This window comes from Silene latifolia, unplaced genomic scaffold (genome assembly GCF_048544455.1).
Source record: "Silene latifolia isolate original U9 population unplaced genomic scaffold, ASM4854445v1 scaffold_88, whole genome shotgun sequence".
NCBI lineage: Eukaryota > Viridiplantae > Streptophyta > Magnoliopsida > Caryophyllales > Caryophyllaceae > Silene > Silene latifolia.
In genome coordinates, this window is record NW_027413793.1 from 2,717,199 (window position 1) to 2,789,287 (window position 72,089).

A 72,089-nucleotide genomic window follows, 5' to 3' on the forward strand; every position below is an offset into this window, starting at 1 on the left:
GGGTCGTATGAATACTCAATTTTATTGTAATCTCGTGTTTAAAAACTTTGGACTTGACGGAATTTGCATTTGACTTACGGATTTAATTATTATTGAAACAAGTCAAACCCGACTCGTAAAAATCCCGACTAAAAATCCCGCACTTCCTTTTTCTCCTTTCCTTCTCCCTTACGCGGACCACAGCCCTCATCCCCTTCCATTTTCTGGTTTTTCTATCTTTCTTCACCCTTGACACACCAAAACACCATTTTTACCAAAATCAAGCTCAAATTCATCATATCTTACTCGTTTCTAGTCCGTTTTTCGCATAATTTACCTTTCCGGAATCCTCTCGTCGCGATCTACAACTTGGTACAATTTAATTTCAGTTTTCTTGAAGTTGTTTTAAGACCAAATTTCGGTATTTTCGGTTTTATATGCTTATTATTGTGTTTTAATTGTTTATTTAGGTGAAGGATTGGAAGACGAGTTCGGGGACTCGTATATTGTAGAGGATAGCGGCTAGTTGTGGTTAGGGTTTCGGTTTTGAGGGGCTAATTGCTCATTTTCTAGCTTAAGGTAACATATTTCGAGTTACTCGACGAAAGATCGTCACATGTGTGTTGTTTTTGTATGTTTTATGATTTTTTGTTTATGTAGTAATTTTCACATGTTTAAAATGGTTGCATGCATGTCAATTGTTAGATTAAATTATCATAATAGTATGGAAATGATATGGGAACGATTAGATAATGCTTAAAACGGGTTAAAATGAAGAAAAACGGTAAAAAAAGAGGATGTTAAGGTGGCGGCAGCCAGCCGGCAGAGCCGTGGCAGGCCACGGCTAGCCACTACTGGCCCGGGTCGGTCCGTTGCTTGTTTCGCGGTTTTCCAAGCTTTGTTCATCATTTTAGGCTGATTAATGTTAGGATTAGTATAAGTAACATATGGGTAGTAATTTGAATTGAATCATTCTAGTAATAAAAAAAATATGTTAATGGTAAAATTGTGCTTATATTAATAGTTATCACATGTTAGGATAGTGTACAAAAATGAAATTGTAATTCATAGGCTCAAAATGAATTTTTTAGCGATAAATGTAATGTTTTGTTGATTGTCTTAAAATCGAGCCTTAGTCCCTTTAAGCGATGCGATGTCGATTAATTGAGTGATTGGTCAGCCGCAATTTGACCCGTACCTGTCGCAGGGCTGGGGTTGCGGGTAAAAATTCGGTTGAATGAATTAGATAATCGGCCTTTTTCTTGTTTTAGGCCATTTATTATATCTCTATTTCACTTGTTTAGTTAGTTGAATTTAAATAGCTTCTTATTTAGCTAGTTGAATTTAAATAGCTTCTTATTTAGCTAGTTGAATTTAAATAGCTTCTTATTTTGTAGAAATGGCCCTAGTTTCCCCTAAAGCCTTAAATGTTGTTAGAATTGCTAGGATTGGAAATTAGTATTGAGTACTTATTGAGGAACTGTTGGATTGTATGCTGTATATAGCCTTTCACATGATAGAATATTAGATTTTATGTTGGTAAGTAGGACTTTTTGCCCTCTTATGGTTAAGTGGGTGTCTTAAATGACTTGTGTGGTGAGTCTTGTGTGGTGTGGGCTAAAGTATTCAAGCCGGGACTAGCTGGGACTAGGTCCTAGGTGAGTATTTCGGCCTTCATCATAGATAGGTCTTTATAGTCTCTGACGAGTATATGTTCTTTGCTTGATAGCCTTTGTGTTCGACTAGTGGATTTATATCCAAGTTGGGGCATGACCTCGTTACTTATTTTGATAGTATGGGGTCGGCTTAAGTACTAGCCAACCCTTCGGTGGTGTCCTTAGGGTACTCACATCACTTTGTTTTAAAAAAAAGTTGTGGGTCTTGGGTGCGGTGGTGTGTATCCGCATGTCTAGGTCTGCGCAGATTTTAGGCTAGGGTTGTGTTGTCTCTTGGCCATGTTTTCTTAATAGTAACCGCTGAGCCAAGATACCGGTTCGATTACCTTCCCTACCTCGTGGTATAGACTCGAGTTACAAAGTGACTATTGACGGTACTAAGAACTTATGCCTGTCTTTGATATATTGCCCTTTCTTGTTTGATGATTCTATGAATCATAGAAGGTGAGATGCAAGCGGCTATGGTTGATAGAGTTTGGATTACAATTTGTTAAATGTTTCACATGTTAGTTTAGTTTGGTCAGTTTAGGGCTCATATGTTAGAATAATTGATAATTGAATTCTTTATCATCTTGTTTACATGTTTTATTACATGTTACATAAATTTTGACGATTCGTGGCTGGGAGGACTCGAAGTTACTCCCCACTAAATTGTGGCTTTCGTGTTTGTATAAAATGCGATTGACAGGTTGTTGATGCTTTGTTGGGGGTCACAGACGAGCTAGTGAGCAAGGAACCTTGGACCTAGTTGGCTTTCTTTTGTAGAAACTTTTTACACTTTTGGTTTTGTATATAATTTGAAGGGACATATGTCTCCCTTTTCTATTTTGGGTTTGTATCACTATATTTCCGCGTCTTAAGTTATGTATGTAAATTAGTTTATCAGTTGTTGCAGGGTTTTGGCACCCGCTTCTGGGAATGTTGGACTTCTTGAGTTGGATTGGTTGTGAATGGTTTAGTTAGAAAAATTTTTGAAATTGCAGGTTTTTGGACTAGTTGAACCATTTACAAACATATCCTACCAGTTTTTCTGTAGAATTTACGTATTTAATTAAGGCTAGAATTATGGGTGTCACAGTTGGTATCAGAGCTTATTTGCTCCCGACGCACGTTTGTGCACCCCACTTAGAATCACTTGACCTTTGAATAATAAGCTTGAGAGAAGGGTAGGATGGGTAGATTTAGGATTTTATGTGGTAGTCTGTTTGTGATTGCTAATTGTTAGGTACTAATTGATTTTCTCTTTTACAAGATGGCTCTCCAATAAATGTAGATAATGCTATCTTACCTTAATCTTCCAATCTCGTTGTTTATTCGTCTTTTTAATTCCTCTTCTTTCGCCTTGGTAACTACTCTTCTATTCTTTCTCCCGATTCATCTTTGGTTCATTTTCTTCTTATAATAAAGTCCATGTCGACACCTTTCTTTTATTCCGCAGGATAGTTTCCTTGTTCAAGAGAACCCGGTTTTGGAGAATATATCATTAGAGGGCGTGAACGAGTTGAGAAATTGATTGTTTAAGGTTTGAGTTGTATAGGAAAAGATAACTTGGGATCCTTTGGTTAGTCTTGTTGGCTGTGCTTAATATGAGAGCCTAGTGAGTTTAGGAACACCTTTGGATTTATGTCTATTGAGAGCTTGTTTGTTATAGATGATTGAGCATGAGGTACTACCTTAGCACATAAGATGGAATGAACCTCAGCTACTTCATTTGAGAGTCTCGATGTTTCTTATGGAGAATTAAAGGAATGATAGTTAGCTCTAATCCTTATAGGCCTTGAAAGGAATACAATAGGACATTGATGTTGCTTAATGGATTGGTATTGTACTTTGGAATTAGTTAGTTTGTTAAACCTTTTAAGTTGACCAAATCTAGTATAGAGTAGCCCTTGTTGACCTTTTTAATCATATCTGAATTTGGGAATTTTGGTGGAAAGTTGTTCGATGTAGTTCGTGAGTTCAAGGATGTGATTCCAATTTATGGTATCGGAGACTAGAAGTATTAAGTGATGAGATGATGGAGTAGACAAGCTATGGTACTTGGGGATGACATAGTAAGTGAAGTTCAATGACGAGGATTGTAAAGGAGATATTTTGGGACATGGATGGTAACAAATGAATTTGTGTGGTGAATTGATTTTGGCTCTTATAACCAATTGAGTTGAGGAATACCTACCATTGTGGAGTCCTTGCTAGTCCTATGATTTGGTAGACTTTTGGGGCTTTGTTGAGCACCTTAGTGGTGTAACCTTATCATATCGATCTTAAGCTTTGATGAGTGTTTGGTAAGCGGTAACCCTTTCATTGTGCCGCTTCTATTCTCCTTTCCTTCTCTTAAACGTTTGTTGAACCCTGTTTTTATGCCAAAGTTTACGTATCTTCTTCTTGCCCTAGATATCTTCTTAACTCGAATACCTCTTAATTTTTGTCAACCGTTATCTTTACGGTCTGACTCCTTAGTTTCCTAACTTGTCAGGTTCATGCACCCTTTGAAAATATTTTACCGTTTCTCTATCCCGTTATCACTCCTTATCTTCTTATTATAGTTGGTACCCTGTTGACCATGTTTACAGAGTTAGTGAAATGTGATTTGAGGATATAGGATTGACTAAGTAGCCGAGTTTGTGATTGGCTTTCATAATCACTTTGGAGATGAGGGTTTGATAATGTATATGTTACCGTGTGAGAAATGTTAAATGTAGGATTATTAGTTGATTTTAGTGAGTGATATTGATTACTACTTGAAGTATATTATGAGAGTGAGAGTAAGCTACATTGTTGGGAAGTTTTAGCACTTGTTTTGGTAACTAGAAAGGGTAATGGTTTGGTTGACACCAATTGTTAGGCTAAGGAACATAATTTCAATTTATGATTTTAGGAACTCTGAGGTGATAAAGTGTTGCTACAATTGTGACCTTGTTCCTTGAGAATTTGATGGTAAGTGAGTTTAGGATATCAAATTTGAAAGAATACTCCTTGGGGATGTTGATGACCAGAATGGATTGGTGATGTGATTTGGTATTAGTTGGCTCTTGAGAGTTCTTGAGTTAAGAGAAACTTAGTATTGAGAAGATTTTGTTAATCCTATAGTTTTATAGACCTTGAGGTCGCACCGAGTACTTGAGATGTTGGGACGGTGTGTTGAATGGCGAGTGTAAGCGAGTGTAGCTCGCTTTTGGCAATCCTTAATAAATAAAAGGATAAAGGAACGTGAGATCCTATTGATTTTTCGGATTTTGGGATTGGTATGTTACTACCTTGTTTTGAAATGAAAACCTTGTAGAATTTTTGAGGAACCCATAGTTGACACTAGTTGGATACCTAAGCTATTTCAACCTTAGTGTTCAATTGGATACCTAAGCTATTTCTCGTTTTGTGTATGATTCCTTTTTCTTACTCTTATTCCGAGTTACTAAGCCTTGTATACTCATAATTAGTAAAGATAGTATTCTTACTATAGAATTTTAAACTAAAAGTTTGAAAATGCTTGTATGATTTTCAATGATTTTAACATTAGTGAATGTTGAATCTCGTTGTTGGTGACGTCCCAATAATGGGTTTTCTCATTTATTGGTGTAGAAATATTTTTATATCTTGATATGAATATGGATGTTCTTGTCTGATCAACAAGAGTATCACCGTTTCATTGAAAAGATACCTATATTTTCTTATAACTATAATTTCTCCTTCTAAGCTTCGAGGGCGAAACTTTTTAAAAGGAGGGGTGATTGTAACGCCCCGTAATTTTGGACCGTTAATATGTTTCGAAAATAATTAATTAATCAAGTAAAATTTGACAATAAAGTATTTAAAGTAAAAATAATTCAAAGAAATATAATTTTATTATATTTTGAAGAAAAGTATTTATTTTGATAGTTTTGAAATGTTTAAAAATAGTTTAAACCGTGTAAAATCTTTTATTTCGAAATAAGGGCGTATCGGGGGGAAAATGACAATTCGTTTGAACGTTGGGTAAACGAAATTGGAAATGGGTCGTATGAATACTCAATTTTATTGTAATCTCGTGTTTAAAAACTTTGGACTTGACGGAATTTGCATTTGACTTACGGATTTAATTATTATTGAAACAAGTCAAACCCGACTCGTAAAAATCCCGACTAAAAATCCCGCACTTCCTTTTTCTCCTTTCCTTCTCCCTTACGCGGACCACAGCCCTCATCCCCTTCCATTTTCTGGTTTTTCTATCTTTCTTCACCCTTGACACACCAAAACACCATTTTTACCAAAATCAAGCTCAAATTCATCATATCTTACTCGTTTCTAGTCCGTTTTTCGCATAATTTACCTTTCCGGAATCCTCTCGTCGCGATCTACAACTTGGTACAATTTAATTTCAGTTTTATTGAAGTTGTTTTAAGACCAAATTTCGGTATTTTCGGTTTTATATGCTTATTATTGCGTTTTAATTGTTTATTTAGGTGAAGGATTGGAAGACGAGTTCGGGGACTCGTATATTGTAGAGGATAGTGGCTAGTTGTGGTTAGGGTTTCGGTTTTGAGGGGCTAATTGCTCATTTTCTAGCTTAAGGTAACATATTTCGAGTTACTCGACGAAAGATCGTCACATGTGTGTTGTTTTTGTATGTTTTATGATTTTTTGTTTATGTAGTAATTTTCACATGTTTAAAATGGTTGCATGCATGTCAATTGTTAGATTAAATTATCATAATAGTATGGAAATGATATGGGAACGATTAGATAATGCTTAAAACGGGTTAAAATGAAGAAAAACGGTAAAAAAAAAGAGGATGTTAGGGTGGCGGCGGCCGTGGCGAGCCGTGGCAGGCCCACGGCTAGCCCACGGCTGGCCCGGGTCGGTCCGTTGCTTGTTTCGCGGTTTTCCAAGCTTTGTTCATCATTTTAGGCTGATTAATGTTAGGATTAGTATAAGTAACATATGGGTAGTAATTTGAATCGAATCATTCTAGTAATAAAAAAAAATATGTTAATGGTAAAATTGTGCTTATATTAATAGTTATCACATGTTAGGATAGTGTACAAAAATGAAATTGTAATTCATAGGCTCAAAATGAATTTTTTAGCGATAAATGTAATGTTTTGTTGATTGTGCCGAAAACTGAGCCTTAGTCCCTTTAACTGATGCGATGTCAGTTAATTGAGTGATTGGTCAGCCGCAATTTGACCGTGCACTGTCGCCGCAGGTGGGGTTGCGGGTAAAAATTCGGTTGAATGAATTAGATAATCGGCCTTTTTCTTGTTTTAGGCCATTTATTATATCTCTATTTCACTTGTTTAGTTAGTTGAATTTAAATAGCTTCTTATTTAGCTAGTTGAATTTAAATAGCTTTTTATTTAGCTAGTTGAATTTAAATAGCTTCTTATTTTGTAGAAATGGCCCTAGTTTCCCCTAAAGCCTTAAATGTTGTTAGAATTGCTAGGATTGGAAATTAGTATTGAGTACTTATTGAGGAACTGTTGGATTGTATGCTGTATATAGCCTTTCACATGATAGAATATTAGATTTTATGTTGGTAAGTAGGACTTTTTGCCCTCTTATGGTTAAGTGGGTGTCTTAAATGACTTGTGTGGTGAGTCTTGTGTGGTGTGGGATAAAGTATTCAAGCTGGGACTAGCTGGGACTAGGTCCTAGGTGAGTATTTCGGCCTTCATCATAGATAGGTCTTTATAGTCTCTGACGAGTATATGTTCACTGCTTGATAGCCTTTGTGTTCCTGACTAGTGGATTTATATCCAAGTTGGGGCATGACCTCAGGTACTTATTTTGATAGTATGGGGTCAGCTTAAGTACTAGCCAACCCTTCGGTGGTGTCCTTAGGGTACTCACATCACTTTGTTTTAAAAAAAAGTTGTGGGTCTTGGGTGCGGTGGTGTGTATCCGCATGTCTAGGTCTGCGCATATTTTAGGCTAGGGTTGTGTTGTCTCTTGGCCATGTTTTCTTAATAGTAACCGCTGAGCCAAGATACCGGTTCGATTACCTTCCCTACCTCGTGGTATAGACTCGAGTTACAAAGTGACTATTGACGGTACTAAGAACTTATGCCTGTCTTTGATATATTGCCCTTTCTTGTTTGATGATTCTATGAATCATAGAAGGTGAGATGCAAGCCGGCTATGGTTGATAGAGTTTGGATTACAATTTGTTAAATGTTTCACATGTTAGTTTAGTTTGGTCAGTTTAGGGCTCATATGTTAGAATAATTGATAATTGAATTCTTTATCATCTTGTTTACATGTTTTATTACATGTTACATAAATTTTGACGATTCGTGGCTGGGAGGACTCGAAGTTACTCCCCACTGAATTGTGGCTTTCGTGTTTGTATAAAATGCGATTGACAGGTTGTTGATGCTTTGTTGGGGGTCACAGACGAGCTAGTGAGCAAGGAACCTTGGACCTAGTTGGCTTTCTTTTGTAGAAACCTTTTACACTTTTGGTTTTGTATATAATTTGAAGGGACATATGTCTCCCTTTTCTATTTTGGGTTTGTATCACTATATTTCCGCGTCTTAAGTTATGTATGTAAATTAGTTTATCAGTTGTTGCAGGGTTTTGGCACCCGCTTCTGGGAATGTTGGACTTCTTGAGTTGGATTGGTTGTGAATGGTTTAGTTAGAAAATTTTTTGAAATTGCAGGTTTTTGGACTAGTTGAACCATTTACAAACATATCCTACCAGTTTTTCTGTAGAATTTACGTATTTAATTAAGGCTAGAATTATGGGTGTCACAACTTCCACACGTCATCATCTCTTCTTTAGTCACGAGTCATTCATATTTAGCAACAGTGTAATTAAGTCACACAAAGTGGGTCGTTAGGTAGTAGGGATGGAAAAAGGTGGATATTGGATTGAAGTGGGGCAGATAGACGATGAAGTTTTGGCCCATTTCGTCGTTGCTCATTCCCATTAGTCCGAAGTGGCAGGGTGGGGTTAAGGTGGTTTTAGGCGGAGTTAGGGTGGTTATGGACTGGGTTACGGTGTTTGATGTGAGATGTAAGATGGTGTTGATATAATGTTAACTTAATTATATTTTAATATTATTAGAGGTTAATTATGTGATTAAATCAAAAGAAAAGTTAAATAAGTAGTTATGTCATCAATTAACGGAACAAATTGATGGAAAAGAATTTTAGGGTTACAACGATGGTTATAATGATAAAAGTTAGGAGTCTCATGTATGTTTCGAAAAGCGAAGGGAAATATAGGGGTACTGCGTAAAAAAATCCTAAAAAAAAAATAACACAGACTATAAAAAGGAAATAATAAAACTTGAGGAAAATAAGGGACTGAGTTCAAGTGTCCCTAAGAGCAAATCTGGTAGAGTGTTTATGGCCTAAAGGCTGATTCTGTCACGCCTTACCTAATGTTTGTGGTTTACAGGCTATCACGTATACGCCGAAGATTTACCAGTACACAGGTACGCACCTAAAGTAGCGGCATGTTGATCCCTCGTCATTAAAAAATAAATAAAAATTACTCCGTATAATAGCATGGAGAAAATTTAGTCGTTTGTAAAACCTTTAACCTTGTAGGCTCCCCTTCCAAGTACTACAATCCACCAGGAAATAGACCGCGAAACCCTAGAAGCGCTTGAAAATCAAATTGGATAGTTGAAGAGTGAAAGCTTGAAAATGGTGAGCTCTACTGTGTAACGTCTCCTACAATAAGCTCTACTGTGTAACGTCTTCTCTTCCTTTTTTTTTTATAAGTTCAATTTTAAGATACAGTTGTGTCATGTATGGTGCTTTACTTGTATATCTCTGACTTAATCCTGCCTGTTTTTAGTAATTTATTAGTTTGAGTAATTTAAGTTATACAAATGATTGAGACGGAGACGGAGGGTGTATGTGTCTTCTTCTTGATTTCATCTGTCTCAATTCAATGTTACTTTTTCATCTATTATGATTGACTTCCTCTTTTTCGCAATAATGTTTGCATCCGTTTTGGCACAACAATTAAGTAGAAAAACGTAGGGGAAATAAGGATTGAAATGAGTGACATTTTCTTTTTCTAAATAGTGATGAAGATTAGGCCTTGTTTGGTACTCACACATTATAATTAGCAGAAACAAATTGGTCGAGTATATTACAAATGGCAGATTTGATTGGCATGTTTGACTAGTATATTACAATTAGCAGATTTAGTAGAAGTGTTTGGTAATTAGCGGGTTGAGGTTAATAGATTGTTGTATACATGTGTAAATTATAGATGGATTCATTTTCTAAAATCTACTAAAGTGAATATGCTTGGGGAGCAGCATATTAGAAAACAGTAGATTGGAGCTCAATCTACTGTTTCAATATGTCATTTACCAAACACGTAATTTAGTAGATTGTTGAGTCAAACATGCTAAAAGCCTTGAATATGCTGAAATTTCATCAATCTACTGTTTACCAAACACCCCCTATGCAAGTGTGCTTAATTGCAAATCTTGTTGTGATAAGCACATAAAGGAAACGTATGAACGTTATTCAGAGATAGGGGTAGTATAAAGTGTCAAGTATCTATTGGCCTATGTGTAATGAAGGAATTACAAGGATAAGAAAATGTCTTATACCATCAGTGTTACGGATTATGCCAGACTTTCACATATGAAAATTACTGGAACTATGCTGTTTGAAGGTTGCTGGTGGTAAGGTCTCCAAAATTGTGATTCTTAGTTTTCTATTTTTTTTTGCCTGCGGGTTTGGATGATTTATTAACTACGTGAGGTACGAAAATATGGAGGTAGTATGACAATTTAAATGACTATATCCTTCCCACAGAAGGCATACATGTCAATTTACTGGTATGTGTTTTGATACTGCCTTTCAAAATGGTAATTCCTCAACCATACAACATGAGTTAGCCCAGCCACTCCGTGAGTACTTGATATCACACCTCATGACCTGGTAATGTCAGAGAAGACATATTTTCGTGTTGCTTTTCCCAGTTTGTCGTGTAGGTTAGAAGCTAACTGCTAGAAATAATAATAATACCCTACTACTGTCTAATGTGAAGCGTATATCTTGCTTTGATATCTCAATTTCAAATCCAGAATGGCTCTTCAATTCAAGATTACCCTGATGATTGTTTTCTCCTCTGGTTGATTATACAATATGGGTTTCGCAAGATCATGTTTTATCATGACAAATTTATAGCGATCAGATTGATGCTAATCACATGCTTCTTAGTCTTCTATTCACGTGTATTGACCACCCTTTATAGATACCACTTCTTCTAATGCTGCATTGTCAAGTTTGCGTGAATGCCTATTGGATGTCAAAGGAGCGCTTGGGATTATACTTGCATTTAGGAACATGTCATGACTTGGCCTTTGGGAGACTATTTTAGAAGAGGAAAATATTGTGGTATGTCGTGTGATGGCTATTATCTAGTAGGTTAATGAAAAACTTGCGTATTTTTTGAGCATCGTCTCTATCTTGAGTGACTTTGAGGTGGCATTACATACAAATGTATGCATAAGATAAGGGGAGTTGTGAGGCTGTCATGTTGATATTTCTCTTGCTCCTTTGCTGAATTCTCTGCTCATTTCAGTAAGCATTCTTCTAACCGAAAGAATGGTTTTTTCTGCTCCATTCATTATCTAAATCATTTAGTCCAAAAGGCAGGCTTCCTTCTTTAGCAAATATCATGGGAAAGATGAAAAGAAAATTGTCAACTTTATGCCATAGCCCATAGGTGTAGGGTAAATTTCAGTTTGGTTACACATTTTCATATTTCTAATGCAGTGACATGAGGTCTATAGTCATTCGTACTTTGGTGACTTACTCTAAGGGCTTGCTTGGGATGGGAGTAATTATTAAGGGAGTAATAGAGCTAAAATGAACTAAAAAATGGAGGGAAGGGATGGGGTTGGAGATAGAAATTGATAAAAATGGGGAAATATAGTGTAGTAGTCCCCCCATTAAGGGAGTAATTGTTACCCACCTCCCCCCTCAAGTAATGTATTACCTCCACATAGAGGTAATAATTTCTCCCTCACCTCCTCTTTCCACCCTCCACAACCACCACAAAGCACCAATCTCCTCCCATTTCTTCTTGTTTTAGCTTCCATTACTCCCTTAGTAATTACTCCCATCCCAAGCAAGCCCTAAGTCTTAATGACTTTACTTCATGCTAGAGATATGGCATGCTAATTTTTGTTTACTTGTACATTAATTAAGTCATTCTGAAGCTAAGTTACTAGTAATTATAGATTTATAGCCAGAATCTTGCTGTCAAATATCAGTCCTTATAAGCCGGATAATTTGGATTTTCTTAAATTAATCTATGTCATGCTGGATTTTTTTTTTTTGCCTTTGGTGCTTTACTTGTATACACTATTATGTGACTTAATCCAGTGTTCTTTTAGTAATTTATCAATTTGAGAAGTTTTATACACTCTTTCTCTCTCAATCATTTTTTTTTACCTTTTATATTCTTTTTGAGTGTATTTTAATCAAATGTAAACAATCCTACAAACCTCCATATATTGCCTTAAGCGGGAGCTTTTGAGCCTTATGAGTTTTACTTCCTTTTTAAAAATTTTTTAGCAGTATTCTAATGATAACTTGATACTATTAGGCTATGCACAATGGAGGAATTACAAGGAAAACGTCTTTCTACCATCAGGGTTACTGTTTATTTAGATCAGGCTTTCACTTGTGAAAATAACTAGACCTTAGGTGTTTAGCTGCTGTTAGGGGTTGGTGGTGGTAAGGTCTCCAAGATTGTGATCCTACGTTTTTTTTTCTATGGTTTAGGATAAATTATTAAGGGTAAATTATGCAAAGTACGAAAATATGGAAGTACTGAAGTAGTATGACAAAGTTCACATGTATATCCGTATATCCCCTTCAGCGGGAGCTTTTAAGCCTTATGAGTTTAACTTTCAGTTGTGGCCCTCATTTTTTACGTTTCTTCAACTTCCAAAATGGCACCTTACTTTAGTAAAATAAGGGCATTAGCACCTTACAAAAGTAAAGAGAGCAAAAAGTAGGTGGTTTGGGGTTCAAAATCGCGATCGTAGTAATAGTGTCACAGAGTCGTCTTCCACTCTACCATCGCGGTTATCGCGGTGATATTTATTTTAAAACCTTTAGTAGATATATTATCATTCATTGTCTACTTCGTATTTCATATAAAGTTAACAATAAATCGATTTAGAATAATTAAGTTGACTAATGTTATACTCTCTCTTAGGGTTTTTTGTCAGAAAGCACCTAACATTTAAGCACCTAAAATTTACATTTGTTTTTGTCATAAGGCACCAACTAACGTTTTCCGTCAAAAAAGTCAAGATTTCGCCTTGACTTGACGGAGAACAATGTATAACCTAATCAATCTGTTGTCCACTACTCTCAATCACCATTACACCTTTTACACGGTCTGTTCTCTCAATTCAGCAACCTTGTCTCTCCTCCTCTCCTCCCACACTCCATCCATGTCTTCACCTTCGTTCCTCACCCAACCACCATGCATCTTCTTTCCCGCCCATGTCATCTTCACTCTCTGCACTACTCCCACACCACCCAATCGACGGCCCTAATCACCCAAATGCTTTATTAAATCTCCACCTCACTTTTCCCGTCTTAGCCCATTCGACCCCCTACCTTTGCACGCGTCTATCGCCTTGCACCTTAACCTAATTTATCAACTTTAATTGTCTCTTCTTGCCCTTTCTCATTAGAGGATTCAGTGGAGGTGAAACATGATAGCTAAAGATTACTTAGTAGTGCTCATTTAAAGGTGGTTGGGTGGTTGGGTGAATATGTGTGGTGGTGAACTTGTTGGTGGTGTAAGGGGTTTGAATTTGGGTTGTCGTGGTGATTGACAATGTTAAATATAGGGTGTCTCAATGGTGTGAATTAGATGTTGGTCAAGGTGGTAAAGAGTGGCTCGGTGGTGCGAACGTTTGGGTATAGTATGGTTGTTGTCATGGTGGTTGTTTATTTGGCACTACTTAAGGAGGATGGGGAGATGGAAGAGGATCGTAGATGATGGAGCGGGGCTTAAGATTTGGGTAGGATGTGATTCATAATTAGAGATTATTATGTGGTTATCTTTGTAAGATATGAACAAAGCAAAAAATCATGTTTTCAGAATCTTGGCTTTTTTTTGACGGAAAACATGAGTTGGTGATTTTGACAAAAAATGTAAATGTTAAAAGTGTTTTTGGGCAAAAAAAATAAAACTTTAGTTACCTTTTTTTACAGATGACCTAAATGTTAAGTGTCTTCTGACCAAAAAAACCTTCCCTCTTATATTCTTCGTGGGTTTTGTTCCTTTTACTTTGGGCTCCAAGTATAAGAAATAAAGAAATGGGTAAAAGTATGGCTCAATTACCTTCCTGCCCTCACATGACTCACCTTAACTCTAAACATCCACTCATCCACCAACACCATAACACACCCAACTCCCCCCCACCCCACCAACCCGAACCTAGCCCACTACCACCATCACCGATACCCCCACTCACACCGCTCTACCACCGACACCCTCATTCTTGCCGTGGAACCACCACCATCCACCCCCTTAAAATATAGTCGAAAACCACAACTACTCCGTCATAAATCACCCCCGCCCACTCCCAACTACATTGGGATACGATACAAGGTATAAATCGGTCGTCTCATGCCGCTCTTTTTCCTTCTTTCTTTTTTTTTTCTAATTTTTTTTTTAATTTACATAGTTATACATCTTGGAAGGTATGAGACTGTCGGCTGAGAGTTAAACCTTGAGATGAGCCACTTGAAATGAAAAGCAGAAGAAATCAAAGAAAAGGAGGGAGCATTAAAAAACATGCATTTTTCTTTTATGTGCTTCTTGGTTATATTTGACTAATTTTCATGACTTCTCAGGTACACTTGGAGATCGCGGTTTTTAACTGCCAATGGTGCAATTAACTAATTACATGTCTTAATGTGGTAAAGAGAGACACCCTATAGTTGGAGCATTGGAAGTATGGCTATTGTGGCTGGTAACAGTATAGTTGGAGCACCTCGATTACACGGTACAGATCCATGTTGTAGTCGAAAGGCAACCGATGCTAGTTCTGTAAATTTTGCATGTGAGAGAATGCTCACGTCTTGTTCGGCTTCTTTGTTCAACGGCAGTCCCAAATTTCAAGATTGTTTAAGATTGAATACATTTAGGTTAAAGAATTATGATTTTTGGTTTAGATGTAATTCTCTACATGGTAGTGTCTATGTTGATGCTTTCGATGAGATTGGTGATTGTGGATTGAACGTGAGCTCACAAAGATGTACATCTGGTGTCAAGAAAAAAACAGGGCAAATTAGTTTGAACAGGTCAACTTCATTATCAGATGGACCCTATGTAGAAAATGATGAGCTGAAGAACAACTATATCCTTGAAAGGTTATGTAGCTTCGGAAAGATATTTGAAGCATTGAAGTTGGTTGAGCTCATGGCTCGTCGAAACCAAATTCCTCATTTCCCTTCTTGCATAAATTTGATTCGTGGGCTCATTAACCATGATCATGTTGAGAAAGCCAGAAACGTTCTTAGAATTATGGTCATGTCGGGCGGTGTTCCTGATGTTATTACACACAATATGCTGATTAGTGGATTATGCAAGAATGGGCAGCTAAGCACTGCGATTATTCTCTTGGAGGATATGGGCTCAAGTGGTTGCCCTCCAGATGTCATAACTTACAACACAATTATCAGATGCTACTTTGATAGGGGTGAGTTTGATCAGGCTATTGAGTTCTGGAAGAAGCAACTAAGAAAGGGTTCCCCTCCTTATCTTGTGACGTCTACCATTCTTCTGGAGTTGATTTTTAAGCATTGCGGGTTAGTTAGGGCCCTTGATGTTTTGGACGATTTGGTAATTGAAGGTTGTTATCCAGACCTTGTGACCTACAACTTGCTGGTGAATTCTACTTGTAAAGAAGGTAATTTTGTAAACACCTCTTTAGTTATTAATAGTTTGATATCACATGGATATGAGCCTAATGTCATCACTTACAACACTATTCTTCACGCTCTTTGTGGTCATGGTCATTGGAAGGGAGTTGATGAAATCTTGTCTGTCATGAATGAAACTTCTCGGACACCAACTCTTGTTACTTATAACATTTTGATCAATGGGTTGTGCAAGTGTGGGCTCTTGGATCGTGCTATAGATTTTCTTGATGTAATGGTTAAGAGTGAAGTTACTCCGGACATAATCTCTTACAATACCTTATTAGCTGCCATCTCTAAGGAAGGAATGGTAAATGAGGCTTTTCACATTATTATGCTTTTAGTTGATAGCAAATGCCCACCTGGTCTAATTACGTATAATATTGTTATTGATGGTTTGGCGAAAAAAGGATTCATGGACAAAGCGATGCAGCTATATAGTCAGATGATCGATAAGGGGACTATTCCTGATGATATTACTCATCATTCTTTGCTTTGGGGCTTTTGTCGAGCAGATGAAGTTGATAAGGCTGTTGAGGTTTTAAAAGAGATGGGCAGTAGAAACCTTAAGATAAGAGACTCTGCTTATAGAATCACGATCAAGGAGTTGTGTAAAAGCAAGAAAGTGGATATTGCAATACAAGTTCTGGAAACTATGATCTCGAATCAGATCAAACCAAATGCTACCATTTATGCCAATTTAATTAAAGGGATAGCCTCTGCTGGTATGGCTGAAGAGGCTGAACAATTGTTATCAAAGCTAATTGACCGGAAGGTTCTCAATGCACTTTTTGAGTTGAAATGATCTCGGGCCCCTACTTCATGTTATGCACTTCTCTGGTTCCCTTCTTTGAGCCTCGTCTTTTATTGAAGTTGGACACGACGCTTTATACAAGGTACTAGTGATTCATTTTGCCTAATCATGTAAATGTTTTGATTATTTTAAGTCAGATGATAATCTTGCTGCTTGCAATGCTTACATCTCTTTGGATTTTGACCCGGGCAGGTGCTGTTTACAGGTTCTTTCTCTTCCATGATTTTATATCCTGTCACTACAAACTTTTTAATGTATGATGATACTAACGTAGGTAATATAATAGCTATGTTACAGTTACTCGCTGGTATGGGTGTTGGATATGGGTACATGTCCAAGATTTGGACTCTTCAAGACAAATTCTAAGACTTGGTATAGTTGGGAACCTTGTCTAAAACGAGGATATGGGGAAGAGGACATGCTATCAAAACAAAAAAAAATTAAATATATAAAATTTCTAATTTTAATGCAGAGATGTTTGAGAGATAAGGCTTAAACTTGTCAAAAGTCATACTAAATGCTTCATACACCCTTTCCTTCCTCTACTTTAATCATGTAATCTCAATACCCATATCCTAAGTGTGGCCTTGTTGGTCGGACATGGGTATATGGCTCCATGACAGAAGAGTCGAAGCAACATTAAATAATAGTGTAGGCTAGGTTTGTTGCATGGACAGTGTCCATGATTCCTATTCTTATTTTTAATACTAATAATGATCGAGGTAGTTTTTCTTTTTGAAAACACAACTCCATATCCTAATATTACATGATGCACGAAGAGTGTCAACGACGATTCGTGTTCTTATTTTAAAAGTAAATAAATATACTAATAATGATTGAGGATTATTTTTTTGAAAACACAAACACCTTATGCCTATTTGCGAGATGATAGCTAATGTTTTTTTTATCCCTAACATAGAATTTTTTGTCTTAAAAATATTGATGAAATTTTAGTAATCTTCATTTCAAAATAATTATTAGAATACCTTTTTAATGTTTACCTAAATATTTATGATTTAGATATCTATATAATGGTCTGGAAGAGCATTTCAGTGTGTCATTTAATAAGGGCTCTTAAATCGAACGTTGTTCACGAGTTACGAGTGTATGTTATGAGTTTTCCATTGTGATTGTGTTTTATTCTCCATTACTCTTCATCTATTAAATTTGGGAAATAAATATGGATATTTGTATAATTACTTGATTTTTCGAATCTTTTTTTTTTTCGTGAAAAAATATTTGATATGGTAGTCAAATCAAAGTACTCATCAAGATCTTATCATAGTAGATTGAACTAATTTAGAAGTTTAAATACAAAAATTATGAAACAAATAAGATTAAAGGGTGGAAAAACAATGATGTTCTCATGTGAAAATTCGAGGAATACTAAAATTGAATTTGCCATATCCGTCTGCTGTACATTAAATAATACTCCGCAAGTTAGAATGCTGAATTCTTTTTTTTTTTTTTGGAGTGAATATATTGGATATTTCCGTCTGATGTACATCAAACAATTTGTTCGAGTACTGAATTCTTTTTTTTTTTTAGTGTATTAAATATTGGATATTTATACTTATTTACTATCAAATTTAATATTTCTATGATGCTCTCCCCATCCCACTATAATCTCTTCCCTTTCTTTTTAGAGCTGTCCCAATTTTTACAGTTTCCTTTTTGAGTTTTAATTTATCTTCTTTGTTATCTTTACCACTTCTACTTGTCATTATTTTACGATAAATATTGGGTTTGTGTAAACACAATCAAGAAGATAAAGTTGAGATAGGAGGAGTATATTATTACGTGTGTGTAATATCAATACTAATAACTCCCTCCATCCTAATAAATTTTTATTGTCTCCTTTTCCCCAAAGTTTTATCACAAAATAATTGTCCCTTCCCATTTTATTAGCTTTCTTTAAATCCACCCAAAATAGAAAGTGGAACAATATAAATGGAATGGAGGGAGTAATATTTACCATCCAATGCTTTTATGGCAAATGATGACTTTAAAAGACTATTGTTTTCAGATTTTTAGGTAATATATAGATCAATAGATGAGGGAATAATATTTACCATCCAATGCTTTTATTTGGGTAGTGAGAGTGAGGGTCAGTAGGGATGTTTTTTTGTGGAAGCAACTGGAGACACTTGTGATTCCAATATATACATGCTTTAGATGTAGGCAAGAACCTTAGGGGGCGTTTGGTTCGGGGTGTTCAGGAAAGGGAAAGGGAATCCCAACCCCCCATGCCCTTTGTTGTTTGTTTTGTCATCTTTCCCATTCCCTTTCCCTTCATTCTCTGTCATTCCCCAAATCCCTCTAATTCCATTTCCCCACCCCCCAAGGGTATGGATCCCCTTTCCCCACCTCATCCTTACCCACTTGAGTCCTACCATACACAATTAAACACTACTAGCATGTGCCACTACCACCGGCAGCACCACCCTATCTTACCAACACTATCACCACCGCCGGCGCCGGTGGTCCTTTCAATTTTGTCGGTGACGTGCTCATTCTCCTTGCCCCGCAAAAACACCGGATCTGCTGCTTTGCGGTGTGGGGGAAGAGATTTCAGGGGAGGGGATGGGGTTTTTCAGGTGGCATCATGATTTTTTTGGTGGTTCTAGGGTTTGAATAAGGTGGTCGGGAAGGAGGGACTACCGTGGGTGGGGCAGTGCCAGTGGTGGCTCACCGGCAAAAGTGTGCGGGTGCTGGTGCTAGTGGCAGCGCCCGCCGATGGAGGTGGTAGTTGTGTGTTTTCATGATGAGGGTGGTGGTTTAATGGTGGTGGTTGGATTTTAATGGTAGGTACTGGAGGAATGGTGGGTTGTCATTCTTGTAAGTATTTAATTGCGAACTAAACAAGCAATTTCATCCAAGCGAATCCGTTTCCTTTCATTTACTTTGCTCTTCATTCCCTTTTGGATTCCCTTTCCCTTTTCCTTATACGAACCAAACTCCCCCTTATTGTTCAATTGAATAGTTAACATTGTCGATGTAATTGTTTATTCACACACAGTTACAAACTCTATTTTAATTTGTTGTCAATCTTTCTGATTAAGTCAGAGGATAAATTATTCTTTTGGCCACTAGATATAATGAACTAAATCAAAATGCCTCTTAAACGCTTTGCTTTTCATATAGTAGATGGTCATACCGTTTTGCTTTTGATTATGGGTGTCCAGGAAACAGCTTTATCAATCTTGTTTTTATGTAGATTCAATTGCAAGTGTAATATTTTGGTGGTATCATCTTTCTCTTCTTAAATTTAGTGATTGAACATTACATCAGTACTTGTAACTGCTGAAAAGTTTAAGTTATTTGTTTATTTTTGGTCACACATTGAATGGTGGAGAAGACTGGAAAGTAAATTATTGTACGATAGTCATGGTTTATGTATTTTTTCCTCAGTGAATGAGTATTAAGGCCAATTGCTATGTCTTGTATGTAGGATGATATGACAGGTTGTAGTAAGCTGGCTAGGCTGCACAAATTGTTTCTTGCGGTAGCATGCGACGTTCCTCAGAGGTACCGAAATCTGGGGAACTTTCAGACAGAAAAGCGACCTTTGTTGGTTCTGTACATCTCATTCAAATGTGAGTTCAAGCAAATCAAACATAACTGTCTTAGTTTGGCAGTTTTGCTAGCTATTGGATCGCCAGAACTTAATTTGAAGTTGATTTTGTTTGAAAAAAGGGGGCCCCTTTTTCAAAATTTTGCTGGTATGTAAATTTTTCAAAAATCATCTCACGTTTTTTAGTTTTTTTCCCCCAAATGTGACCTCATCTAAAATGTTGGGAGGCTTGAAAAGTTAATTTCACAGGGAACACGATTTTGACATTGGTAAACCTGGTATGTCTCATAATATATCCTGGGATCTATATTTGCACGTTTTGAATTTGTATACCTTGTGATAGGACATTTGATTGTTTGGAAATGGTGGCACACTTCCGTTAAGACATACATAACATCTCTATAACCGTAATGTCAACTTTCGCATCAAGAAACTGGGCACGTAAATGCTGAGCTACTGAATAGTTGTAATGCTTGATTGCACCTGCGTTTATCCTAAATTAGTGGGGTTGCAAATGCACTTACTACAACCCAGGAGAAACGCCTCTTGGAAACACTATCCTGCACAAAGTCGTACATATGATCCTGTTCGCAGTATGGAGCTACATCTTATATAAGCAGGTGGGTACATAGGTGTCTTATATAAGAGATCACCAACTCGAATGTTGAGCAAAGAGATGAGGAATGCAGCCACCAAGAATTTGCTATTTGTAATTTTGTATGTTTACGACAAATGTTGAGACAGCCACCAATGGTGATATCCTTATAATCTTATGAACACACACACACATCTTCATATGTAAATGCCGCATCAGGTAGGGCTGTTAACTTTGGCGAGGCCGTCGAACGCATCTAAGCTTGGACCTGACTTTGTGAATCGTAGACCTGATTTCATGAATTTAGGACCTGATTTTATGAATTGAAGACTTGATTGATTGATTTTGAACATACATTGACAAACTATATAATAATAAATTTCAACTACATTAAATAGGTTGTTTTTATAATACATTAACTGGTAAAATCAAGGGTACCTTAAGAAAATTGTTACATCTAGGAATAACTGGGGAATAATGTATAAAATACAAGGGTACCATGGAAAATGTTCATACTTTATTCTTATTTCAAACTTATTATTAATTTTTAATTTACTAATTATTGTCACGTCATCAAAATTTAACATTCCATTAACAACCGTTACATAAGGGGTACCGTAGGCACAAAAATGGAACAGTAGGGGTGCCATGGGCATATTTCTTAAAAACATGGGTAGCATGGGAAATCTGACAAAATTAAGGGGTAACATGAGAAATTTCCGTAAACTTTATAATTTTTTTACCAAATGTATTTTTGTAAATTTTAAAGTCAAAGGCTCGCCTCGAAAAAGCAAAATGTCGTTTATTAAAAAACGGAGGGATTAATATACGTGTAATTAGTAGAATTGTGCCACGAGTTTGTATTATTCTCTACAAAAGTGAAATTTATTATTTGTTCCCTCTCGCATAATCAATAAACGGTTGGTAACAGGCAACATCAAGCCTCGGTCACAACAAATCAACAAACACACAAATATAGATTTACTACGTATAGATGGTAAAATTGTATAATATTAGAATTGTTCCACATCAAAAGATTAACATAAGGTGGGGTGATCCTATGATTATAAATATGAGTCATCCTTGAAACTTAGTTATCAACCCAAAATCTTTTGAGTTATTACAATAATACAAATATTAATCACGTAAATGATTAGATATAGGATGTAAACATTAAAGTCTTATAACCTTTTTTTTCATTATAATTATAACTAAATTAATTATCCCGTTGCAACGTACGGGCCCTCAATCTAGTTTTCTTATATTGTAAACATAAGTTGTCATATCAAATAAAAGTATGTTTTTTAAGAATTATACTTAAAATAGAGCTGTAAATTTTTAAAAAACATGAAAATAGTAGAACGATTTAAAAATAACAGTCCAACGCTACGATGTCGGAATTTTTTTTAGAATTTCAATATAAGGATTACAATTTAAACACACTCATTAAACAAAAAATTGGTAATAAATGACAAGAAAAAATAGTAAATAATAGAAAATTATAGTTTCAGATCGGATCGGATATCCAAATGTTTTCATTCTAATATTCATATTCGATCCAAATACTGGAAATTTGGGGTCAGATATTCGATCCAAACATAACTCTTTCGGATCGGATATCCAAAAGTTTGCATTAGATTCGGAGCGGATATCAGATGATTCAGATCGATTCGGATACCCACGTTATTAATATTTGTGCAAAAATTAAATGTAAGCAACTCAATGATAACCTAGATAGCACGGACACTCCTCCTAATCGGCCTTCCCGTGTCGGACACGACACTCGTCGGACACACGTCAAAACGTGTAGGACACTTGTAAAGCCGTGTCTAACTTTCATCTTTTATTTGGGCACGTGTCCATGGTATTTTGAGCCGTGTCCATGGTATTTGGACACACCTTCAAACGGAATCAAGTTGAATTTAAGGTAAATGGCGTGAATTGTTATATGATTGAATTTGGTGGGGAAATAAGTTGAATTGGGGGCAAATGATGTTCTTTAGACTAGTAATGACACGTCGAAATAGATTGATTATAAGTTGGTTTTTGATTTTGGAAATGAGAATGAGTTATAATTAACGTCAAGTTTTACCTTCACTTATTTAAATTTAATATTCAATACTTTTTCAAAAATAAAATCACACATAAATAACTATAAAATATATATTTTATTAAATTTAAATTACGTGTCCCGTGTCCTAAATTTCATGGAATGCCGTGTCGCGTGTCCGTGTCGTGTCAGTGTCCGTGTTCGTGTCCGTTTTGGTGCTACCTAGATGATAACGGAGGAAGTATATAGGTTTAGCTTGAGAGGCATATTTTCTAATCATAATTAATTAGAAATCTGCACGTCGATCATCAATCATCATTCTTACTCTGTCAACCAAGATTATTTTTTTGTTTTTATTTTAATTTTTTTAATTTGTGATTTGTATTTTGATGAAAGATTAAACAGATGACTAAGACAGAGAGAATTATAAGGTAATACTTAAAGCTGGCAAATTTGACCCGACCAGAACTCGAGCAAACCCGGCCCGATAGGACCTTAAAATATTGCGACCCGAAATCGACCAGACCCGACTCGATGATGACGGGTAACCCGATGTAACCCGATTAAGGTTGACCCGAAACCGAACCGGAGATGACCCGTGACTCATGTATGACCCGACCCGTATGATACCCCGAAATTAACACGACCCGAAACATAACCCGAAATAAAACAACAATTAAATCAATGATAAAAAATAATTATTAAAAAAAAAACTCTTTTCCATCGTTTTTCTACCTCATGTTCCATTTCTTTTACCACATTAATGATTTTTTTTAATTTTCCGACTTTGTAAATTAATTTAAAAATAATTTTAATACTGTGGGACATTTTTTTTTCCCAAAATATATATAACTTTTAAGTAAATAAATCGTTATTATTGAAATTACGCGCGGAAATCGACAATAAAAGAATAGTAAACAAAAACTAACATTAAAGTTGAATTTCAAACATAGCCCTAAAATAAAATATTTGAAATATTTGAAAATTAGACTTGGTGTCCAGACGAATTTTCAATTTCGACATGGTTTCAAGACAAATATTCAATTTTCAACTTGGCGCCAATGCTTGAAATTCAATTCTCTACCTAGGTGCCAACTTTGAAAAATTAAATTTCGGTTTTTTAAAATTCAAATACGTCTTATCTGGATAATTAATATGTGATAACATTATGTTTTATTATTCAAAATTTATATTTTATATTCTTAAACTATTGTTTTAATGTGTTTGGAATACAATTATTTACCGAAACAAACAAATAGTCGACAAAAGTATTTATTCTCGGTCATATATTAACAATTACATAATCTCACGTTGAAGTTTCTAACTATGAACTACAAGGTCATGCAAATAACTCTTTTGATATTAAACTTTACATTCTGAAACTATCTTTGGCTCGTATGCTTTACACAATCTTCCAAGACTTATTAATTTAACACTCCTCGATACTAAATATCACATTTCATTACTTCCCGTCTCATTGTAACGTCATCAATAACCGATAACACGTTATAATGTCGTTTAATGAGCCAAAATCGCGTTTTAACATCTTTAGTACATTGTAAGACTGTCGCATAATCTTTTAATACCTTATTCAGGTTGCTATGTCATCAAATATACGCCAACGCCTTGATCCGCGTATCAACAATCCAACTAGTTAAATAATCAGAAAATCGACTCGATAATGAATTGAGGAGACAAACTAGACAAAACCTATCACGAACACAGAATGACCCGACCCGACCCGATTGTGACCCGACCTGATAGTAACCCGACTCAATAACAAACCCGTTAATAACCCTTCTCGGCGATGACCCGACCTAGCCAAAAGCCGACTCAAACCCAACCTGACCTGGCGACTCTATATGAATGACCTGACCTGATAACGAACTGAACCCGACCCGACCCGAACCGAACCCGAGCTATCAATTGACCCGACGAACCCGACCCATAAGTGACCCAAACCCGACCCAAATGTAGGCACAATCCGATATGATCCGAACCGACCAGTTACGACCCGACTGACCCGATTGCCATCTCTAGTAATACTCCAATGTACTTGTTCTTGATTGTCGTTGTCTTAAAGCGATTTTGCCTAATTACGATTACTTATTTTATGATGTCATATATGGAAAGGCCTAAGCGAGGTATAAGACGTTGCTTTAGAACAATGTAGGTAGGTACCCGGTCCTGCCCAACCTACATAAATTTACAATTTAAATTTTATTTTGTATTATATATAATTTGAAATAATTTATTGAAAAGTTTATGGTTGAAAATATGGTTTTTCATGATACGAAATCCTACAAAATTTCTAGACTACTTTGTTTTATAACTATCCCAAAACAATAATAGAGGCTTGTTTGATTGAGGTATTCACGCATTACCTTTAACTGTGATTATTTGAGCAAAAGAATGGTTCCCTTTACCGTTCTTTTACCCCAAATCTGTATGCATCCCAACCCCTCAAGTGGCCTCACCCCCTAAGGATATTCAATTAATGTATTATACAACTTATTCAATGTAATTGAGTGGCGTTACAAAGTTGACGAGCTCTATTAACAAAATTATCGAGCTATGATACAAAGTTATTGAGCTTAACAGAACAATTATTAAGCTCAATAACTTCATAAATTAGCTCAATAACTTGTAAAATAGCTCAACAACTTTGTGTAAGAGTTCAACAACTTTGAGACGGTTGTACAATACTATTATACAACAGGTTGTACGATAGTATTTGTGAAAGATATTCCATTTCCTTTTGTCACTATATCGTATTAAAATGTCTCATCAATATCCCTGCTATAATCTTTGATCACAGTCTGTTTTGAGCATCTCCATACAATATTGTTTTTACCCTTTCATCTATTTTCAATATATAATTGAAACAAATGACCTTTTTTTTTTGAAGTAACCCAAAAAGGATTCAATGCATTACTAAATCGGCTTCGGCCAAGGCCGTAATGTAACAAGGTACATCATGTAACCACATACGCCTACCCACCGACCAAGGGCAGAAATGCACAAGAGCATGAGCTACACTATTAAGGTTTCTACTAGCAAAAACAAAAGAACAAGAATAAAAAAAGGAACACAAAGAAAAAATGTCATTGTAGATAAGAAAAATATCGCCTCGACCAAGTCTTCGCTTCTTCAAATCTTCGACCACATTCAAACAATCGCTCTCGACAATGAGATCCTTCACCCCCATCCTCCGAGCTGCACTTAAACCATGAAAGATAGTTAGCGCCTCCGCCACCTTTGGTTCAACATCGCCTTTGTCCTGCTCCTTGACCGCCCATTCTATCGTCCCCGACCAGCTCCTACACATTGCTCCCCACCCCACTCCTTCCCCTTTCACAAAACCCGCATCTACATTAACCTTGTGAACACCATCCGGCGGTCTCACCCACTGCTCTCCTACCCTTAACTTGCTGCTTCCACCTTTCCCACCCCCGACACGAGGCCTCCGACTTGCCGTATTAGCACCCACTCCCCAAATCTCCTCCAACATGTCTCGTGCCCTCTTCACAACCCAATCCGCTCTCCACTCCCCATCCTCAAAGACCGCTTTATTTCGCCTCTCCCAAATAGCCCAACACCCTACCATAAACTCCATTCGCTCTCTGCTCCCAAGCGCCCTAAAGACCGCCTCAACCCACTCTCTTAACCCCCCCCCCGATACTCCCTCCTCCTGTCTTACCTCAATCGCCAGCCCATCCCAACCCCCCCCCCCCCCCCCAACCCAACCACAATCCCGAGTCACATGAAGACAAGTCTCCACACAATCTCGGCATCGTGGGCAAGAAGTATCCGTCAATTCCGATCGGGCTGCAATATTCGCTTTTGTAGCTAAAGCTTCATTACATAGCTGCCAAAAGAAGATTTTAATTCGAGGTATGACGGGAACATTCCAAACCATATTCCACAGCTCCTTCTCCCTAGACACGGACGATTGTCCCACATTATCTATCCCCTCGCCTGCCAAGATATGGTATGCTTACTTGACCGAGTATTCTCCATCTTTGTCGGGTCCCAACATCACTCATCATCTACTCTCGTTTCACATAGACGGATATTTAAAATCCTCTCCGCTTCAAAGGCAATAAAAGGGAACGTACCTTATTTCGATCCCAGCCACTCCCACCATTAAGAAACAGGTCAGCCACCCGCATATTCTCATCAGAGCTTCCCCTAGTCGTAACGATTCGCCTGGACTGCGTGTTGGGCATCCACGGGTCACTCCACACCTTTGTCAAAACTCCACCCCCAATCCGCCTCCTTAACCCCTTCTTCAAAACCCTCCTCGCCTCCCATATACCCCGCCAAGTATAGCTTGGACATTTCCCCAACTCGGCTTCCATAAACGAGCTAGAGGTGATCATGGGCCAGGCCGGGCTGGGTTTGGGCCGGGCCCAAGCATTAAATTAAGCCCAAGTGTGCGGGTCGGGCCGGGCCGGGCTACAAGTGCGGGCCTATTTTGTCGGCCCAAACCCGGCCCATGCGGGCTTAAGCGGGCTTTCGGGCCGATTCGGGCCAATTCGGGCTAAATATTTTTTCTCTTAAAATAAGTTTAGAAATCCCCTTTTGAAGTTATAATACTTTGTGTATTTGTTATCAAAAATTTCGTATAGAATTGTCTGATTTTTTTCGAGTATTGCAATTAAGAAGTAGTAACCTAATGTAGCTTTTATGATATTGCTTGAGGTGACTTATACAAACTAAATGCACAATTTTTAGTAGTGTAATAATATATTTTAGTGCGGTGCTCACTGTATGTTGTTGTAATTTTGTAATTGATTTGATATTTGTTTTTCTTTAGGCTCAAAAACATTGACTTAGCACGCCGATAATGGTAAATAATTTATCGGCACTAATATGATACAAAATCATTAGCTCATTTTTTATCATATAAATACTGGTGAAGGAAAATACTAAGCCTTATCAAACTAATACATGTAAACAAGTTATTACGGCTTATTTACAATACAACAATTGATTGGTTAATTATTTTACTTAATGCTTATTAACATTCTTAAATTATACATATTTATAAATTTTGCATATGTTCGGGTCGGGCCGGGCCAAAATTCGGGCCGTAAAGGTGGCCCAAACCCGGCCCTATTATATTGAATCGGGCCATGGGCTTCGGGCCGTGGGCTTTTCGGGCCTAAAATCGAGGCCCAAGCCCGGGAAAAAATCGGGCTGGGCCGGGTCGGGCTAGCGGGCCTGGGCCATATGATCAGCTCTAAAACGAGCTTCCATGAAAGTATTTGCTTTGAAGAACATGAGACAATCCGGGCAAGTAACCATCCGCCATGCTTGCTTTCCAAGAAGGGCACTATTGAATTTATTGAAGTCCCGAAATCTTAGTCCTGCCCGACTTTTAGGACGGCACATCTTAGCCCATGCAATCCAAGGTATTTTCCGCTTATCATTCTCCCCACCCCACCAAAACCGAGAGACAAGCGAGCGTAGTTCATCAGAAAAATTAGCCGGTAGCCTAAAGACGCTCATAATATAGGTAGGAATAGATTGGCCAATTGCCTTTATCAAGACTTCCTTACCTTCTTTAGAGAGCAGCATACCCCGTCATCCCTGTAATGTTTTACTCATCTTATCTCGCACGATCTTCGTTAGTGCCTTCTTTGACCGTCCGACCACCGTAGGTAGCCCCAAGTACTTCTCCTGTTCATCGACCACACACACATTCAGAACCCCTAACATGCCCTGCCTTCTAGCCATTGTCGTGCCCTTACTAAACGAAACCGTTGTCTTATCCATATTGACCATTTGCCCTGACGCCATTTCGTACCTATGTAAAATATCTTTCACACATCTCGCCTCAGATTCTTTAGCTTTCACGAATATTATACTATCATCGGCAAAAAACAAGTGCGAAATCACAAGAGCATTTGTAGAGATCCTAATCCCATGAATGGAATTATTCATCACCGCATTGCGAATCATACTCGAGAAGATTTCCGCGCATATTATAAATAAGTACGGGGAAAGAGGATCTCCCTGTCTCAGACCACGCTCAAGTACAAACGCCTCAGACAACCGGCCATTAACATTCACGGCATGAGAAACCGTCTCAACGCACATCATCACCCGATACACCCACTTAGACTCGAATCCCATAGTACTCAGCACCGCTCTAAAAAAGCCCCACTCTACCCGATCATAAGCTTTCGACATGTCGAGCTTCAACGCCATGTGACCCCTACCACTCCTTGAGTTCTTCATATGATGGAACATCTCGAAAGCAATAAGGACATTATCCGTCATAAGTCGTCCCCGTGTAAAAGCGCTTTGATTTTCCGACACAATATCACCCAAAAAAACCTTCAAACGGTTCACCAGTACTTTCGACACCAATTTGTATAGGACATTGCATAAACTTATGGGCCGAAACTCCGTCATTTTATCAGGAGCTTTCTTCTTCGGAATTAGCACAATTGTCGTTCTATTTAGAGCATAAGGAATCGGGTCCCCATTTTAAATTCCCAAAACCGCTCTAGTCACAGCTCGCCCCACAATATTCCAATAGGTTTGGAAAAATAAAGCATTCATACCATCGACCCCCGGAGCCTTCAACGGTTGCATTTGATTCAAAGCATGAAGCACCTCCTCTTCACTATACGGTTCACACAACCCCTCATTCATCACCTGGTTCACACGCCCTTCCACCCCCGTCAAAATGTCCTCAAACCCCACTGGTCTCGAGGACTTGAACAGCGTCTGAAAATAATCAACTGCGCACCCAGCCATTGCCTCGTCTGTAGTAAAAATCCGTCCCTGCTCATTGACAAGTTTATGAATCCGATTTTTGGTCTTGCGTTCTCCGGCTTTCCTATGGAAAAAGTTGGTATTCCTATCCCCTTCACTCAGCCACAAAACCCTCGACCGCTGTCTCTAAAAGAGCTCCTCTTGCCTAAGCAAACGGGCAATATCTCAGACTAACATCTGTCTTTCCCGAACTTGACTTGCACTGCGACCCCCTTCATTAATCAATTTTAGCCGATTTCTTTTCTTCTTCAAATCCCGAACTACCTTCCCAATACTCACCCCTTTCCAAACCTTCAATTCCGCCGCACAACGACTAATAGTCTCCAACACATCCCCAGTATCACACATCCAAGCACTCCTAATAGCCTCCTCATATCCCTCCTCTCTTACCCACATTTGCTCAAACCGGAATTTCTTAACTTGCCCATTACTATCTTCCATATCTCTCGCATTAAGGATCACTTTGATTGGGGCATGATCCGACCACTCTCGGACCAAATGCACCAATCTCTCGTAGGGGAAAAAGGTCCCCCCACGCACCTGTCACCATTGCCCTATCAAGTTGAGACTGCCTATTCGCCTCACCAACTTGCCCATTATCAAAGGTATACTCATACCAATCAAAAGGAAGGTCCCTTAACCCACATTCATCAACCGCATCCCGAAAATTATTCATCTGCCACTGTTGTCTCGAGCCCCCTTTCATCTCATTTGAATACAGAATCTCATTGAAATCCCCCATGCATAGCCATGGCCCATTCAATTCAGCCGTGAGTAAGCGAAGTTGCTGCCAAGATAAATGTCGATCTTGAATCGAAGGCCATCCATAGAACAAATGACCTTTTGGTTATTTATTTTTTGGGTTATTATATATTTATATGTAATAAGTGATAACCCTGTATTTTTAAATTCTAACGGGTATCCTTGTTTTTTTTTTTTCCAAACTCACATGATAATACCCTTGTGTTGTCAAATTCTACGCTAATAATACTTTCCGTCAAGAATTTCGTTAAATACATATAGTTCGTCAATTCTTTTAGGTACCTCTCTTCATCCTCATCATTTCCATTTATAATCCCGTCACCATCTCCCTAAATCGACAATTGGAACATTGCTGCTGTGGGTAAACTTGTTTGGTGATATTTGCTAAACTTGATAAGCTATGAGTTCAGTGAGTTAATCATGGGTATTTAAAAGAAAAAGACTAGTTATCTTATCAGCAACCTGGAGAGGCATTAAATAAAAGTTACTATCCTACCCTTAACCCCAATGTTAATCAGCTAGTCTTGCTATAGACGGATATAAGTCGGGTCAAATAGCTTGAAAGTGGTGACATTTTTTGCCCCCACCACCCCACTTGTTGTTTGTCCTATTAGGAATGTGGTATTGTATTTGACCCGTCTTTAATTATAAACGGATATGTGCCGTCTATAATGAGATTTTGTGAATGTTAATAGAGGCATAATACAGGTTTTGTTATAGTGTACGACCGCCACCTCATATAAGATCACAAATTTTTTAAATGCAAGTTTGATCGGTCAGCAAGTATCATTATGATCGCCGCATTACGATATGCATTCTCATGCAGAATGTCCATGTTAACGGGCTCAAATTCATCAAATTCACCAATTCACACACAGACATCCATTTCTTCCTAAACACAAGGGTTCAACATTGTTTATTCTTGGAAATTCTTTACACTTTAAATCAGATTTGACCGAGTGACATAATTTTTCTAAACTAAAAAATGCTACTTTAGCTCACTTGATCGTCACCCTATGCAACATGCTCGCTCAAAGCCCCGGTTATAGCTTGCTGAGGACGAGTTCAATAAAAGTTAGAAAGTCATTTATTAGTAACTAGGACTCTAGGGAAGTACAATATAGAAGAAGAAGAAGAAGTAGTAGTGAAATACCTGAAGGCACGACAAAGTATAAAGCACGTCACTGGTAGTAATTTGATGATGGATTACGACCCTGAATCTGAAAATGAATTTCCCAAATTTTAGTTGTTTTCCTTGCCATTGAAAAGAAATAAAACATGGTAAGAAATTTATATGTATGGTTGTTGAGGTCTAAATTAGTGAAGGGACTAGCGTATAAGTAAATGGGCTACTCCTTCTATCACCTATTGATTTTAGGATGAAACTTTGCTTATGCCGGTCTCATGCATCTAATTCTATGAGCCCGCTACGGAGGACTCAACAATGTTATAACACAAAATATTTAATATCTTGTATCAACAAGGTTTTTTAAGCCGATGTGCCGATATTTTCTCTTTTAAGAGATTTATACTATTTGTCTAACACAACAAGTATATCATCAATATAGACAATATTACGAATTTTTTTTCCAAAATGGACGATTTTCCCCAATTAATTATCAAAATGGGTCGAGTATCAAATTAATTGTCGAAAATGGGTCTACGTAGGCTTGATATTGACGAAGCTACTGTGAGGGGTTAAGTCGCCAGGGCGGGTGGCGACTTTGGTCAAAGTCATATTTTGCGGATCCCCTCTCCTTCCTACATTAGCATCCATCCCCAAATCAAAAAAAAAAAAAAATCGCATAACCCTAACAATAGAAACCCGATTTTTCCTCCAAAACCTACCCTAAATCTTTCAATTGAAACGATTAATTGTCAATTTATTAGTCTCTAAGCAATATCAAACAATCATTTGGATATTTCTTGGCCAATTTCCATACATATTGAAGGTATTAGCTATTACTTACTTTTTTAATTAGCAGTTGATTTGAGTAGCTAGTTAGTTTAGTTTATGATTATTATTCCATCTATTTGATAGTTTAGTTGAATTTAGGTGGTTGTTAGTGTTTTAGATGAATTTGTTTTGGTTATAATTATGGAGAGAAGCCATTTTCCCTTATTGTGTTATTCGAATGCTGAAGTAGTTGAAGGAGATGGGTGTGTAAGCTATGTTGGTGGAAATGAGTATTTTATTTTTGCTAGTAGTAACATGAGCTACAATGATCTCGTTAAGGAGGTATACACAACCATTGGTGTTGATAGTAGTAAGTATCAATTAGTGTTGAAGATGAAGTTTCCTAGTCTTGGATGTTTTAAGGTTGTTAGTCTTTCTAATGATCGTTCTTTACAAGCGATGTGGGCTAGTATACGTCATTCCAAAGTGAGTAATGTAAGTGTAGTACCAAATGTGTCATTTACTAGGATGCTAAACATAATGTCGGAGAATGATGATTGGCATGTGTCATTGTTGACAAATAATATCGGAGTAGAGGTAGGTGACGGTAATATTGAAGGGGATGAAGTTGAGGATGATCTTGATTTAAGATTAGAGAATGCTAGTGATGCCGATGATGATGAGGACGATATTGATCTTGTGTCTCCGAGTGCCCCGAATCCGGGATTCACTAGTATTCCTAAATTTGATGCATTACATGGGAATAATTGGGTTAATTGGAAAAAGGTTGTCCCCTATGATGTTGGGGGAGAGTTTTGTGTTGGTCAAACTTTTCCTAATAAGAGATCTTTGACTGATGTAGTTACGGAATATAATTTGAGGTTAAATTAAAGTTTCAAAATTCATGAGTCAAAACCTCACACGGTGACATACAAATATGAGAGAAAACCTATAACATGTAAGCGGACCTTAAGTGCCAACCAAAAAAGTAGGGTTTCCGAAATATTTACTACTGTGAGATACAATGGTAGTCATGAGACATCATATTTGGGAGACACCATGCCTATAGTGTTGGGAAATGTGTCCTCAACAATAGTGCGATCACATGATTTAAATATCATTATTAAATCTCATTTTAAGAATACAATTGGGAAGTAATATTGTTACTGTCAACTGGTCAACATATATCGGTAATGATTGGCTGACTAGAGTTTGACATTACTGTCGTGTGACGGTGGTGATCAGTTGACCCCCTAGGTCATACCTAAAGGGCAATACACTTAATTGATTATTTAATTAATCGTATAATGTTACGAGTTAATTAAATTTCTTGAAAAATTGACGGACAATTTTGGTAGTAAAATTTACGTATCAAATTGAAATATGATTAAATGAGATACGGTCTGAGTAATCGAATTGTATCATTACTCGGATGAAATTATTGTTTATAGAAACGATTGGATTTGAATGAATTATTATAAATACAATCTGTTGTGATTTATAAATGGTAAAAATATTTTGGCACAAGTAATTATGAAATTACTAAGTCAATTTTTGTGTATGACGTATTTTTGATAATACGTTGAATTTTTAATATATTAAAAATTACATAACAAATATATGTGACATGTGACATGTAACATGTAGACAATTGACAAAAATAATATGGACTCCATATTATGTAAATGCCGAAATAATGGAGGGGATTAGGCTTAAATTGTGTTTATATTTTAAATAAGAAAGCATAATGATTATAAAGTAATCTAGCCATGCAAGCCTATGAACATTGTTAAGAGCAACAATTTCATGCATTGGCTCTTTCCTTTCCTCCACTCCCACCGGTTTTTGGGAAGAAAAACACTTGAGTTTTTTTTTCTCATTTTTGCCTAATATTCACTAAGAGGTAGTGGATGTTCATTCATTCTTTTACTCATCAAAATATAAGATTTCTAGAGAGACAAAACTCTCTCTTCTTCTTCTCTCCCATATAGCCGAAATTATTAAGTGTATATAATAATTTTGGGTCATTTTTCTACTAGATTAATATTATACTAGTATTCATAATATTAATTAGATTAAGTGTTAAGTCTTGGGTATAAAGCTTGGGGAGAGATCTTATTCTTAGATCTTGTTCATCCATTGGAATAGCTCAAGAACAAGAAGAGAAAGGTGATCTCTCTTGTGCCCAATATAGCCGAAATATTGAATGTAAGGACATTATTTCTCTTCTTTTATATTATTGTTTGCATGCATAAAATCCGTTTTAATTTTATGACAAATTATTTTAGACATATATGAGTATGTTAAAGTGTATATGAATCTACATTTCCTACAATCGGTATCAAGAGCCAAGGTTGTTTGCATGCAAATTGGTTAAAAGTTTTTCCGAGTTATATGAATAACAAAATAAAACTTGTAAAATTTGTGTTATTATGATATATCACGAAATTATTACATGCATGTTAATATTTCTGGTCCTAAAGTGTTTTAGGATATTTTGGTTAATTTTTCGGATTTTTATTGTTCATATTTTACAATAATGGCATTTAAATGTGATTTTATGAGTAAAAATGTCATTTTTGGTCTAAAAATAGCTATACTTCGAATTTTCACTTGGTTTTTGGATATGTTGTTACATATATTATTTTGAGATAACCTGTAAATTTTCATAATTTTTGGACTTGTTATGCTCGAAAAATGAATTTTTCATTATTAAATTCGGATTTAAGAGAAAAATAGGTTAATATGAGTTAAATTTCGAATCTGGTCATAGAAAATTAATATGTTGTCACATGCAATTTTACAAAATGTGTGTAAAATAATTGGCTATAAAGAAGTCTTTTAGCATGATTTATGAATTTTTGAAGAAAAATTAGCATAAATAGTGACATTATTAGTGTAAAATTAATAAAACATAATCTATGACTTAGGAAAAACGTCTAATGTTGCATTTTATTGTATTTTTCAGATCTAAAATTGAAAAGTTAATGAAAATAATTTTTCCATGTTTTTATGATTATTTTATTAAATATCGATAAACCGCAACATTGTTTTTCCGGAAATTTTTCGAAATTTTTAACCTAAGATTTTGAACATTATGAGTGTCATGGATTTTTCCAGAATGTTCATGAATTTAAATTTCAAATTTCAAATTTATTTGAAATTTTGTGATTTATTTGAAGTTTAATAGCTTATTTTTGTAATTTTGGTCCATTTATGAACAATTTTGTAAATAAAAGTTAATTATGGTCAAATTATTAGTGAAGACTATATTTTGAGTCCTAAGAGGTTAGGGTAATTAACTTATGCATAAATATGAGTTTATGTATTTTTGTGATTATAAAATGTTGAAATCACGCAAATCCGTAAAAACCGAGTAATATACGATATTGGCTAATTAAAAGGCGATTTAGCATAAAATTGAGCATGTTCATACATATTATAATGCTGCATTTTTCTTTATGATTGTCATAATTTTAATTTATGTAATTTTGAATTATGTAATTTTACTTAGTATGGCCTTAGATTTTAATTGGTATTTCCGAAATGTATGGGAATATCGATTCGGTTGTAATTTTTATTGTGATCTCGTATCACCGTTTTGTAATTTAATAGATTTATTTTATTTTAGTTACAAATGTATAATAGGAAATTATGTAATTTATTATGTAATTTTATTCATTTAGGAGTTCCCAAAGACGGATTTCTTCAAGAATGACGATACATAAAGACGGTGTTACCTCGAGATGCGTGCCACAACCGAAGTTCAAGGGACCAATGGAGTTGGTTTCCGAATATGTAATAGATTAATAGTTTTTCTATTTTAGGAAAGGCCATACTAGGATTTATTTATCTTTATGCTTGCATTTTATTTTATGTCACATGCATCGCTAAATCGCCATAACTAAACATGCATTGTCTTATTTTATCGAGTTTATCGACCGTGTCAAATATAATTATCGTAGTTCACCGCTTTAGTTCACTTAAAACGTGATAGATAATAATTTGACATGACCTCTCGCTAAAACTATCAATTGAGACATAGCCTTACCAAATAGTAGAAACCATGAAAACCTATTCGCGAGGCGAGGGAGTGCGCTCGGCCCCACCGGTACAAACCTTGTTACGTAGGGGAAGTGGGTGATGAATGTTAATCCACCGAATTCATGTTGATGAGGGATGTATCGGCCCCACCGTGCCCAAGTTAATGTGGGTTTGGATCATGGACACATTTATTCGAAATTTGGATTGAACTCAACAAAAGTATTTGATAAGGGATGTATCGGCCCCACCGTGCCCTTGTCGATGTGTTTTGGGCTATAGATAATTGTTAATGTAATATTATCGACCAAGAGTTCTAAAAGTAGAATCGATTAAACGTTAATCCACCGAGTTATATTGATAAAGGATGTATCGGCCCCACCGTGCCTAAGTCGATATGAATTTGGGTCTTGGAATCATTTATTATAGTTGGGTAGAGGTCACTATATAAATGTTCATATCTTGTCAAATTTGCAAGTATGATTTAAAAAGACAAATGTTAATATTTCCTTTCCTCCATATTTGTAGTGCATTACAATGAATCCAACAAATGCTACCGCACCAATTACTATTGAGTCATATCACCATGTTCTTGACGACGTATGCTCCAACAATAATTTCGATACAACTAGAGAACTTCATTTCGGGATAGGTTCGGATGGAAACCTAAATTTCATCACTTCTTCTAAACCACCCACTACTACTAGACCTCGTGTGAGTCCGTCTCAGGAAGACTACCTCATACGATCTATAGGGTCTTTGTCTCTGGAAGATAAAGATGCCAAAGCTAGTGGGAGCTCTAGCAATCAAGTTCTTGCTTCAAAGGGCAAGAGGTTCAAGAAGAAAGCAAAGAAAGTCAAAAACTTCAAGCAAGTTAATGATGAGTGCCATTATTGCTATGGCATGGGACATTGGCTTAGGAATTGCCCTATGTATTTGCGAAATATAAGGGAAGGACTCATTACTCCAAAAGGTACAATTCCTAAAGAAATTTATGTTATTGATATAAATTATACTTCCACTACGACATGGGTACTAGATACCGGTTGTGGTTCTCACCTTTGTAATCATTTACGGGGTTTAAGAGATGTGGAGAAGCTTAGCAAGGAGATGTGGATCTTTGACTTGGAAATGGAGCTCGGGTAGCGGCCGAATCCAAAGGAACTTATGTTCTAGCTTTGCCAAACGGTTTTGAGTTGTATTTGCATAATTGTTTTTATGTTCCTACGCTCTCTAAAAACATTATCTCAATCGCCATGCTAGACATGGACGGTTTTTGTTTTGTCATTAAGAACAATCGTTGCTCTATTTCTAGGAATGATTTGGTTATTGGCCAATCTTCTTCCATAAATGGCATTTACATTTTAGAGACCTCAAAACCGACTAATGATATTTATAACATTCAATCAAAGAAACTCAAAACAAGTGACCTAAGTGAAGCGTTCATTTGGCATTGTCGATTAGGTCACATAAACGAGAATCGCATCAAAAGATTAATTTCTACTAATGTGATTACACCATTTGATTATCAATCATTTGGTACATGCGAATATTGCCTACTTGGCAAAATGACTCGTAATCCTTTTAGCGGTAAAGGGACACGAGCTAGTGAGCTATTAGGACTCATACACACCGATGTATGCGGACCAATGAGTATCACCGCTCGTGGTAATTATGACTACTTTATAACCTTCACCGATGACTTAAGTAGATATGGGTATATCTATTTAATGAAACATAAGAGTGAAGCATTTGAGAAATTCAAGGAATTCCAAAACGAAGTAGAGAACCAATTGAACAAAAGGATTAAGGCACTACGATCCGATCGTGGTGGTGAATACCTTAGCCTTGAATTTGATTCACACTTGAAAAGTCGTGGTATTATATCACAACTTTCTCCACCCGGAACACCTCAACTTAATGGTGTTGCCGAAAGGAGAAATCGAACCTTACTAGATATGGTTCGATCCATGATGAGTCAAACCGAGTTACCGAACTCGTTTTGGGGATTTGCGATACAAACCGCAATTCGATCTTTGAATAATAGTCCCACAAAGTCCACCGAAAAGACTCCATGTGAGATGTGGACGGGTAAGATCCCAAATATATCCTATATGAAGATTTGGGGATGTGATGCTTACGTCAAAACTAAGAACGACAACAAGCTAGCCCCAAGATCCGAAAAATGCATCTTTGTAGGTTATCCCTCGACCTCTCGAGGGTATTACTTCTACAAACCTCAAGATCATAAAGTGTTTGTGTCTTGCGAGGCTGTCTTCTTAGAAAGAGAATTTATTTCTAAAAGACAGAGTGGGAGAAATTTTGAACTTGATGAAGTTCAAGAGCCACAAACCGAGATAGAGACGCAAGAAGATGTTCCTTCGTCGTCTAACGCGGTTGTACCTCCTCCACTAAGAAGGACGGGCCGAGTAATTCGCCATCCCGATCGATATGTGGGACTTATCGAAGAAGATGGAACACTCGATGTGTTACTTATGGAAAGTGACGAGCCCGCCACCTACAAGGCCGCAATCTCTAGTCCTAATTCCACCTTATGGCTTGAAGCCATGAAATCCGAAATGGATTCTATGCTTGAAAACCAAGTTTGGGACTTGGTAGATTTGCCTAAAGGGGCAAGACCCTCCAATGCAAATGGATATTCAAGGTCAAAAATGGCATAGAAGGACATGACGATGTCTACAAAGCTAGGCTAGTGGCAAAAGGATTTACCCAAGTCCAAGGTCTCCATTATGATGAGACCTTCGCCCCCGTAGCCATGCTAAGATCCATACGGATTTTGTTAGCGATCGCCGCATTTCATGATTATGAAATTTGGCAAATGGATGTCAAAACCGCTTTTCTAAATGGGCATTTAGAAGAGTAGGTGTACATGATACAACCCGAAGGTTTTGTTGATTCTAAAAATCCTAACAAAGTGTGCAAGCTTAAGAGATCCATTTATGGTCTTAAGCAAGCATCTAGAAGTTGGAATCATCGATTCAATCATGTTATAAAAGAAAATGGTTTCACTCGAAATGTTGAGGAACCATGTTTATACATGAAATTCAGTGGGAGCAATGTTGTGTTCCTAATCTTGTATGTCGATGACATACTACTCATTGGAAATGATATTCCAATGTTGTCTTTCATTAAGAAGTGGTTAGGTAACCACTTCCAAATGAAGGATTTAGGAGAGGCACAACGCATATTAGGTATCCGGATCTATAGAGATAGACCCAAGAGGATATTGGCACTAAGTCAAGAGTCTTATGTTGATAAGATTCTTCGACGATTCAAAGATGGACAAATCCAAAAGGGGTTTGGTACCTATGGTAACCGGAACGATATTGAGCAGGACTCAATGTCCCTCCGAACCCCATGATGTTGAACGCATGAAGTTGATCCCTTACGCTTCTGCTGTTGGATCAATCATGTATGCCATGATATGCACACGTCCCGATGTCTCGTATGCCTTGAGTATGACGAGTAGATATCAAGGAAATCCAGGTGAGAGTCACCGGATTGTCACAAAAACATCCTTAAGTACTTGAGAAGAACTAAGGACTCTATCCTTGTGTTTGGAGGAGACACCGAGTTGCGTGTTACAGGATACACGGACTCAAGTTTTCAAACAGATAGAGATGACATGAAATCACAAGTTGGTTTTGTTTTCATGCTCAATGGTTGTCAGAGTGGAGAAGCTTCAAGGAAGTCAGAATCGCGGATTCGACAACGGAGGTCGAGTACATAGCAAGATCGAAGTCGCCAAGGAAGCTATGTGGATCAAGCAATTCACGGAAGGTCTAAAAGTAGTACCTACCGCCGATGATCCCATCACTCTCTATTGTGATAATAGTGGGACGATCTTCCAAGCTAAGGAGCCAAAGTCTAGTAATAGATCTAGACATGTACTTAGAAAGTATCATGTAATAAGAGATTTCATTGAAAGAAAGGAAATTGCGATTTGTAAGGTTGGGACGGATGACAACATAGCCGATCCGCTCACCAAGCCTTTATCGCAGCTAAGCATGATGGGCATGTTGCGTCCATGGGACTTAAACGTGTACCAAATTTTTGTTAGATTTTGAAATGAAATAAAAGTGTTGTTTTTGTTCATGTTCATAATCGCATTTGTCTTTTATCCTTAATTTATACTTTGTTACATCCAAACGGGTTGTAGAGACAATTGAACCCCGTTAAAGTGAACATGGATTAACATTGTTTTGCCCATAGTTACTTATATGAGGTGACGTCTCGAAGTGACTAGAGTGTGAGGCGATTGATGGCAAGTTCAAGTGCCATACCGTCATGTGAGATGACTAGTCGATCACATAGGCAGACTGTTAGGAACATTTTGTCGGGCCTAATGACCGCTTATAGAGTTCTGGCAAATTTATATAGCCTGGTCGTGGCGAGAGCTACTATAGTATTCTAATGAGTCAATTCTTTTGACTAAAGACTGTTCTCCTAAGATGGCACAGTTTCAGATTAACTTTGATTTGTGTTACTACGACCTTCGTAAATGGGGTCAAATGGGCATCTTTTGGGTTATGATGGCTGTGGCTAGTCGAAGGAATGAGTGCGATAGGAATTGTCCACCCCTTGTCGGGTTATAACAATATCTCGGGGCCACTCGAGGAGCAATGAACTGGAAATGCGTGGCCACGCTCGGAAGGTATCCGAGTGGATAAATCCGGTCAATCGTTATTCTCCGGATCGAGGAAACCACTCGATATGATCACTTGCAAGTACGACCGAAAGACACCTTGCATTGAGTGGGAGATAGTAATAGGACAAGAGAATTGGTGACGCACACTTGTCGAGGACAAGTGGGAGATTGTTGGGAAATGTGTCCTCAACAATAGTGCGATCACATGATTTAAATATCATTATTAAATCTCATTTTAAGAATACAATTGGGAAGTAATATTATTATGTCAATCGGTCAACATATATCGGTAATGATTGGTGACTAGAGTTTGACATTCTTGTCGTGTGACGGTGGTGATCAGTTGACCCCTAGGTCATACCTAAAGGGCAATACACTTAATTGATTATTTAATTAATCGTATAATGTTACGAGTTAATTAAATTTCTTGAAAAATTGACGGACAATTTTGGTAGTAAAATTTACGTATCAAATTGAAATATGATTAAATGAGATACGGTCTGAGTAATCGAATTGTATCATTACTCGGATGAAATTATTGTTTATAGAAACGATTGGATTTGAATGAATTATTATAAATACAATCTGTTGTGATTTATAAATGGTAAAAATATTTTGGCACAAGTAATTATGAAATTACTAAGTCAATTTTTGTGTATGACGTATTTTTGATAATACGTTTAATTTTTAATATATTAAAAATTACATAACAAATATATGTGACATGTGACATGTAACATGTAGACAATTGACAAAAATAATATGGACTCCATATTATGTAAATGCCGAAATAATGGAGGGGATTAGGCTTAAATTGTGTTTATATTTTAAATAAGAAAGCATAATGATTATAAAGTAATCTAGCCATGCAAGCCTATGAACATTGTTAAGAGCAACAATTTCATGCATTGGCTCTTTCCTTTCCTCCACTCCCACCGGTTTTTGGGAAGAAAAACACTTGAGTTTTTTTTTCTCATTTTTGCCTAATATTCACTAAGAGGTAGTGGATGTTCATTCATTCTTTTACTCATCAAAATATAAGATTTCTAGAGAGACAAAACTCTCTCTTCTTCTTCTCTCCCATATAGCCGAAATTATTAAGTGTATATAATAATTTTGGGTCATTTTTCTACTAGATTAATATTATACTAGTATTCATAATATTAATTAGATTAAGTGTTAAGTCTTGGGTATAAAGCTTGGGGAGAGATCTTATTCTTAGATCTTGTTCATCCATTGGAATAGCTCAAGAACAAGAAGAGAAAGGTGATCTCTCTTGTGCCCAATATAGCCGAAATATTGAATGTAAGGACATTATTTCTCTTCTTTTATATTATTGTTTGCATGCATAAAATCCGTTTTAATTTTATGACAAATTATTTTAGACATATATGAGTATGTTAAAGTGTATATGAATCTACATTTCCTACATATAGACCACCGAAACTTGCGAAGAACTTTCATTAGTAGTATCATTAGAAATATTGTGGAGGCAGATTGGGGGTTGTCGGTAAATGCTATAATTAAAATAAAAATTGATAAATTTAACTACACGATCACTTATATGAAGGCATGGAAAGCTAAACAAAAAGCTCATGCTGACATATTTGGTGATTGAGAGTTATCATACCAGCTGCTTCCCCGATACTTTGAAGCTTTCAAAGAAGCTAATCCCCGTACTGTGGTTCCATTTGTAAATTATCCAACGGATGATCCAAACGTTGTGATATTTGGTCGGGTATTTTGGGCTTTTAGAGCATCAATCAAGGGCTTTCCTCACTGTCACCCTATAATTACAATTGATGGGACTCATTTGCATGGCAAGTACAAAGGTGTGCTTATGATTTCTATGGGAGTTGATGCCAATGATCAACTATATCCTCTTGATTTTGCCATAGTTGAAAAGGAGAATACGGAGACATGGTCATGGTTTTTGGCATGCATAAGATGTTTGGTTAAACAACGAACTGAGCTTTGTGTAATATCTGATAGACATTCGGGCATCATAAAAGCGATGTGAAGAGAGGAGCGGGTGGGAGGAACCATTAGCATATCATAGGTTTTGTATAAGACATCATGCATCCAATATCAACAGAAAGTTCAAAAATAGGGCTTTGAAGGATTTGTTTAGTTGGACTGCTTTTCAGCATCAACCGATCAAGTTTAATAAAGGTTTAGCAAAGATCAATGAATTTCGTGTTGAGGCAAGGGCAGACTTAGACAAACTACCTTTGTCAAAGTGGTCCATGTGTCATGGTGGTGCACTTCGATATGGAATCAAGACAACTAATTTGGTTGAGGTGTTTAATAATGTGTTAAAGGGAGCTCGTTTCTTACCTATCACCGCTCTTGTCAAAGTTACATTTTATAGAGTAAATTCTTACTTTGTCCAAAGACGCGAATTTGCAAAGTCTAGAATCTTTGAGGGTTTGAAGATTTCCCCCGTTGTCACAAAGTATGTTGAAAACAATTTTGGAAAAGCATCACATCATAAGATTGAGTGCTATAATTCAGAGACCGGTGTCTATCAAGTTAAAACTGGAAGAGGTCAAAGGGAAGCAGGAAAGGGTGGTCATAGACAAACTCTAAACTTGTCTAAAAGAACTTGTACTTGCAACAAGTTTCAGATATAGTTGGGGTTCCGCCGCACTTTCATGCTTATATAGAAACTTGTGTGGTGCAAGTAAGAAGGGAAAGAGTAAAATATCTGGGCCGATTGTTCTCCTTCAATTATAAGCTTGGGAACGCATTTTTGTAGGCCGCCCCGAAATTACATCACACTATGAAGAGATCGAGGGACAAGTGTACCCTATCGACTCCCAAATGATGGAGGGGATGGATCCTTTAGGATGTAAATGGTTGAGGGTGGATCGTAAGTATAAGGATCATAGGCTTGGCCTTGTCACATATAGGGATATGTTTGATAAATTGACGAAGACATAATTCACTTGGCAACCTTACACACAAGGCATCCTTCAACATCTTCCCGATATTTGCCATGAGGACGAGGATGAGTCGATTGTTGTAGTCCCTTTAATATGCTTTAAGATTATCGAGATGCATCTCCCTAATAGGCGTGTTAGGCAATTTGGATGGCATCAAACAATACCGCCTCATTGTGACACCTATCTCTTACTTCATAAAACGGATAAACGGGAAAAGACAAGAGATTTTGCTTCCGAGTTTGGAAGTTATGCATGTGGAAGAGTGGATAATAGGAAGGAAAATATGTTGGAAAGAGGAATTCCATATGGTGGCTTCATGTCACACCATGATTCATACATGGTATGATATCGGGAGCATACTCGTCGGATTGTTAGTCCTCACAATCGGATCTTATCCGACAAATACCACCATGAGCATCATTACAATCCTAGTGCATCGGACTTGGATACTCTTATAAGCATTGTCTCCTTTTTATTCTTAATTTTCATTATGTTTCTACTTCATTTTCATTCAATAATACATACCACTTCTTTTCTCAATAGGCGGGTGGTCATTCTTACATCTACCATAAAGTGAACGAGTACATGACAACTATGCCACCTACAATGGCTCCTAACTATAGAAATTTGCTATATGAGATGCAAAATACCCCCCTTACTTGTTTGGAAAGTGTTAATTAATGGACATCTCATTGAACCGCCAAACATTCCTCACCCAAGTCCAATTCATGCTAACACACAAGTGGAACGCTTCACTCATCTCACTCCCATACAAGAAGTGGAAGATGAGGCCGGATCATCGTCTCAACCAAGGAGATCAAAGAGAAGCCGTCAAGTTAGAAGAAAGTAGTGTAGTATTATGTTATTAGTCAAGTCAAACAATATGATAAATTGTATGATGTTTAAGCTACTTTGGTTTGGTTTGTATGATATTTAAGCTATTTTGGTTTATGTAAAATGTTTCAACTATTTGGGTTATGTAATATATAAGCTCCTTTGGTTTTCTACGTCTCGTTTGGATCGGATTTGAGCATTGTTGTTGTACAGGATGATGGTTTTTCATGGCAAATAGAGAGATGCAAGAAGGATATGGAAAACAATTCCGGGTAAGAAGAATTTATGTTGTTTCTGAAGGTTACAAAGAAGGAAGTCGCCAAGGGAGATGACGCCCATCAGACCAAAACGCCGATTTGGATCTGAGAGACTTCCAAAAATTTGTCAAAAATTGGCTCAGATACTGGTCGCCATAGTGCTTGGCGAGGTCGCCATGCGATTTGTCCCTCAATGCTATTAATAACAAAAGTTAGGTTTGGTTACACTTTGGGCTTGGTCGCTGACCGAGATGGCGACTTAGATACAAACCTAGTTTCGGGTATGACGTGGACCCATTTTGGGTAATTAATTTAGACTCAACCCATTTCGTTAAATAATTAGTGAAAATCGCCTATTTTGACAAAAAATTCCAATATTACACTACGAGAGATATGAATGATAAGGAATTTAGAAAAATGATTTTTTGATAACTGCTACCACATATAATTTAGATTTTACCAATTGCTACCAAAGTAAAATTTGTTTAAAATCTGCTACCATTATTGTTGGTTCGGTTTAAAACTAACTACCAAACCAGGTTAGGAAGCAAATAGATATGATCTCAGCCGTCCATTTCAAAATCTCATCTTAATTTCTATTTTTTCTTCCTTTAATGCCCTTATCCCCTCCCTTATATGTTTCTAATTCATTACCTTCATTCATCCTTACTAACCATCTCATTATTCACCCTTCTTCAACATCTCCTTCTTCTTATCCACATAACTCGATTGCCCTTTACTAGTATCACCATTACTAGGCAAAACACACTGAGAAGCTCTTTGAATAAATTCATCCTCCACTACCCCTTTCATTGTCTCCGCAGCCGCCCTAATGTTTTCCATATTATATTTCCAGAATTGAATACAAACACACAAGAATTATGGTTGAATTATGGTTTAGTAACGAAGCAATTTTGGAAAAGAAAGGAAACCCAGTTGAGATTAAGGTTAGAAATGAAATGGGTAGGCATTAATTATTGGATTTATGAACTAACGAAAGAGATAAGATTATGATTTTGTTTCTGGGAAAAAAAGTGTGCTGATATTGTAAATTAGAAGCTCAATATAAGACGATAACTGTAGAAATGAACAAGAAGAAATTCTCAAAGTTGCGATATTCTGCTCTTCTTCATATTTGATGAAAACCCTAATTAGTCTGGAATTTAGCTGATTTGGGGAAAAGGTTGAGACGATTTAGCTGATTTCCGAAAGCCCCAATTTAATTGGGAAGTAAAATGAGAAGTTAATTAGGTTGAATATGAGTGATGAGTGAAGTTAATTACATTGGGGTTGATATGAGTGAGGAAGGTGGGATTGAAGGGAGATAAGTTTGGGTAATGGGCTGATATGAGTGAGGGGAATGTAAAATAAGGTATTATTGTCTTTTCGCGCGCAAATAGGAGGTTCGTGCTCATTTGGTAGTTAGTTTTAAACCGAACCAACAATATTGGTAGTAGTTTTTAAATAAATTTTACTTTGGTAGCATTTGGTAAAATCTGAATTATACGTGGTATCAGTTATAAAAAAAAAAGACCATTTTATTCGACAAGACAACAACTTTGACTGATTGATATAAGTTGAATTTTTTTTTTCGCGAAAGTGGTGATTAGACCTCGTTATTTTTATCAATTGTGAGATTAACCCCCTTAGGTTTCAAATGTAGTGATTTTGCCCCATTACTTTGATTTAAAGTAAAATTGAATCCAATTTTTTTGATTTCGAACCAAAATTACACCAAAAATATCAATTTCATTCAAATATAATTTATCATTACAATAAAAGAAGTTGTACATTTATAAATTGTATGAAATTTATTACCCATTTTGGGGAAAAAAAATTGAACAAATTACATAAAATTTAGAATTTATAAAGTAATTTCATATGTATATCAACTATATTAAAACTAGTGAAAATATTTAAAATATTCTATCTAAAAACTATGTTAATTAATAAATTATTCAAATACTTTTAAATTATTATAAATTATTTAATGCACAACGAGTTTAAATATAAACTTATTAATGATATATTTTATGTTAAAACTAAGAAGAAGGTTGGATTTCACTTTTTGTCAAAGTTACGGGGCTTAATTGCTACATTTGTAATTTATGGAGTCTCACAATTGCTCAAAGTTATGGGGGCTAATCGCCACTTTCGCGATTTTTTTTTTATTACGATAAATTGAAGAAACAATAGCAAGCCCAATAGTACTCAACCGCCATTAGCACAAAGTATTGCAATTTAATATTTTTCCGACGTTTTTAAATAGGTGAAGAGAGGGACAATTAGCATATGACAGTGAATACATTTCAGTATTGCACTAATTAAGTTATCAATTAGTCTTACTATAGACGAATATATCCGTCTAAAGTGAAAGACGGGTCAAATATGCTTAAAGTGGTGACATTTTTGAGCCAACCATGCAACTTGTTGCTTGTCTTATGCTTAAAGTTGGAGGATATTTGACCCGTCTATAACTATAGAAGGATATCTCCCATCTATAATGAGAATTTGTGTTAAATTATATCTATTAAAAACATAAGTACGGGTATATCTCCCTGCGAAACTTTTAGTTCACGAGAAGAAATAAGTAAAACAAACGCACCTGAAGGAGTTTTCTGGCATGACCAATATACCATGCTCCTCCAAAGTTTTCCCAAGCTTTGTTGCTGTGGTTCTGGAATCCTTGCACACATTGACATAGATCTGATAAAAGGAAAATGTGACAAAATAAGAAATTTTAGATACTATGGTATCCCCGAAGTCCTGCATCTAACAGGGGATAGGGTGCTCAATGGGCAAAAATCTGAAGGGCATGTGGCGACTACAAGCGGATGCACGGTATTGTTGTTATAGAACCTTGGGTATTAATTCCGAGAACAGAAATTAAAAAATACAAAGTATTGAGCAAGAATGTTTGTGACACATCTGGAAATGAGTACTTCTACGGGTCCTCCATTGGCGACGACTAGCAAACATCAGAGTTTGTGAATTGTGATTTGTGAGAGATGTCTTTCGCAACTTATGACTTTAATTTGATCGTCAAAATTTAAAACGCTTACGATATTGGTCTCAACTGATGTAATATCCACTGTAAGCCCTTCAATTTTGTTCAAGCCCTCTGCACATTACATAATTCAAAGGAAAACATTTAAATATGAAAATTTGCAGCGATTGATTACTCGTATATATGAAATATATGAACTATTACATTACCTACAGGTTACAGGAAAAAGGATAAGAACAATTACTGAAAGCTGAAACATATGTTATGGACTATGGAGTACATAACTGTACTTGAGATATTGAAACTAGCTAGTTGTAGCAGAAAATGAGAACCTGCAAGTAGCTTAGCATTTTTATGGTCAGTTTCAAGATTTTTGACATTGTCTTGCACGGCAACAAGAGCAGCAGCACATAAAACACCAATCTGCCTCATTCCACCACCTAAAGTTTTCCGCATAATTTTTGCCTAAATGATTGGAGAAAAAAGTAATTAGGGTGATCACCTGAGACAAGCCCAAGTAAATCTATGTATGCTCAAGTTAAGTGATACCTTGGCTATGAAACTCTTCGATCCAACAATGACCGTTCCCACAGGCGCTCCCAAACCTTTTGACAGGCATACCTTTGGTTCACAAATTAGAAAACCATATATAATGTAAGAAAAAACTGTTTTGGATAATGTGGAAGAAAGCAAAATGGCTCACGATATTTTAATTGTCAATTAATGTCTGTCTGTCAATACAAACAGTGATGCATATTGTTAAGGAGCCAACCCATCAAGCAACGGTTACTACATCACCAACGGATCTTTGAGGAGCAAATCAAGGCAACAATTCTTAATTGCCTAGTTTACATATTTTCTAGCTCTTGAGATTTATATTTACCATTTTTGCTCATGTATTTTCTCTTATAAATAGCAATTAGATTATTGTAATTAACAGAAGTTTTCATAATCAATCAATATCAATTCATATTATTACCATATTCTATATGAAATATCAATATCAAAGTTTATTATGGTATCAGTAGATTAGTTTTTCTTTATCAACTCTTTCCTCTGCATTTTTTTATTTTTTCAAAACACCATCATCATGCCCGGCAACGAAATTCTCAATCCTTCGGATTCAAACACATCGAACGCACCACACTTCACGTATGTTCAAGTTGAAAATCCAGGAGCCAACATCACTCAAACCATTTTCAATGGCAACAACTATGACGAATGGTCTCGGGATTTTCATCTCGCTTTGGTAGCAAAAGGCAAGGAGGGTTTTGTTGATGGCACAGTCACGAAACCCACGACTGGTAATATCGATTCCTGGCGGTCACAAAATGCTCTTGTGACGGCCTGGATTTTTAATTCCATCGATTCTTCTTTACGAAAATCTATATCTCGTCGTCCCGATGCTAAACAGGTACGGCTTGATATTCGTTCTAGATTTTTTCAAAATAACGATGCTCGTATTTTTCGTCTTCAAGCCGATCTTATGGCTTGTCGACAACAATCAAACGAATCTATAATGAATTATTATGGCCGCCTTGTTAAGCTTTGGGATGATTTACTGAAGCCGACCCTTTGGCTTCGTGTCTTGTAATCCGTGCACCTGCACGTGGGTCTCGATTATTGATGAGCGTAGGGAGAGACAAAGGGTTCGGGAATTTCTTATGGGATTAGATGATAAGTATGATAATGCTCGTTCCCAACTCCTTGCTATCTCCCCTTTACCCGATCTTAATATTATTTACAATCGCTTGTTGCAAGAAGAAAGCATGAGAGCGTTTAACACCAAAATCACTGCACAGCCCGAGACAATGGCATATGCTGCTCGGGTTCAGTCACATCACCGCAAACAGGGGGGAGGGCGTGACACCAAAGGACCACGACAACCTGACCCCAATGACCCTAGACCATGGTGTATTGCTTGCCTTCGTCACGACCATCTTTATACTAGTTGCTTTCGCTATACCGGAAAGTGGCCTGATTATTGGGGCGATAGGCCAAGAGATCGTATATACATCAACGAAAAAGATATGACACGAACTGTAGTGCCCGATGTTGAGGGGCGTGCCAGGTATGAGCAGCTAAAGAAGGGTGGTGCCGGCTCTTCCTCAAATCAGAGTAGCGGGCAGAGCAGCAGGCCTCGTATTAACATGATTGCAGGTACATCAGATGACAGTTGCACTTCAGGAAAGCTTGACAAAATTGATCTTAATAGCCTATCTCCTATAGTGCACTGAAAGATGTTCACATGCTACTTCAATCACGCAAGAGCAGCGGCTCCATGGAACAATTGAATGGTAATTCTATTTTTAATTTTACTTGGATAATTGATACCGGTGCAACCCATCATATGTCGGGTTGTCGAAATTGTTTCATCAATTTACATACTATCCCACCTTTGTCCGTGGGATTACCTAATGGCGATCTTACTATCGCTTCTCATATGGGTGATGTTCCTTTATCTTCCTCCTTAATTTTACGCAATGTATATTATGCGGATAAATTGAATTGTAATCTTATTTCCGTCTCACAATTATTAGCTGATGAATCCATTATAATTCAATTTTCTCATAATATATGTTTAATACAGGACCGTTCCTTGAGGATGACGATTGGAGCCGGTGAGCAAGTGAATGGCTTATATCTATCTGGTGTCCGTCATGAAACTCCTCGTATCCATACCATAAGCACATCGCAACAACATGAGATTTGGCATAGGAGGTTGGGGCATCCCTCTTCTTCCGTTTTGAAATTTCTACCTTTTAACAATAATTGTGCTAAAACAATTTTTTCTAGCACTACATGTGATATTTGTTTAACAGCAAAACAAACCCGTTCCTCTTTTAATTTAAGTTTGAATAATGCGGACAATATTTTCGATTTAATACATTGTGATCTATGGGGTCCTTACTCTACTAATGCTTCTTATGGCTCTCAATATTTTTTAACTATTGTAGACGATTTTTCACGCTCTACTTGGGTTTTTCTTTTAAAAAGGAAAAGCGATACTCGACAAACTCTCTTACATTTCTTTTCCATGATTGAACGACAATTTAATAAGAAAATTAAAATTTTACGAAGTGATAACGGTACCGAATTTACAAGCTTAGCAACATTTTTCTTTGAAAACGGAATTATTTTTCAAACTTCTCAAGTCGACACTCCACAACGAAATGGTCGAGTTGAACGAAAACACCGTCATATTCTTAATGTGGCGCGTGCTCTTTTATTTCAAGCTTCATTACCAATTTCTTTTTGGGGAGAATGCATTTTAACCGTTGTCTATCTCATTAATAGAACTCCCACCATCAAACATAAAGGAAAAACCCCTTACGAAATGTTATATAAGAAACCACCACCCATGACCCATTTACGCGTTTTTGGGTGCCTATGCTATGCACGTAACATTAATCGATCCAAGGACAAATTCGCACCCCGTAGTACCAAATGTATTTTCATAGGTTACCCATTTGGCAAAAAGGGTTGGAGGGTATACGATATAGAAGCTCAAACATATTTTTCTTCAAGAGACGTTGTCTTTATCGAACATACTTTTCCATATTCAACAAATCCCATTTCAAAAATAATACCCTCCATCGAAACCATACCCGACACTCCCCTTGATGATGCAATTCCCGTCCCCTGTACTCCATCGCCCTCCTCTTCTATCCAGGACACCTCTCCTGATCAGCCACCCACAGCCACCCACAATCCCTGCCACACCGGTTACACCCTCGCCCTCACCAACTCTCGAACCAACTGAAACCACCATCCCTGCCACGCCTGCCACACACCTTCCTCCTACGTCCGACACCCCACCAAACAGCAATGACTCTGCTCCACAACCAAACAACGACCCACCTCCACAACCAAACATGGGCAAAGGACAACGACCCAAATTTCCCAACTCCCCGTCTCAATGACTATGACCTGCCACCTCGACATCCATCCACTCACATGCTCACGGCTCCGTCATCACCCGAGACAAGGTATCCTCTATCTCATTTTATTTCTTATGACAAATTTTCTACTAAACATAAATGTTTCCTAGCGGCCGTGACTAAAAATCACGAGCCTAGCACATTTCGTGAAGCTATGCAGGTTACTCAATGGCGGGATGCTATGAAAGCTGAAGTCGATGCACTTGAACGAAATCGAACCTGGACACTCGAAGATCTCCCACCAAACAAGAAAGCAATTTGCTCCAAATGGGTATATCGAATTAAATATCATGCAGACGGCTCCATCGAGCGCTACAAAGCTCGACTTGTCGTTATGGGTAATCGTCAAGTTGAAGGGGTTGATTTTAATGAGACTTTTGCCCCCACCGCAAAAATGGTCACGGTCCGAACCTTACTCGCCATCGTTGCTGCCAAAGGGTGGACTCTTCACCAAATGGATGTTCACAACGCATTTCTCCATGGCGATCTCGACGAAGAGGTATACATGAAACCTCCTCCCGGTTTTTCTGATGACACCAAAGGCAAAGTATGTCGTCTTCGAAAGTCTTTATATGGTCTTAAACAAGCTCCCCGTTGTTGGTATGCCAAACTTACTTCCGCTCTTAAAAACTATGGTTTTACCCAATGCCCATACGACCATTCCCATTTTTCTATTAATAAATCCGACAATGAACTTCACGTACTCGTATATGTTGACGATTTGGTCATTTGTGGTAACAATACTACTACAATTGAAAATTTCAAGACCTATTTAAGCAAGTGTTTTCATATGAAGGATTTAGGAATTTTAAAGTATTTTTTGGGGTTAGAAATTGCTAGAAGAAAAGACGGTATTTTTCTTTCTCAACGAAAATACACCCTAGACATACTCGACGAAACAGGCCTGCTTGGGTCTAAACCAGCCCCGATCCCAATGGAACCTAACCACCATCGCCTTAGCCTATCCACTTCTCCGCTCCTTATTGACCCACAACCATATCGAAGACTAGTGGGTCGTCTTGTTTACCGCCTTACAACCCGTCCAGAACTAACATACGCTGTCCATATTTTAGCCCAATTCATGCAAAGTCCACGTACCGATCATTGGAATGCCGCTCTACAAGTAGTCCGTTACCTAAAGAATAAACCAGAGCAAGGTCTCTTATACTCAACCGACAACATCTTGACCCTTAATGGATATTGTGATGCGGACTACGCAAGCTGTCCGCTAAGTCGACGTTCCCTATCCGCATACGTAATGTTCCTTGGTAATGCCCCTATCACATGGAAAACTAAGAAACAAACAACTGTCTCCAAGTCATCAGCCGAGTCGGAATACCGCGCCATTTCCTACGCCGTTTCAGAGCTAAAATGGCTAAAGGGACTTCTTTTGTTCTTGAAAATATCTCATGATCAACCAATCGACTTATTATGTGACAATCAATCTGCCCTTTACATTGCTCAAAACCCGGTCTTTCACGAGAGAACGAAGCATATTGAAATTGATTGCCATTTTATTCGAGACGAGATTCTCAAAGGAACTATCAAACCCAGCTATGTTCACACCAAAGAACAATTGGCCGATATCTTTACTAAAGCTCTTGGTAGAATTCCGTTCACCGAGTTACTCTCCAAGTTGGGCGTTTCGAGTCTTCACGCGCCAACTTGAGGGGGGATGTTAAGGAGCCAACCCATCAAGCAACGGTTACTACATCACCAACGGATCTTTGAGGAGCAAATCAAGGCAACAATTCTTAATTGCCTAGTTTACATATTTTCTAGCTGTTGAGATTTATATTTACCATTTTTGCTCATGTATTTTCTCTTATAAATAGCAATTAGATTATTGTAATTAACACAACTTTTCATAATCAATCAATATCAATTCATATTATTACCATATTCTATATGAAATATCAATATCAAAGTTTATTACATATAAATAACCCCTACTTGCCATGGGCGAGAGCCTTAGACAAATTGGGGTAATGTTGGTTGCTAATAAAACTAACCAATCTCTATTGCCAGAAATGCAAAGGTTGGTTAAGAAGGTTTTCTGTAAACAAATATTTGGCGGTTGAAACTAATCGTCCAAGGCCGGGAAACCAAGTAAACATACCGAAACTGAATCAGCTGCTTGCACCAATCTATCTACAGGAACATTAAGTGCCTGAAAGTGGACATAAGCGTATCTTAAGATCCTCAAAGCATAAAACTATCAAATTTTTATTTTAATGTAAAGAGAGCCACAATTGTCCATGATTATGAAGGTCGTTTTGATGCAACCCAGATCACGAGTAACACCAATCAATAACTTCAGAAATAACATGAGCAACATACTACTAGGTTCTATAGTCATGAATGCATTCTCAAGATAGTAACCAGTCGCTTCACTCACAGTTGCAGCATTGAATATACGAGCACCATCGATATGAAGCTTCACATCATGCTTCTTTGCCAACTCTCCAACTCTGTCTGTGTATTCAACGGACAGACATCGGCCGCCAGTACTGAAATTCAACAGCATCGATGGTTAGCGGATTTTTTGTACATCATAGAAATATTATACACATCAAAGACTTTCAATCTTGATGACAGCATAGTTACTGAAACAATCAATAACCAGAGAGCCTGCAAGTTTGCAAGAATTATAATTCTTACTTGGCATGTGAGTTCTCGAGACAGATAACTCTTGTAACAGGATAATAAAGGTCCCCTTTTGGATCTCTAATGGCACCTTCAATCGAATCCAAATCTATAGTCCCGTCTTTGTTATTCCTCAGTGTTCTTGGATGGACACCGCCAATGGTAGCAATACCACCATTCTCATAAATATGGATGTGAGAATTATCACCAAGAATGATTTCACTACCCCTTACATCACAATGCACAAGTATACTAATTAGATTACCCATAGTTCCTGACGGGACAAACAACGCGGCCTCTTTACCCATTATCCTAGCCATTTCTATTTCAAGGCGAAGGGCAGTCGGGTCATTACCCAATACATCGTCATCAACCTCAGCATTTGCCATTGCAGCACGCATTGCATCGGTTGGTTTCGTTACGGTGTCTGATCGCATGTCGATCACCCTTCTCATTATTTTGCCATCTAATTAAAAACAACAAATTAAATAAATAAAAAAATTGTATAGAAATTAAAAACTAATGGAGAAGTTAACAGGGGCTCCGATTATGTTACAAGAAACTAGGCTATTCATAAAATTCATATTGAAATGGTCCCAAGCAGAGCATGATCTCCCTTCCCTTCATTGTTTTCAATAAGATTATCAACTATAAACCATGTATTTACATCAAGCCGGAAAACAATTACGCCGTAGGTTCTTTAAACTTTGCACAACATTTTAAGCCGAGAAATATGGCATCAGCGAAAAGGCGGCCGGAATTTGAAAAAGAATTTTTTATCTCATGAAGTGTAAATTCAGGGGATATTTCTCTTTCCGACTGAACCAACAAGGCAGAAATAAACATCCAACATTTCCGATACATGGTCAGGCATGCAAAATATACATCTGGACAAACAACTAAAACAATAACACTGAACCAGTAGTTCCGGCAATCGCGGGTTAAGGATCAAATATACGCAGCCTTATAAAAGGTAAGGCAACACAAGGGTTTATCCACATGACCGAAAATGAAACGATAAATTCTAACGAAAACATCGATTTCCAAATGATCATAATTACACAAACTGTATAATTAAGAAAATTGACAAAATTGGTAAAAAGGAAGAAAAACTCTTACCAGTTGCAGCTTCTCCCATTTTTATCTGTAAATCAATCAAGCAAAATACAAGTGTCAAAATTTGTGTGTTTAAAACAAATAATGGTTTAACTTAAAACCCTGAAATTGAAAGAGAGGTTTGTAGGAATCAGCACAAACTTTAGTTTTCTCGTGAAGTAGTGATCCCACAAGTGGTACACTTCGGTAACAAAATACAAATGAAATATGTCAAGTGTGTAGTGTTTGTAAAAGCAAAGGCCACGTTTGTTTTATGGAAATATGGCACAAATTATCATTTGTGACGGGTATTACCCGTTATAAGCTTGTGACGGGTTAAATAAACCCACCTGATAGAAAAACACAAATACACATGACTTTTTAGATACGGTATATTGTCCTATCTATCCATGTAAGTAATATTTAACTCGTCACAAATTTCAGATGAATATAACCGTCATAAAGAAGATTTACGGAAAATAAGGAAAGTGGACCGATTTTTTTTATCCTAAAAACGAATGTTACGAAAAATTTGTGAAGAAAAACAAACAACTTTGGACAAATTCAAATTCCCCACCTCGTATTTGTTGGGAATGGAGAGAAGGATCCACGTACAGCGGACTTATAGAGTTATAGGAATTTTATTAACATTTCATCAACAAATTTGAGCATGAGCATTTTACGAATTTATCTTCTTGATCGTATCGGATGCCTATTAGGCATTTAGGCATATATTTTGTCACATGTTGCAATTTGGCCATGCAAGTCGTTAAACATTGCATTAAAGCGGGTTGGAATGTTTGATCATTATAAGGTATAAGACCATCCTAAGCAGAAGGATACATTAATTGGCTCACTAATATTTTAGCCCTTAATCCCACCTTATTTATCTTGACCAACTATTAGTCTATCACCCTCTCAAGGAGAAGGTCACGACCTAGGTTATCAATCCAATCATTTCCCACTTTCCAACAATTCCAATCATTTTCCACATTCCCTACCCAACTAAAAGCTATCTCTCTTACTTTTTCAATTATTATTTACTTAGCAAATTTTAAATAAGTTAATTTTCTAATTTTGTAAATATCTTAATAAAAATAATACATACTGCAATATGATAAATAAAAAATTTGTTGACGGTGTTATTTAAAATAAAAAATTTAGTCCGGATGATAAAAAAAAAATAAAAAAAACGTAAAAAGCAAGTATATTGATAAACGGTTAAATCCAATTGAATGGTCAAAGTTTAAGTACACCCGATATATATAGTCGAACAACAATCGTTAATTAATTCAAACGATTATATTTAATGGTCGTAACCAAAATCGTAAAAATAAAAACACCAATATTAATAAAGAAAAATAATTTTAAAATTAATTATTTGGACTATTAAGCAAAAATTGAAAAAAAAAACAAAAAAATGAAAGAAGTTAAATGTTAACGTGTTTAACTTTAACCCACGACCCTCAAACCAATTCAACTAATTTATTCTTCATTTCCCGGGTTTCCAAACACAAATAAAAAATAAAAATAATTACTCTCATTCCCTAAACACAAATCAAATAATCCAAGCAAAATACACTAATTTGTTCTTCATTTTCTGGATTTCCAAGATCTAATTTTTCACAAATCACGGTCACCGTCCTCAACCCTCCTTCACCATCGTTCACGGCCAACATCATCACGATCACCGTCTTTACCTCCACCATCAACTTCATCCGTCCCTTACCCAGATCATCATCATCACCGTCATCATCGCCCTTCCAGTTCTTATTTGAGGTAATTAATTTAATTTGGTTTCCATTCGCATAATAATGTTGTTTATACAATTAATTTGGTACTTTTTTTTTTGAATTCAAAATGGATCAAAATATGTTATAATTGAGTTTATTTTATAGATAATTTAAAAAGTGACTCAAAAAAAGTATGCTCATATTTTTATTTAATCTTGATTTGGTATATAATTTTAATTTTACATCTTATTAAGTTATCTTCTTTTTTGGTAGAGAATGAGAAAGGAGAAAAAGATAAGGTGTTGTGCAAGATTGCAGGCTACAAAGTCTTCGTCCTTTTTCTTCTTTCATTTCTCACCAATAACCAATCAGAAGAAGCCACATACAAGGTCACCAACAAGGTTACCATTATTCTCAATTCAAGGTCACAAATTGACCCTTGCTAGTTCAAGGTCACCCTAAGGGGGCGTTTGGTTCAATAACATGGAATAGAATGGATTGGAATATAAATCCATAATGGTATGAGGTTCTAAATCCATTTCCTCCTAAACTTGTTTGGTTCATCTTAAAATTGTAGAAGGGAGTAATGGAGTTTGATACCAAGGGGGAAAGTTGGGTATGAGATTCTAGGGGGTTGGAATGAAGTTAGAATCCATTGGGTATCTAACTCTATTCCAAAAGACTCCAACCAAACATTGACATGGAGCAAATCCATTCCAAGAGAGCCAACCAAACACCCCCTTAATTATGTCATTAGCATGACCCAGCAAGGTCACGACCCAGTTGGTGACCTTGCTTGGGCACGGTCTAAAGATGGGTTGACTACACTTGAGTTTTTATATTTTGTCGGATTATTTTTGGTCATTTCATGTCTCTTTTAAATTAGTCATTTTAAGTCTTTTTTGGTCAATTAAAGTTATATTTTGTCGAATCATTTTAGGGCCGGGTGGTTTCGGACCGGGTTAGTTTCGAGTTAACAAAGCACGGGTTATGTTGAGGTCTGTTCGGGTCAATTCGGCTTTCGGGTTACATTCGACGGTTATAATTCGGATCAATTTCGGGTCTCGGGTCAGCCTTTTCAAGCCAGGTCAATCGGGTCGGTTAATTTTGCCAAGTCTAATTATATTTAAAAAAAAAACCAGTGCGTATTTCATTTCAAATGAGCCGAACAAGCCCAAAACTTATTAGTCTAGGATAAAAAAACTGATAGGTAAGAAATCTATAAATATATATATATATATATATATATATATATATATATATATATATATATATCAATCAATACTATATATTAATTCTAGAAACCAAGGGACTTCAATGTAATTAAAGAAAGTTATACAAATTAATTATACTATATAGTTTTAAATCACTAGCACCGTGTGATGGACCCGATTAAGGGATCTCAATGCAAATATTATATAGTTTGGGTTAAAATTAAATTATAGAACCTTGGTAATTTTCCTAAATATTTGTAAGAGACTAAAACATGGTCAATTTCCTTAAAATAAAATAATTAATTAAGATGGTTAATTAAATTATAATAATTTAAGTTAGATTTCATAATATATAATATTGCATAATTATTTCGATTTAATTTAATGCATATATGTAACATATTTATATAAATATATAATCCTCTTAAAATTGCATGACTAAGTAGTAAAAGTAATTTCGTCAGTAAAGAAAAGAATTGTAGTTACATTGGATATAGTTATATGATAGTAATGACTCATTTGAATAGTAAAAGTAACAATATTATCAGCGAGATTAGTGAAAGTGGTAGAAACAACAACGGGAGTAGTGAAATAATCAATATTAATGGGGCAATAGTGAAAATAACAATAATTACGGCGTGAGTAGTGAAATTATCAATATTAATGCGACAGTAGTGACAGCAGTAATAATATTTACGGCGGGGGTAGTGAAAGTAACAATGATTACGGGCAAGTAGTGCAATGTTATTACAATTGTTTCATTAATAAGAGTAAAATATTAATAGCGGGAGTAGTGAATTTCTCAAAATTTATTTTATCGTAATTTTAGGATATGTCATAGAAAAATTTATTTCATCGTAATTTATTAATGATAAATTTATGGGTTATGCAACTTTAAGTAATTTTATTTAATGAAAAAAAATTAATGGTAAATAGAGGTAGCCCGGGCGAAGCCGGGCACCAATACTAGTATATATATAAAAGAGAGTTTTTTCGAGCGATCTGAGAGCGTCCACATCATCAAAAATCAATTTAGGAAAGTATAATTTCTGATGTAAAAAATAAAGTGGGAATCTTTTAATTATTATAATATGTATATTTCCTAAATTATATTCAAGTGATATTTCCAATTTTTATATCAAACTTTTACATTTCATTTGGCAAAAAAATATCGTTAAAAAAATTATGAAAATAATATAATTAGCTTTGTTTTAAAAAAATGCTATCATTAGAGTATAGATTTCATATTATTTGCACATATTAAAGATGGGGTACTTCTTAATATGGAAAATTATGTACTTTTTAGTATGTTTTGTCCCACATTGAAAAATAAGTAGGTGTGGTGAATATACTACGTATAAATAATAGAATTGTCACACATCGAAAGATTAACACAAGGCGGGGTGATCCTATGATTATAAATAGGAGGCATCCTTGGAACTTCAACCCAACCCAAAATCTTTTGAATCTCTTAAGTATTGTTTTAGAAAGCTCTGATAAGATTAAACCACTCAATGTGTTCAGGACTTTTTGAAACCAATCTTAGAGGATCAAATAAATTAAAAAAAAGGAGATCTAAATTAAAATCCCCCCCATCCAAAAACACTTGCATTAGGGCTTATACGACTAAATGAGCTAAGAGTAATGTGATTTAGCTTGCATACGTTAATGGACATACTCTAACCTCAAATTTCAACACCAAATTCAAGAGTTAATGTATTTAATTTTTGTTTTTTAGTTGTAAGAAGAACGGAATTACATAATGTCAAGGGCTCGAGGCTATCTGAGCCTTATCACATGCATAATTATGCATATAAAATACGTACCAAATAATTAAAACTATATCTACCACATGGAGATAACTACGTTGAGTAGCATAAGTGATCGAGGCCATTTCGTGTTCACAATTAAGCATATGTGGTCGTTGGTCAATGGTCGATACAAAACACAATTTATACTCCACAAACAACTCTACAATTAGTAAAGAGGCAAGTAAAGGTCGGATCCCAAGGGACGGGTATTGAAATGAGAATTCTATTGTAACTAGTAGTGTCTAGGGGTGTCACAAATTGGGTTGATGTAGAAGGTTACTAAACTAAAATAGCAATGAAAATAAACAAGCAAGATGAATAAAATAAGGGGTGTAAACAATTGATTAAAGGCACTAGGGTGTCATGGGTTCATAGGGGAATCATGGGATATGATCATACAAACATGTTCTCAAATTATAAGCAAGCAATTATTGTTGTGATGGATTGAGCTGGGTTATATCTTACAATCCTAGGAAAGTTTGGGTCCCGGAGCCGAATCGATTAGATTGTACAACACCTACAAGTCGACTTAATCTTTCCTACTCAACACATGCATGGTCTAACAAGACTCGAGTTGGGTTATGTCTTACAAGTCAAGTTGAAAGGATAGAAGATGATAGTAAATGCAAGGATTCATAGGCTTAGCATTTCATCAAATATAACATGTGCATGTATTAAGATCAAAACAAGCAAGCAAATAAGATATGAAAGCATATTAATTTAAGCATGAATCATTCCCCATGTTGGTTTCCCCTAATCACCCATTAAACCCTAGCTAAGAGACTACTCACTCATTATCATGTTGATCATGCTAGAAAGGTTGTCAATCATACTAACATAATGAAACATGATGAATAAATGAAAGTAATTAACAATAATTAAAAAGGGATTAAGAGATTATACCTACTAATGATTCCAATAACAAAGCAAGAATAATAGAAGTACTTGAATCCTAGATTGAGAGGTTGTCAATCTCCCAAAATAACCCAAATAATCTTCAATTACCCAAAAATAAAGGAAGAACAAGAGAGAGATTAAAGAACTAAAACTTGGATTAAAACTTGATTAATACTTGATTACAATATTAAAGAGAGATTTGATTGATATTAACTACACTAATTATTGATAAGAAGAACATGCCCCTCTAATTAGCCTAATGGGGTATTTATAGTGAAAATTAGGGAGGATGCATTAGGGTTAACTAAGGGCTAAACTAGTAATTACACTTTTTAAGTTGAGCAAGGAGAATCCGGTATTTTCTGAGAGAAGGGCTTCTCTTTTCGTAGCTTGAAGAATGAAAAACGTCTTTGCATCTTGAAATCCGTGCGGATTGGAGTCGGGACGGCCGGATCTGGGCTGAGGAATCCGAGCGGATTCAAGAGAGGGACGCTCGGATTGTGCTGGGGGAATCCGAGCGGATTCCAAGGTGGGACGCTCGGATTGGGCTGGACGGACGGATTTGGTACAATCCGTTCGGATTGTTGGTCAGCTTCAATTCTTCTTCTTTTCTTCCCTTTTCTTCATAAATTCCTTGGGGATTTCCTCGGGGACTCAAGGATCCTTTTCTCAACATTGTTCTTCTACTATGATATGTACAAAGGCCTTCTAGTCTTGTCTCTTCTTGATGCTTGGTCATTGAATACAATCAATTTAGCCTCGTTTTGCCACGAAAATGCAAGATTCTTACTCCTTTCCTACCAAGGGATCAAAATCTCAAAGAATATGCAAAACAAAGAACTAAAGATAAGAAATGACCCAAATAGGCACTAAAAAGCATGGAAACGATGGTAATTCGGGGGCTAAATATGCGCCAATTATGGTCACATCAAATATCCCCAAACCGAACCTTTGCTCATCCCGAGTAAAGAGGTGACAAAGACTAGGACCAATACTAACCTAACCTAATAATAATAGCCGATATGAGACAATTAGCGGGCCTCACTCCGCCCCTTCAACTCACAACAAGACAACCATGAGGTAGGATGCCTTCTTGCAAGGCAAGGTGGGTCTTGCCAAAATGGCGACACATCCAAACATTAAAGCACATAAAATCACATAATGGATGCATCTACAAAAAGAATAGCCACTTTCCTCATCTAAGTGGCGGAAATTATCTACAAGGGAAGCAATTCAAGGGTACACAATCCTTCATAGATGCAATTTGTTCAAACTACTAGGCCTAGAAGGATACCAATAAATCACCTCCAAAAGGTGTCAAGCTAGGGTATCTTTGTCCTCAATCGTTAAATGCTTTTGTCAAGAGTAGACTCCCTATGGTGTTAGAAACACTGGAGGATCGCGGAATTCCCCCTCTTGCCTAGACAAGAAGAAGGGTCGTCCCCTCTCTACCATGCACAAAAATGGATACGATGGATAAAGGGATCAATAGATATTTGAGTTTCATTTTGGGAGTTTGCTTTCATTTTTGTTTTTCCCCCCAATTTCTTGTGGCATATAACATTTGAGAACACTTTCTTGCTATTTCTTTTTGATTTTTGGCTTTTCAATACTTGACAACTTTTTTTTGCATTTCTTTTTTGAACATTTTCAAAGTCACCCCAATTAGTAACGAGGGTGCCTTGTATTTGAAGCTTTAGGAGTCTATTTTTGCTCCTCTTTTCATTTGATGCAATTTTGCAAACTTTCTTTCATTTTTCATTTCATTGAACTCAAATTGATTTCTTTTTGTGCCCATTCCCTTTGATGACAAAAATGTATGGTAGAACATGGATGAATGATAGATGTATGCATGGTTTCAAGGGTCACCTTGGAATAAACGGTAGCCAAGGAGTTATCACACCACAAGGTACTCTTGACTAGGCCTTAATCCATGGGTCAAAGGATACTAGCATGGCACATCCTAGGGTGTTTTACAAGTATTCTAACAAGCAAAGTCTTAAGAAGAAAAAGCATCTACTAGGGCCTATAAACACTTGTCAAGCTTCCAAAGTAGACGGTTTCGCAAAATTTTTCTAACATGCAAACTACATGCCATGATGCAACTAGCATATACACATCCTAATGCAAATGATTCTACCAACTAATATGCCAAATAATCTAAATGCAAGTCCTAAGTTCACATTGTTTTTACCGCATCAATCAAAATAAAGCCACATAGTCATTAACATAAAGAGGAAAAAGGAAATTGGAAAGATCATACCATGCGGTCTTCAATATCCTCATGTCTCGGATGTGGCGTAGTCAATCAAAGTGAACAAGGATAAACAAACACAATATATACAAGACAATATATACAAAGGAAATGAACTTGTTTTTGGTTTTTCAATTTTATTCAATTTTTAATGATTTTTTGAAATTTTTTCAATTTTTATGGGTTTTTGAATAAAAGTTAAGTGTTAGAATTCCCATCCCCACACTAATATGGGCATTGTCCTCAATGGCCAAAATGATGGAAATTATGCAAAAATGATGCATGATTTCTATACTAAATGCAATTCTACACTAAGCTATACTACATGATGCATGGTTTTTGTTATGACGGAGAGGATAATTTAGATTACCTCCCGTTGTGTATGCATTAACTTCCCCAAACCAAATAAGACACTATTGCTAATGTCAAGGATGGGTATAGTTCATGCACACACTATGCTATACATGAAACTAGATTGTCATTTTGGATTTTCAAAAATGGGAACAATAAAGAACACCTCAATGGTACCGAGGTGTGAGTCCTTTGATGTTGCTAGGACTAAACCAACAATGATCAAAATAAAATAAAATACAAAGAGATATAGACAAACCATGGGAGTGTAGGAGTCTCCAAGGCTAGTCTTCCATCATGCTATCATCATCACTTCCCTCATGAGAAGTGGTCACATTGCCACTTTCCTTGGCACTTTCTTTATCACTTTCTTCATTATCTTGCTCATCATTATCTTCACCATCTCTTTCTTCATCTCCACTTGCTTCTTCCTCAATATTATCATCAATTTCTTCACCATTTCCAACAACCTCATTGTCTTCCACCACGTCCCTAGATGCACCCGGAAACAAGGCTTCTTTATCCGCCCAACTAGGCAAAGGACAAGATGGATCAAGGAGTCCTTGCCTAGCTAGATGTAGGAGGGGAGGATATTGAGCCAAATATGCATTCTTTCGATCTTCATAAGCTTGCTTGTGCATGGCTTGCATAAGAAGAGTGACATAGTCTTTCCCAATTTCAACTCCTTGCGGTTTGAACTCTTCATACACAAAGGGGTAAGGCGGTATAACAATGGAAGAGGAGGGGGTTTCATGATCACCCTTTTGTTGTTGAATGATGTACTCGGCTTCTTCGGATAGGGGAAGTAAATAGTTGGTCCGGTGGACACTTAGACGACAAATCTTCGCGGGTAAAGTGAATGATCGAGCCTCACTAGTAAGCCACCCATACTTGGTGTCAAGGGGATTGTGAGCAACCCACTTGAACTTGTTAATAATGATAGACATATCAATAAGATGGCCACCTTCCTTAGCCTTGTACTTGCTATCCTTATTGAAATTAGGATCAAAGTGCTTGGCTAGGACCGTGACTAGGCCGCCATTAACAATAACGGTTGTACCCTTCTTCCCACTATCTACATGGAGCCATCTATCAACCAATAGCCTCAAAGAATTGTAAGGCTTGGTATGAATTCTTCCAATATTCAAAGCCGATTCAAGGAGAATAAAATCAAGTCTTGTGAAATGATTGGTGTCTTTCCTAGCAATTATGGTATTTCCCACAACTTTGTGCCATACTCTTATGCCCGGATGATGGACCAAAAGAGCACGACAAGCATGAAAATCATCAAATTTCTTCCCGGAGATTGCCTCCCAAAGAGGCTCGGGGTCATACTTCCCATATTGCTTATAATATTTCTCTTCATCGCTAAGACCCAAAATTTCACCCAATTCCGGAAAGGTAATGCGTCTACTAGTGTTAGCTAGACGAAACTCAAGATTTTCCCTATTCTCAACTTTGGTGACTTTTAAAGAACTTAAGAATTCCAAGACAAGGGAGGGGTATGTTACTTCCTTTGTTTCAAACAATTTCTTCAAACCCATGGCATTGAAAAAGGCTTTTGTTTGTTCAAGAACACCTAATTTCTCCAAAGCATCTTTACATATGAATTTGGTGGATTGAATTGATTTCATAGCAAACTTGGCAAATGTCTTTCTATGGGTATCAGAAATAAAAGTTACCTCCGGATAATGCAAGAGTTGATCGATTACCGGAGTAGAAGGTGATGCTCCCATAGAAGTTTGTTGTTGTTGTTGTTGCACTTCCAAGTTTGGTGTTGCTACCACCATTGCCAAAGCTTTCTTTGTTTGGAGAGCTTTTTGCCTTTGAGAGAGAGCCCTTGCTTTTGGTGCCTTTGTTGCCTTTGTTGTACCCTTTGTCCTTGCCATTTGATGAACTAACCAAGAAAAGAATCAAAAATCTTCAATTTGTAGAATGCCCAAATCGATTTGAAGGTGAAAGGCTTTGCCTTTATGAAATCAAAAATCGACTCAAAGGTTTGAAGAATTTGTTCTTGGTTTTGATTGTTATTGAAGATGGAGTGATTGATTTGTTGTTTGAAGGATGGTTTGATTTGATTTTGGTGGATTTTGTTGAGGGTTTTTGTTTTTGTGATGGAGAGGATGAGGGTTTTGATGTTTAGGGTAGTGTTTGTAAGTGAATGAATGAATGAATGAAGGTAGGGTGGGTTATAAAGAAGTCGACAATTTCAGAACGCAGGGACAATCCGTGCGGATTGGGTGCAATCCGTGCGGATTCTGCAGCTTCAAAATTTTCAAAATCCCGCCTAGAGACGGGCGGATTCTGGGGAATCCGCTCGGATTCTTTTGAGATGAGACGGGCGGATTTTGTGCGGGACGGACGGATTTCAGTCCAGAGATTTTTCTTTGTTTTCTTGACTTCAAGACGGGTGTCTTGTTGAAAACGGACGGATTCGTGAGACGGGCGTCTTTCCGTAAATCCGCTCGGATTCTTTAACGATCAAGAAATTTGCAATTTCGGCTCAGCCCAGACGGGGCGTCTTCTCGGCAGGACGCTCGGATTTGCTGCAGACGGGCGGATTATCAGGAATCCGCTCGGATTCTGGTCCTTTGTACCCGGATTCACTTCATTCGTGCACAATGCATTTCCCTTTACCATTCTTCCATTCTTCTTCATTTCTTTTGTTCTTCATTGTGGGGGCACTACTAAGGCATGAATAGCCTAGGCAATTGCCATCCCCACACTAAGGTAAAGCACTACACATCAATTGAAATCGTTAGTCCCTCCCTCACTTCTCTCTTTTCATGACAATTATTTTGATCAAAGTAAATAAAATCCAAAAATGACAAAAATGCAATACAAAAATTGAAATGTAAGTTAGGGAGTTAGAAATATTTACAAGTGGTGGTTTAGGGAGGACTCCACCAAACTCTCATTCTTGATGAGATGTCAAGGGGGCATGTTCAAGGTGTTGTTGATGTTGCTCAACACCTTGAAGAAGTAATCAAAAGCTTGTTCATTGTTATGGTAGAGGTCCTCAATAGACCGTGGCCCTTGTTGTTGATCATGATCGATGGCATGCCCAATGTAGGGATTAAAGATCCCTTCAAATTCGTCGTCCCAAAGACCACAAACTTCATTGAGTTGATCATTGAAAATCTCTTGCTTAGATGGAGACAACTCTCCCAATTTCTTCTCTTGGCCAATGAGGCCATCCTCTTCTTCCTTGGTTGATTTTGATGAGCTTTGCAAGCTCTCCTTGTCACAATTCACTTGCTCTTTGAATGGAGCATCTTCAATTTTCTTCCTCCATTGGAGTTCCGATTTCTTCCTTTCATCTTTCCGGCTATAATGATCAATCATGAAACATGGCTCATGTAAACGAGGAGCTCTCATGGTCTTGTCAAGATTAAAAGTTATGCTTTCATCTCCCACTTCTAGAGTGAGCTCTCCATGTTTCACATCAATCACCGCACCCGCGGTGTGTAGGAAAGGTCTTCCTAAGATGATTGGAATGTTGGAATCTTCCTCCATATCAACAATGACAAAGTCCACCGGGATGAAAAACTTCCCAATTCGCACGGGGACATCTTCCCATATCCCTAATGGTGTCTTCGTCGATCTATCGGCCATTTGAAGAGTGATATTGGTGCATTTAAGCTCTCCCATTCCCAACCTTTTACTCACCGAGTATGGCATGACACTCACACTAGCCCCTAGATCACATAAGGCTTTGTTGATCGTTGTGTCGCCAATGGTACACGGTATTGAGAAGCTTCCCGGATCCTTTAACTTTGGAGGTGAACTCCCTTGAAGTATTGCACTACTCACCTTAGTGAAGGCGATAGTCTCAAGTTTCCGGATCGACTTCTTCTTTGTGAGGATATCTTTCATGTACTTTGCATAGGCCGGTACGTGATTGATTAATTCCGTGAAAGGAATTGAGACTTCTAAATTCTTCACAATTTCCATGAACTTTCCAAGTTGATCATCAAATTTGGGCTTGGCTTGACGACTTGGAAAAGGAAGTCTAATCACAATGGGCTCCTTCTCTTTGGCCTTGTCTTCATTTTTCTTTGAACTTTCTTCTTTTGATGATTCCCCTTCTTTGGAGTTTTGCACAATTTCTTCCTTTTCACTAGCTTTCACAACTTCATCCTCAACTTGCTCCTTCGGTGCTTCATATCTTGTACCACTTCTCAAGTGAATGGCACTAACCGTTTCATGTCTAGGGGGATTACTTTGAGGTGGTAATTGCCCCTTTTGTCTTTGTGAGCTTGAAGATGCTAGTTGAGTCAATTGTGTTTCCAACATCTTGGTGTGAGCTAGAATGTTGTTGATGGTGGTGTCTTTTGCTTGGCTATCTTTTTGCATTTGAGTGAAAAATTCTTGTTGATTCTTTTGCATTTGGAGGACCGCTTTTTGGACATCAAAACCTTGGTCATTTTGGTGATTGTATGGATTTTGATTTTGGTAACCTTGGTTTTGATTGTAAAAGGGTCTTTGATTTTGATTTCTCATGGGTGGTGGAGTGTATGTTGTTTGAGGGTTTTGAACATTTTGGCTTTTGTATGAGAGATTTGGATGGAACTTGGTGTTTTCATTGTAAAAATTTGAATAAGGGGTACCACTTTTGTAAGCTTGGAAAGCATTAACTTGTTCGGTTGTTCCCCTACACTCACTTGAGTCATGACCCAAAGTTCCACAATTCTCACATATCCCACTTGGGATTGATGAGGATGCCGTCATGGCATTGACATGATGCTTTGATGTTTTTGAGTTTTCCTCAAGTCTAGCCATAGCTTGTTCAAACTTCAAGTTGATTGTGTCAATGTGAGCACTAAGTTGAGCACCCAATTGAGTAACGGAGTCCACTTCATACTTTCCTCCTCTAGTAGCCTTGCGAGGCCTACTATATTGTGAACTATGGACCGCCATTTCCTCAATTTTGTTCCATGTTTGATTGTCATCAACTTCGGTGAACATTCCATTTGATCCCATATTGAGAATGTTCCTTGAATCTTCATATAAACCATTCCAAAATTGTTGCACTAAAAACCATTCGCTAAGTCCATGGTGAGGACATGAGCGACAAATACCTTTGAACCGCTCCCAAGCTTCATACAAAGATTCTTCATCCCTTTGCTTAAAACCCGTAATTTGAGCTCTTAGCATGTTAGTCTTTTCCGGTGGGTAGAATTTTTTGTAGAAAGCTAGAGCTAGCTTCTTCCAAGAATCTATTCCAAGGGTGGCCTTATCAAGGCCCTTCAACCATTGCTTTGCGGTGCCGATTAACGAAAAAGGAAATAAGACCCATCTTATTTGGTCTTGAGTCACGCCCGTTTGAGAGATACCTTCACAATAATCGCAAAAGGTTTCCATATGAGAATGAGGGTCCTCACTAGGCATTCCCACGAATTGGCTCCTCTCAACTAGTTGGATGAAGGCGGACTTGGCAATAAAATTACCGGTGAGATGTTGTGGGGTAGGAGTACCATTTGGTAGATCCTCCTCGGTGGGTATAGAGTGTGACGAGAATTTAGGCATTGTAGGTGGATTTTGTGTGGTATTGTTTAATGGGTTTTCTTCTCCTTCTATTGCGAAAGGATTGACAAACTCACTAGTGGGTTGAACAACTTCACCAACACCTCCCAAATTCCTCCTAACAAGTCTCCTATTATTCGTCAAGGTTCTTTCGATTTCACGGTCAAAAGGTAACAAATCTCTTTGTAACCTTCTAGACATGCAAAATATCAAACAACTCGAAAACAATTAGAACAAACCTTGAGGAGTTTTACTTCCCCAAGGTGAAAAAGACACAACTAATAACAATAAAAGAAATCTTAAATCAATTAAACACCGTCCCCGGCAACGGCGCCATTTTTGATCGAGGCCATTTCGTGTTCACAATTAAGCATATGTGGTCGTTGGTCAATGGTCGATACAAAACACAATTTATACTCCACAAACAACTCTACAATTAGTAAAGAGGCAAGTAAAGGTCGGATCCCAAGGGACGGGTATTGAAATGAGAATTCTATTGTAACTAGTAGTGTCTAGGGGTGTCATAAATTGGGTTGATGTAGAAGGTTACTAAACTAAAATAGCAATGAAAATAAACAAGCAAGATGAATAAAATAAGGGGTGTAAACAATTGATTAAAGGCACTAGGGTGTCATGGGTTCATAGGGGAATCATGGGATATGATCATACAAACATGTTCTCAAATTATAAGCAAGCAATTATTGTTGTGATGGATTGAGTTGGGTTATATCTTACAATCCTAGGAAAGTTTGGGTCCGGAGCCGAATCGATTAGATTGTACAACACCTACAAGTCGACTTAATCTTTCCTACTCAACACATGCATGGTCTAACAAGACTCGAGTTGGGTTATGTCTTACAAGTCAAGTTGAAAGGATAGAAGATGATAGTAAATGCAAGGATTCATAGGCTTAGCATTTCATCAAATATAACATGTGCATGTATTAAGATCAAAACAAGCAAGCAAATAAGATATGAAAGCATATTAATTTAAGCATGAATCATTCCCCATGTTGGTTTCCCCTAATCACCCATTAAACCCTAGCTAAGAGACTACTCACTCATTATCATGTTGATCATGCTAGAAAGGTTGTCAATCATACTAACATAATGAAACATGATGAATAAATGAAAGTAATTAACAATAATTAAAAAGGGATTAAGAGATTATACCTACTAATGATTCCAATAACAAAGCAAGAATAATAGAAGTACTTGAATCCTAGATTGAGAGGTTGTCAATCTCCCAAAATAACCCAAATAATCTTCAATTACCAAAAAATAAAGGAAGAACAAGAGAGAGATTAAAGAACTAAAACTTGGATTAAAACTTGATTAATACTTGATTACAATATTAAAGAGAGATTTGATTGATATTAACTACACTAATTATTGATAAGAAGAACATGCCCCTCTAATTAGCCTAATGGGGTATTTATAGTGAAAATTAGGGAGGATGCATTAGGGTTAACTAAGGGCTAAACTAGTAATTACACTTTTTAAGTTGAGCAAGGAGAATCCGGTATTTTCTGAGAGAAGGGCTTCTCTTTTCGTAGCTTGAAGAATGAAAAACGTGCTGTACTGAAATCCGTGCGGATTGGAGTCGGGACGGCCGGATCTGGTGAGGAATCGAGCGGATTCAAGAGAGGGACGCCGGATCGGATTGTCTTTGGGGAATCCGAGCGGATTCAAGGTGGGACGCTCGGATTGGGGCTGGACGGACGGATTTGGTACAATCCGTTCGGATTGTTGGTCAGCTTCAATTCTTCTTCTTTTCTTCCCTTTTCTTCATAAATTCCTTGGGGATTTCCTCGGGGACTCAAGGATCCTTTTCTCAACATTGTTCTTCTACTATGATATGTACAAAGGCCTTCTAGTCTTGTCTCTTCTTGATGCTTGGTCATTGAATACAATCAATTTAGCCTCGTTTTGCCACGAAAATGCAAGATTCTTACTCCTTTCCTACCAAGGGATCAAAATCTCAAAGAATATGCAAAACAAAGAACTAAAGATAAGAAATGACCCAAATAGGCACTAAAAAGCATGGAAACGATGGTAATTCGGGGGCTAAATATGCGCCAATTATGGTCACATCAATAAGCATGTCGATAGAGTAGGGTAGATTGAGCACTTACACAGTTATGGACCATTGAGTAGCTATTCTCTTTGATTGTTGTTTTAATATAATTGAGTGATATTTTCCGAATGGAGTTTGATGTTAATTATGTTGAAATCGAACCCGATCATTTAGTTTTTGATACGTCAACTAAGTTACACAAAGTAGACAAGAGACGACTCACAAGACCTTACATCCTTACATCTCATTACATGCCACTTAACATCAATTAGCTTAGCTGATGCTATGAATTACTATGATCATAGTACCACTAGGGATGATTTTAGATAGTGTCATGTGTCACTCTAACCGATACCGCAACATAATATTATACGTACCTATTTATTACTCCCTCCACTTTTGTATATATGACGTTTTGCATTTACGAGGTAAACCTTTGACTTTAATATTTACAAAAATATATTTGTTCAAAAAATATAAAAATGGTACCTTTAAATTCCTTACGAAAAACTCTTTCATATGAGTATACATATCATAATATTTAGTCTTATATTTTAAGAGATATTGAAGAGAGAAGAGAGTGTCTCGAAATGTGAGAAAGTCATATATAAAAAAATAGAGGGAGTATAAGATAATATACTTCTTAATATGTTATTTGTCCCACATTGAAAAATAATATTGGTGTGGTGAAAATAGTACGTATAAATAATAGAATTGTCCCACATCGAAAGATTCACATAAGGCGG

General features: G+C 37.0%; 3 protein-coding genes, 1 long non-coding RNA gene and 1 other non-coding gene across 9 annotated transcripts in view; 2 read left to right on the top strand and 3 right to left on the bottom strand.

Annotated features, from left to right (window-relative positions):
* Positions 1 to 9,145: 9,145 nt before the first annotated feature.
* LOC141640542 (uncharacterized) lies at positions 9,146 to 20,869 on the top strand. 4 transcript variants are annotated; one of them, XM_074449310.1, is made up of 4 exons: positions 9,146 to 9,332; positions 14,498 to 16,461; positions 19,831 to 19,975; positions 20,297 to 20,869. In XM_074449310.1, the coding sequence occupies exon 2, from the start codon at positions 14,601 to 14,603 to the stop codon at positions 16,368 to 16,370; it is 1,770 nt and encodes a 589-aa protein (XP_074305411.1). In that variant the 5' UTR covers positions 9,146 to 9,332; positions 14,498 to 14,600; the 3' UTR covers positions 16,371 to 16,461; positions 19,831 to 19,975; positions 20,297 to 20,869. The 4 variants fall into 4 exon arrangements, with proteins under 4 accessions (XP_074305411.1, XP_074305412.1, XP_074305410.1 ...); XM_074449311.1 differs by lacking the exon at positions 20,297 to 20,869 and adding an exon at positions 16,572 to 16,584 and having other exon boundaries at positions 19,831 to 20,246; XM_074449309.1 differs by lacking the exon at positions 20,297 to 20,869 and having other exon boundaries at positions 19,831 to 20,246.
* Positions 20,870 to 25,521: 4,652 nt separating this feature from the next.
* Positions 25,522 to 26,214, bottom strand: LOC141640529 (uncharacterized). Its single transcript, XM_074449300.1, has one exon. The coding sequence runs from the start codon at positions 26,212 to 26,214 to the stop codon at positions 25,522 to 25,524; it is 693 nt and encodes a 230-aa protein (XP_074305401.1).
* A 4,702-nt stretch (positions 26,215 to 30,916) lies between these two features.
* LOC141640541 (low-specificity L-threonine aldolase 1-like) lies at positions 30,917 to 55,757 on the bottom strand. 2 transcript variants are annotated; one of them, XM_074449308.1, is made up of 11 exons: positions 55,644 to 55,725; positions 55,506 to 55,530; positions 54,402 to 54,852; positions 54,139 to 54,250; positions 53,860 to 53,910; positions 48,349 to 48,420; positions 48,132 to 48,264; positions 47,855 to 47,913; positions 47,398 to 47,498; positions 31,303 to 31,369; positions 30,917 to 31,202 (listed from the first exon to the last, which is right to left on the bottom strand). In XM_074449308.1, exons 2-11 carry the CDS (start codon positions 55,522 to 55,524, stop codon positions 31,164 to 31,166), a joined length of 1,104 nt encoding a protein of 367 aa, XP_074305409.1. In that variant the 5' UTR covers positions 55,525 to 55,530; positions 55,644 to 55,725; the 3' UTR covers positions 30,917 to 31,163. The 2 variants fall into 2 exon arrangements, with proteins under 2 accessions (XP_074305409.1, XP_074305408.1); XM_074449307.1 differs by having other exon boundaries at positions 55,506 to 55,757.
* Positions 55,758 to 68,791: 13,034 nt separating this feature from the next.
* LOC141640551 (small nucleolar RNA R71) lies at positions 68,792 to 68,898 on the top strand. Its single transcript, XR_012543046.1, has one exon. It is a non-coding gene; the product is annotated as a small nucleolar RNA R71 (small nucleolar RNA).
* Positions 68,899 to 70,587: 1,689 nt separating this feature from the next.
* LOC141640537 (uncharacterized) overlaps positions 70,588 to 72,089 on the bottom strand; it is a 2,780-nt gene continuing 1,278 nt past the window's right edge. Inside the window, exon 2 of the long non-coding RNA XR_012543038.1 lies at positions 70,588 to 71,228. This is a non-coding gene — a long non-coding RNA (uncharacterized LOC141640537). The remainder of the gene's footprint in view (positions 71,229 to 72,089) is intronic.

Excerpts from the sequence above, each read along its gene's own strand:
- LOC141640541 (XM_074449307.1), bottom strand. Across the intron at positions 48,265-48,348 it reads CGAAGAGTTTCATAGCCAAG|GCAAAAATTATGCGGAAAAC; the intron begins GTATCACTTAAC and ends CCAATCATTTAG. Across the intron at positions 47,499-47,854 it reads CATCAGTTGAGACCAATATC|ATCTATGTCAATGTGTGCAA; the intron begins GTAAGCGTTTTA and ends TCCTTTTATCAG.
- LOC141640542 (XM_074449310.1), top strand. The coding sequence starts at position 14,601 with ATGGCTATTGTGGCTGGTAACAGTATAGTTGGAGCACCTCGATTACAC.
- LOC141640529 (XM_074449300.1), bottom strand. The coding sequence starts at position 26,214 with ATGGAGTTTATGGTAGGGTGTTGGGCTATTTGGGAGAGGCGAAATAAA.